The sequence below is a fragment of the Halichoerus grypus genome, chromosome 5, assembly GCF_964656455.1.
Source record: "Halichoerus grypus chromosome 5, mHalGry1.hap1.1, whole genome shotgun sequence".
Lineage (NCBI taxonomy): Eukaryota > Metazoa > Chordata > Mammalia > Carnivora > Phocidae > Halichoerus > Halichoerus grypus.
Genome location: NC_135716.1, coordinates 132488089 through 132560177, shown reverse-complemented (window position 1 = coordinate 132560177; position 72089 = coordinate 132488089). Strand labels below are relative to the sequence as shown.

General features: G+C 37.0%; 2 protein-coding genes across 7 annotated transcripts in view; both read right to left on the bottom strand.

Annotated features, from left to right (window-relative positions):
* Positions 1–2620, bottom strand: part of RPE65 (retinoid isomerohydrolase RPE65) — a 22669-nt gene extending 20049 nt beyond the window's left edge. For 4 of the 5 annotated variants that reach the window (XR_013448126.1, XR_013448127.1, XM_036123033.2 and 1 more), the window contains exons 1-2: positions 2525–2604; positions 1101–1183 (exon numbers count right to left, since the gene is read on the bottom strand). Coding sequence is in view for 2 of the 5 variants with exons in the window: in XM_036123033.2 (XP_035978926.1) it covers positions 1101–1183; positions 2525–2535 (94 nt within the window). In the remaining 3 variants the exon portion in view is untranslated. Of the gene's footprint in view, positions 1–1100; positions 1184–2524 lie in introns of all 5 variants that reach the window. The other variant, XM_078072936.1, reaches the window with a different exon arrangement.
* Positions 2621–32922: 30302 nt separating this feature from the next.
* DEPDC1 (DEP domain containing 1) lies at positions 32923–53329 on the bottom strand. 2 transcript variants are annotated; one of them, XM_036123037.2, is made up of 12 exons: positions 53183–53329; positions 51056–51321; positions 47728–47884; positions 47157–47275; positions 46619–46749; positions 45211–45258; positions 41651–41791; positions 39510–40361; positions 38892–39064; positions 36989–37165; positions 35488–35673; positions 32923–34796 (listed from the first exon to the last, which is right to left on the bottom strand). In XM_036123037.2, the coding sequence occupies exons 1-12, from the start codon at positions 53228–53230 to the stop codon at positions 34656–34658; spliced, it is 2439 nt and encodes an 812-aa protein (XP_035978930.1). In that variant the 5' UTR covers positions 53231–53329; the 3' UTR covers positions 32923–34655. The 2 variants fall into 2 exon arrangements, with proteins under 2 accessions (XP_035978930.1, XP_077929061.1); XM_078072935.1 differs by lacking the exon at positions 36989–37165.
* Positions 53330–72089: the final 18760 nt, after the last annotated feature.

The window sequence follows — 72089 nt, the reverse complement described above, 5'->3', positions numbered from 1 at the left end:
TTGCACAGGGCTCGCTGTCAGAGACCTGGATTCTGGTTCAGGATTTGCCACGTGCCATCTCTGGGGTCAGTGTCCTCATCTGCAGAATGAGGGGTACACAACAAAGGCCATAAAACCTTTCAGTTTAAGCAGTTAGGTCTGTGCCCTTGTATCCTTTGGAAGGTGCAGTGTTTGCTTAATCCTTACAAATTTTTTTTAAACAAATGGATTATTTCCTGCAGTTCCATTTCAGCAGCCTGCTTCATAAGAATGTATAATTCTGATAAAACCTTTAAGAAGGCATGACTTAACTAATGACACAACATAAATTTGATTGCTAGAACCTAAATTGTTAGCATCAGAATCTAGCTGAGAAAGAACATTTAGCTCCTCCCTTTTATTTTACAGAAGAGGAAATGGGAGGAAAGAGACTTGCCATGTCCAAGCAAGGATGCTGTATGGGTCATGTGATGTCTTTGGATAATGCTAACAATAGTAATAATAAACAACCACTTGTTGGCTGCTTTATTTTGGACACTAGGTGAATCTTTCAGTTACCTTACTCAATCTTCATAATATCCCCATGAGGGAAAGTTTGGTTTTGATAGGTGAGGGAACTGAAACTCAGAAAGTTTAAGTAACTTGTAAGATTCCCAGCTAGTAAAATAATGGAGCTGCAATTAGCTGCAATTAGCACCACATCTGTCTGACTCCAGAAGCAATACAACAGGCATGAAACCTACCACCCTTTATTGTAATATTTCCAGATGCTTGTCACCTGGTCCTCACTTATCCAGACACTGGAATGGATAATGGAACAGACATTTCTAGGAAACTGACTGTGTGCCAGGCACTGAGTTAGGCACTGAGAGTTTAAAGATGACAAAAGATGTAGCCCCAGTCCTTCAGGAATTCTAGTTAGACAGCATGTTTCTCCATTAGGGAAATAAAAGGTAAATGAGAGGACATGGGTTTCTGGCAGAAAAGGCCCACACCTCCAGATTCCCCTCTCTGGAGCCCACAGGGGGAACCACCACTGAGAGATGCCAATGAATAAAAAGCCAGAGAAGAGGGATCTTGACAAAAATAGAGAAGATGGTTTCAAGACTGGTGAGACCAACCTGTAACATGAGCTGTGAGCGGTGAGGACAGTTCCTCCACAGTTTCAAACAGTTTCTTGTAACCACCAGCAGGATGTTCAACTCTGAAAAGGTGGAATAATCGGGAAGAAGCCCACGTTGATACTCAGAGAAGTCCCCTGAGACAGAGGCAGAGCTCCAGGAGAAAAAGCATTCTCTGGTTCAATGTCAGAGCACCACTGCCAGTGGGGCCTTTGCTTGGGGGTCACAGAAATGTCCTCAGGTTTCCTAGTGGGGGGGTGGGTGCTGGGTCAGTGCTCTACTTTTGATGTCAGGGGAAATGACCTCCCTTTTATTTATTTTCTTCTCTCTCTTTTTTTTAAATTTTATTTTATTATGTTATGTTAGTCACCATACAATACATCATTAGTTTTTGATGTAGTGTTCCATGATTAACTGTTTTTGTATAATACCCAGTGCTCCATGCAAAATGTGCCCTCCTTAATACCCATCACTGGGCTCATCCATCCCCCCAACCCCTCCCCTCTAAAACCCTCAGTTTGTTTCCCGGAGTCCATAGTCTCTCATAGTTTGTCTCCCCTTCCAATTTCCCCCTTTTAATGTCACAGTGGACTTTAATTCTGCCCTCTGCAGTCTTCCCACATTTCTGACGACAAATCAACTAATCCTGCTGCTATCACTTGTCTTCCCCCAGAATTACCCCGTCCTGTCGCTACTCAAAGTGCACTGAATCATTGATTCTCTTGCCTTATCCCTCTCCCTCCAAGAGTTGGGAGATGACAGCTTTTTGGGTCAGTAACTCACTCTTTGTTATTCACCCATATTATACCATCATCTCTTCCCATCATCCTATTTCTTCATCAGTCTCCAAGAGCTACGGTTCTCTTTAAAAATAGTCTGACTAGGAGATTCAGGTTTCATATTTTTATTTGTTTCTTACACCTCCTCACTTTGGCTTCATTTTGTAACTTCTTAGAGTGGGGACTCTGACCAGACTCCCTAATTATGATAGCTATCTTTTATTAAGCACTTACTATGTGCCGCACACCATAAGGAGAATTTTGTATGCTCTTAGCTCATTTAAATGTCACAATACCACAATGGGGAAAATATGGCTCTTATGCTCATTCGATATCTAGAAAATCGTAGACTATGAAAGGTTAAGTCCAAATCACACTGCTAGGAAATGGCTGCAACCTAGGCCTGCCTCATCACAATCGTCATGCTCACAACTGTTTCCAAGGCCCATTCACAAAAATCCCACAGTAATTTAGACTGCAATTCTAGATATTTGCTTCAATATATAAATAGGAAGAAATTCTCCCCTTCAAGATCCGAGGCGGCCTCCCATAAGCAGGCCATCAATCCTCTTCAGGACCTCTTGAAATAGCCCATTTACCATCGACCCACTAGGGCATTTAAAAACACCTCCCGGAGATACTTACTGGATGGACATTTTCTCTCAGTGGAGGATTGAGAGTTCTGGCACCAAGTGCAGAGTGAGGAAGCAAGTCCTCAACCAGGGGCTTTATATGCCTTCTAAGTCTCTCTGAAAGGAATTAGGGCTTTCCCACCCCCTCAGCTGAGAGAAGGGGAACAGAAGTGGCTTTCAGCACTCAGATCCTCCTGATGCTTGAGCATTATTTGGGTTTGCTGTTCCCATAACAGCTTTTTGGCTGTTTTCCAGAGACCTCAATCCTTCTCAGAGAGAATGACAAGTGGATTGGAAAGAAAGGAGCTGTGTGGGAGTGGCTAGCATCAGGACTGAGCTGATCCGGGTCACCCCACTGGAACCTGGCATCGTTCTCTGGCCCTCACCTCCCCCTCATCTTCACTCTCATGAATTCCTTCACTTACTTATTTTTTAAAACATCTATTACATATCGTCTCTGGGCCAGACAGATGGGCGCCGTCCCTGTCGTCACAGATGTTATCACTCTGCAAGGACAACAGGATACTAACAAACTATTCAATAACATTTTATAAGTGTTATGATTGGAACAAGTATGGAGTGTTACGGAAACACGTTGTAGCACCTCCAACCCTCTCTGTTCGCCTTATTGGCCCCATTCATCACCCTAGTTACAATGAGGCTGAAGATTTTTTTTTTTAAGATTTTATTTATTTATTTGACAGAGAGAGATAGCGAGAGCAGGAACACAAGCAGGGGCAGTGGGAGAGGGAGAAGCAGGCTTCCCGCCGAGCAGGGAGCCCGATGTGGCGCTCGATCCCAGGACCCTGGGACCTGAGCCGAAGGCAGATGCTTAACGACTGAGCCACCCAGGTGCCACCAGGCTGAGGATTTTATGTCCTTTAGATTTGCTGGGATTGAAACTCTTTTCATCTCCTCATTTTTCACTAGTGCCTGTTTGTTCTGCACCTCACCATCCTGTTCACTGGTATGTGTGCTGCCCTCAGAGAGTAGATAGCACTATTTCCTTCACATTTCCATCAGCCTTAGTTGTTTGTCAGCACAGACATGGTGCTGCCCAAAGGAGTCCCTGGAAACAAAGTATCTACCATACCAGCTGACAACTTTAACATTTTTTGAGAAACCCTTTATCCATTTTGAATTTAAGAAGTAGTTATGACTGTTAACCCTAGACCTCCTCAGTAAAACAACCTGAGCATTCCCAAGATAGAAGATAGGAGCTTCATTTCCCAGCCTGCCTTGCAGTGAGGGCAAAAGCATGTGACTGGGGCTTCACCAATCAGAGGAAGGGGCAGAGGTACTAGTAGTAGCACCTGGTGCCCAGCACCAGCTAGGTCTCTGCCCATCCAAGGCTGTCACAGTGTCTCCAGGGGAGCCATTCTACTGTGGAGCCTGGAGTATTATCACTGGCCTGGTATTCTCCAAACCCCGTCCTTTAGCCATATCAGAGATTCTGTTAGCTACCTAATATTAAAATTATTTGTGTAGCTGCTTGATTAACTGAAATTGGTTTCATTGTTTACAACTAAGAGCTCTGTCTCTATAAAATGATGGTAATATAGGATACTGTAGTATCACATAGGATCAACATCTATATTGGTATATGGAGGTCCCAGAGGGATTTTTGAGGAAGTCTCTAAGCTGAGATAAGGAGAGTATGTAAAAGCTAGCTAGTCAAAGGGCAGGGAGAAGAGTGTTCAGACATAGCTTGTAGCATTCACCAAAGTCTAGAAGTGAATGTGATTTGGGGAAATGGCAAAAGATGGAGCCAGATTTGAGATGACCATAGGCCAGATTTTGTAAAGCTTTGTAAACTGTGTAAAGAAATTGAGACCCATATCATGAGAACAGAGGGAATCACTGGAATGTGGTATTCAGAAGAGTAATACCATCTGATTTGCATTTTATTAAGACTACTTTGATTACATTGTATATAATATATTGGAATGGGAGATTTGGGCAAGATAAATCAGAGACCAAACAAGTGAAGGTAACTGATGTGATGCATTGGGGTTGGATATGAATGGTAAGATTCAAGAGATATTTCAGAAAAGGACTGATCACATTTTGTGCTTGGTAAGTACACTGAGGAAATAAAAGGTAGAGAAAGGATGACCGCTTGGTTTCTGGATTGAAATATGGTACAAGTACTTGAGAAAGTATACACTGTGTGTGTGTGTGTGTGTGTGTGTGTGTGTGTGTGTGTGTATGAGAGACGGAGAGATGTTTTAGAGATGCAGAGAGAATGAATTCTGATTTTGATAAATTTGTTAAAAAGATGACTGGGGGCTGTAATAGTTTGAAGGCTTCATAGGGAAGTAGAGCGAGTTGGCATCTGAAGGACTGGCAGGGTGTGGACCCAGAGAAGATGGAGAGGATATCTGGTGATGGGAGCAGAGTGAGAGAAGGCAGAGTAGGCAGTTTGGGAGGCGATGTTCAAAGGAATTTCTATCTCTTGCACTATTTCTGTTGGATTTTGTTTTCTCAGAAGTGTCTCTTGAATAGAATTATGGGCCATGTTGTGATACCTATACACTGTCAATCCCCTGAAGAGAAATTCCAGGAATGTCAGAACCCAGCTGCTTTTCTTCATTTTCACCTCCCATTGAAAGGGGCCAAAGCAGAGGCTTTGTGGCAGCCAGGTGCTAGAAAACCTACACCAGCTGAGTGATGAAGCATTGACAACCTGCATTTTCTATTGAAGAGCATTTTCTGGGTGATGAAAACCAACCTGACTGGTGACCATGACTGCACCAAATGCCTTTCGTACATGTTCCTGTGCTGCCCTGGGTGTTCTGCGGCCATAGCCACGTTGCTTAATTGTAGGAATGGATTTTGGTGATTTTTGTATTTAGTTTTGCATCTGTGGTAGCCTTTATTCTCCAGCCTATTTCAATCCTAGAAGTCAGCGGCTTGAGGGCCATTTTAAAAATACAAATCATAGCGATTCATTCCTGGAAGACGTATAGGCTCATGGATCATGTGAATCATCAAGTTGACATGCTTGATTAAAGTCAGAATGAAAGCTAATTACTGTGCACTGATCCTCATGGAACCCTGAGTTCTTCAGGTATAAAACAAGGAAAATATGCAAAAACATTTTTTAGCACAAAGTACCCTCTATACAAATATTAAGTGGTATTTACCAATGCTCATTCATAGGGAGTTTGATTTCATATCTAATCTTCCAGCTAACACCTCTTACTTCAGGGCAGCCCATTTCTATGTATTCTCTCTTGGTGTGAAGTCAGAGAACAGCTGGGCTATATCCTTTCCAAAGTATTGTTTTGACCTCTTAACTTCTAACACCCAAAATGTGGACCTCTTTCTCAAGTCTATATGTATTTTTCTGTCATTTCATTGTTATACACTGGATCACCAATCTATTGTTACTTTTTCTTTCATCCTCTCCTCTTATTCTCCACTTTAATTTTTTGTTGTTTGGAAAAGTCAGATCTTCACGTTCAATTTATATATCTGCCAAAGAAACTTTCATTTTTTTAAATTTAAATTTTAGTTAGTTAACCTACAGTGCAATATTGGTTTCTGGAGTAGAATTCAGTGACTTACCGTTTACATACAATACCCAGTGCTCATCGTAAGTGCCCTCTTTAATACCCATCACCCATCTAGCCAATCCCCCACCCCCCACCTCTCTCCATCAACCTTCAGTTTATTCTCCATTGTTAAGAGTCTCTTATGGTTTGTTTCCCCTTTGCTCCCCCCCCCCATATGTTCATCTGTTTTCTTTCCTAAATTCCATATGTGAGTGAGATCATATGGTATTTGTCTTTTTCTTACTGAATTATTTCACTTAGCATAATACACTCTAGCTCCATCCACATTGTTGCAAATGGCAAGATTTCACTTTTTTAAAAAAGACTATTTATTTATTTGCCAGAGAGATAAAGCACAAGAGAGAGCACAAGCAGGGGGAGCAGCATGCAGAGTGAGGGGAAGAAGCAGGCTCCCAGCTGAGCAGGGAGCCAGATATAGGACTCAATCCCAGGACCCTGGGATCATGCCCTGAGCCGAAGGCAGACGCTTAACCTACTGAACCACCCAGGCATCCCATGAGATTTCACTTTTTTAATGGCTGAGTAATATCCCATTGAAACTGTTTAATTTTGATATATTTTGGTACATTTACCAAAATAGTATTCCATGAATTGGAACAGTAAGACACCCTTCTTCAGGCAGAGATTTCTTAATAGGAACTGATTCCACATTTCTTGGAAGAAACCATTTTGGAGAGTATAATACAAGCTACTTTTTCATCCTGGCACATGGCAGACCATGAAGAGCTTAGAGATCATGGTGAAGAGCTTGGATTAGATTGTATTCTGAGAGCAATATGAAGAAATTAAAGGGTTTTGAACAGGGGAATGACTGAGGTGATCTGACTTACATCACTCTCCCTGATATTTGAAAAACAGATTGTAAGTGTCTGGAGTGGAACTAGAGAAAGCCGTAATAGTTCAGGTGAGGTGGTGATGGTTCTCAGTCTAGAGTGGAGCAATGCAGATGGAAAAAAAGTGGATAGATTTGAGGGCTGTTTTGTAGGTAGAAGTATAGGATTTTGTGTTATGTTAATTGATATGCCTGGGATGTAAGAAAATGGGGTCATGGGGCCTATCACTTATCTACTGTAACATAAAAATTAAACATCAAACCTCAGTGTCCTCCAACAGTCAGGGCCTGGGTTGGTTGGCTAGGTAGATTTGCTGATATTGGCTGGATCTGCCCTCATAATTGGATTTGCCTGGCTGTTGGCTAATCTCCAGGTCTCAGATGGGATGAGTGGGATAAATTGGCTTTACCACATGTGTTTGTCCAGTAGGGTAACCTGGGCATATTCTCCTGCCCATGACGGAAATGAAAGTGAGCAAATAGAAATACAAAAAGCTGCTTAAGGGCTAGGCTCAGAACTGATAACACTATCACTTCCACCACCTTCTGTTAGCCAAAACAAGTCATGAGACCAGCCCATATCTCAAGGGGTATGAAAATAGCCTCTGCCTTTAGTGAGAACTATAGTGTCACATACCAAGGTCATGGATACAGGGAGAGATGAAGAATTAGGGCCGTTTTTGTATTTGGATACACAGGAGAACTAAATAGGATTTTTAGTAACTGAACTTAAACTGTTCTTTAAGACTTTAGGGGAGGAATGGTTGAGTGGAAATTGGTATATCAAGAGTTCCTGATTAAATTTCAGATGCTGTAAGATATTCATCTTCTCCCTATGACTTACTTGTCCATTCTTCTCCCCTCCTGTCGCACCTCTGATCCTCCTTACCCTGAAGGAACTTGCTTGCTCAGTGGAGGTGGGATTCAAACCAGAGCAGTCTGATTTCAGACTGATTCCAGTCTGCATTCTTATAAACATTACTTCCAACTACATGTGTAAGTTCTGGTAAATATTATTTTCTCGATTTTATTACATGCTCAATAATATTTTAGTGCTCCTTGTAGATAGATGCTCCTGGAAGCTTCCCAGCTCACTTGTCCCTAATCTGTGTCTTCAGCTATTCCTCAGCAACACTGCTGGAGTCATTCTTCTTAAAGGAAAATTAGACCATGCCCCTTCTTAGAGCCTTTCAAGAGGTTTGCATTACTTACCAGATAAAGTCCAAGCACTTTAGCACAGCTATAAAGTCCCCTACACCCTGATCCCTGCCTATGTCTTTGTGTCCTCATCTGCCACTCTCTCCTTTCTTTTGTGCTCCAGCAGTACCAAACTCTTCATTGCTTCTCATCAATTGTGTACCATTTCATGTTTCCCTTTCTTCATACAGTTTAGCTCCTTTGCTTGGAATTCCCTTGCTTCCCTTGCCATCTGGTAAATGCCTAGTTTCTGTCACAACCCTGATAGAGCATCACCTTCAGGTGATGCCTCAGATAGAATGCTCTCTTTTGTACTTTTTGGGAAACTTTTATGTAAGTCCACTTTTGTATATATCACATTATGTTGTTTCATTTGTTAGTATGTCTGTCTTCCACTTTAGTTTGTAAGCTTCTTGGATTATTGCTGAACAAATTAAATTCACCCAGCACATTGACATTTGGCTAAACCATCCAACACCTGTCAGGATGGAAACTGGCAGCCACCCCATCTGCTCCCCCAGGATGAAAACCAATAGACTAGCAAAAGCTCTGCATTCACTTCTGCTGCACCTCCGTAAATCACAACGAGGCAACCTATCCTGCCCTCTTGTCTCCCCATCACTGCCAAAACTAAGACTGCCCTGGCATCATTAAAAAATGTCATGGGGAAGGAGAGATACATAAAGTCCCCTGGCCATGCACACTCTCTCTTCTCTCCTCTCTAGTAGATATCAGACTGCCCTCTTACTGGTGGGTCCTGCTCATCACTCAGGGAATCCCCCTTGTTTGCACATACCTGTGTGAGTAATAGTTTAAGTTGTTTGTAGTCCCTGGCTTGGGTGTGATGTTTTGACATCTGATATCTTAAAAAGGTAGATCCTGTATGCTTAGGGCATCAGTATAAGAACTCAATAAAACTTGTTTTTCAGCCAAGTTAGTATAGGTTACTAAAAGAACTGCCTTAGGGAATTGAGCACAAGAACAGTCTTAAAATTGTGCTAGTAAATGAATGAGTAAGGATTTGGGTTTGTTTTCTCTAAAGAATTTAAAATATTTTCCTTAAAATCTTGATTATGGTCTTAAATTAATTAGCTCTTGATTCACACACACACAAAAAGCACAAAAGAGGATCTGGGCCAGCCCTAATGGACTAATGGTGCCTCAGCTATTTAAGGCCTTAGTCTGCTTTAAATTCTCTGGTTCTGCCGGTTGGTACAAATGCAAAGAATGGGCAGCTGAAATCTCTTAGAACCAGACTTTTTCCCCCCTTTTCTGGGCCAGAGAACTAGTTTATTAGACAAAAGAACCTTAAACGTGGATTAGGAATGACTTATCCTCTTAACTTCAGGCACATGAACATCAGAAAAAGAGCTATTCTAATAGCATTAGGAATCCTGGTTGTGCTAATCCAGTTTATGAAATTTTAGATTGCTCATGGCTCATTCTCAGACAAAGGGAAAATAGGTTTACTAATAGGAGAAAGTTGTTAACAATTGACTGAATGTCCACACATATCTTCATTCCTTTACTTATCACAGTGTATTACCTGTTTTTGTGTTTGTTTCTCTACTTAGAGAGTTTCTTGAGACAGTGCCCCTGTTTGTCATTGTATGGTAAAGTCCAGGACTTAGTAAGTAGTTACTAAATATTTTATGCTATTGTAAATGGTAGTTTTTTAAATTTGAATTTCTGCTTGTTAGGCACCAGCATATGGAAATAAATTTAATTTTTGTAAATTGATCTTGTATCCTGCAGTCTTTCTAAACTCATTTATTTTAGCCACTTTTTAAGTAGATTCCATCGTATTTTCTAATAGAAAATCATGTTGCTATAAATAAAGACAGTTTTACTTCTTCCTTTCCAATCTAGATGCTTTTTATTTCTTTTATTTTCTTGTCTTATTGCACTGGCTAGAACCTCCAGGAAAGTGTTGGATAGAAGTGGTGAGATAGGACATTCTTGTCTAGTTCCTGATCTTACATTGAGTCTTTCACCATAAAGTATGATATTACCTATAGCTTTTTTCATAGATGTCCTTTATCAGGTTGAGTAAATTTTCTACTTACTGAGGTTTTTTTAATCAGGAATGGATGTTAGATTATGTCAAATGCTTTTTCTGTATTCATTAAGATTATCATGTGAATATTATTTATTAGTTTGAATATGGTGAATTATATTTTTTCAGAATATTAAAGCAACTTTGGATTTCTAGGATAACCCAGAAACATTTATTATCATTTTTATCAACTTTTAGATTCTATTTGAGTTTTTACATCTACATTCATGTAAGATATTGGTCTATACTGTATTTTTTCTTGTAATGTTTTTGTCTAGTTTATGATGGCTTTGAAAAATGAGTTGGAAATTATCAGTTCTTAACTTTTCTGTAAGACTTTGTACAGAATTACTATTATTTCTCCCTTCAGCGTTCAGTAGACTTAATCAGTGAAGCCATTTAAGCCTGGAGCTTTTGTTTTTTACAGGGTGTTAATGACAAATTCTATTTCTTTAATAGAGATAGGAGTCTAGGTTATATATTTCATTTGAGATATCTATTTCATAAGATTTGTTAATTTGTGTCTTTCAAAGAATTTATCCACTTCATCTAAGTTAGTGAATATACTGGCATAATATTGTACATAATAATTCAATATTGTTTTTTTTAATATCTATAGAATCTGTAGTTATGTTGCATCTCTCATTCCTGATATTGGTAATTGTACCTTTTTCCTTTTTTTTACTGGTAAGTCTGGCTAGAGTTTTATCAATTTTATTGATCTTCTCAAAGAACCATCTTTTAAAACCTATTTATGTGTTTATGTTTAAAACTGAATTTCTTGTTGGCTGAATATAGTTTGGTCTTGTTTTTTATCCAGTCTGACAATATGTGCCTTTTAGTTGGGATATATAGACTGTTCATATTTAATGTGACTATTGATGTGGTTAAATTTGAGCCTATCATCTTATTATTTGTTTTCTGTTCATTTCTTCTGTTCTTTGTCTCCCTTCCCCTTTTTTTACTGCCTTCTTTTGGATTAATCATTTTTGTTGTTGTTGTTATTAATACCATCTAGTGTATTTTCATATCAGACAGTGTAGTTTTCATCTCTAGAATTTCTATTTGGGTCTTTGTTGTATCTCCCATATCTCTACTTAAATTTTTGAATGTTTTAATATACCTCTCTGGTAATTAGAACATATGTGTCAGTGTCAATTGGCTGATTTTTATCTTAATTATGGGTTATATTTTTCTGCTTTTTTGCATGCCTAGTAATTTTTTATTGGATACCAGGCATTTTAAATTTTACCTCATTGGTTGCTAGATTTATTTGTATTCCTTTAAATGGGCTTGTGCTTTGTTCTGGGACCCAGTGTTTTTGAAAACAGGTCCTTTTGAGTTTCGTTTTAAGATTTCTTAGGTGGGATTGAAGCAGTGCTCAGTGTAAGGCCAGTTTTCCAATATGGTCCAAGTACTTTTCTGTGTGGAAAAACTTTTCTGTGTCATCTACCAAATTCTCCATCACTCGTGAGATTTTCTAGTCTGCATGGTGGGAATAGATAGGTCCTATTCTCAGCTCTATGTGGATGACTAGCACTGTTACCTCTAATCCAGTCAGGCAATTCTCTTGGCTTTGGTTAATTTGCTTACATAAAAGCACGGATAAATATTTCAGCAGAATACTTAAGGGGGACATGATGCAGAGCTTCAGAATTCTCTCTCTGTAGATTTCCCCCTCTATAGGACTCCTTCCTGTGAACTTTAAGTCACCTTTTTCTCCCCAGATTCTCAGCTTCATCTCCTCAATTTAGAGAATCTTCTAGGCTCTATCTAGGTTCACTTTCTGGCATCACAGCACAGAAGCTTGCTTGCTTGCTTGCTTTCTTTCTTTCTTTCTTTCTTTCTTTCAAGATTTTATTTATTCATTTGTCAGAGAGAGAGAGAGAGCACAAGCAGGGGGAGCGGCAGGCAGAGGGAGAAGCAGGCTTCCCACCGAGCAGGGAGCCCGATGTGGGACTCGATCCCAGGACCCTGGGATCACGACCCGAGCCGAAGGCAGACGCTTAACTGACTGAGCCACTCAGGCGCCCCACAGAAACCTTTCATAGCACTAAACTGGCTTACCTTGTTTAGTGATCATTGTTTTTTATTGGATGATATCCAATATCTTGGACACTGTTATTTTAATTTTTTTATTATTTCAGGCAAGAGGATAAATCTAGTCTTTAGTGCTTAATTTTGGTTGGGAGCTGAAGTTCACCAATTGATAAATATTTGATTTGAAATAAATTTCGGGAACTGCTTGAACTTCATATAGAACAGCTTGGGAGGGCCTGTGTTGCATATCTTTGAAAATGGGGAAGTGAGATTATGGAATTTTATGACTGATGGCATTAGGTGTAATATGATGGTAATGGAGGTTGGATAATGCAGGAGGCGAGAAACTTAAAAAAGGCCACTGTTAAGACTTTTAAGATACAAATAGTGCCATACACTCTCTATATGATGGTGAATCAAAAGACAGAGTCCCTTTCTTCATCAAACATCATTACAGTTTGCATGAGGACAAGTATTTGATTGCCTAATTTATTATTTTTTGCATTCATTGAGATGTTTTATTTCATTAGGATAGACAATATAAGCCCAAGAATATACAATATATGATATATATTACCTCACAGCTTTGTATTTCCCTGTTAAGCACCTATATTATATTATAATTGGCAATTTATTTATCTGTTTCTCTAACAGTCTGTCAGCTTCTCTATATCAAGATTAGGGTATTTTATTTAGCCTTTTATCCCCATTGTCTAACACAATGCAGAGCATATAGCTGGTGTTAGTGAGTGAATAAATGAATGGAGAAATATATGAATGAATGGTGTAAATTTTCTGTATTAGAGTTGACTGTCAAAGAAGTCATTTTGGATAAATGGATCTTTTAGTTACTTTTTGGTCACTGCCCTGACACCTACCCATAAAAGTAGCCAACACATTTATTATTAAGTCCAACTGAGGTTGGTGTGTAATAATAATAGGGTTATGTGCTCAGTATATGTTTTTTAAAGTTTTAATACTAATCTCTATGACAACTTCAAGGTTTTTGGTTTTTTTTTGCCTTTAAATTTAAACAAATGAACAGTAGTACTTCCTAAATTCAAATAAGTGAGAAGCTAATTATATGTACACTTGAGCAATATCCAGTATTTACTTCATAATATGGCAAAGGTAGCTCTATGATCTTCCAATGTGAAGCAGTAAATAAATAAATAAATAAATAAATAAATAAGTAAATAAATAAATAAAATTTTAAGAAGGCAGCAGTTAATTGTGGACCATGTCCTGGGCAGCTGTAACCTTGTATGGGTCTCAAGGACCAAGAGCAATACCTAGGAATGAATGACTAAAAAGATGAATGAACAACACCTCATCCTTCTCAAGGCTAATTCACTATGTAAAAATGACTCTGGGAGCATAACTGAACAAAAGGAAAAGGTAAGCCCATTTAGCAAGGTAGTATCTATATCTGATGAGGATGCTATTATGATTTATGAAGAGAATAGCCATTTTTAAAAAAACTGCCTGTTCAATAAAGTAGATATTTTATACCCAGATGGCCTTGGGCCACGGTAGAAAATGGGCAAGCCGATTGTTTTTTTAGGGTATTTGTGCAATAGAATGCTTTAGCTTGGCCCAAACTATTCAAGCCATTATTCAATACACTGAATTCCAATCAAGTTTGTAAAATAAGATGTCAGATTGAAAACCTCTGCCAGAATTAAGGTACTTCTCAGAAGGCCCTTCCATGTAATCAGCAGAATAGTACAAGGGCATACAGGGGAAGAGAAGGAGAAAAGCCATGCATAAAAGAAAACATGGTAAAGGTGTGCATAAGTTATGGAGCTTTAATGGTATTTTATAATTAAACATTTGGCCAAATATTTGATAAGACATCACATATAATTATGAAAAAGTGAAATATCAGAAAAGGATTCATTAAAGATACTCAAATCAGACTTGTTGAATTACTTATTTCCAAACTCTGCTAATCTTACATATTAAAAAAAAAGGTTGAGGGGTAAAAATAACCAAATCAGTAGATACTAATAGCTTACCAGGCAAGCTTTGACAATTAGCTTACAATGCTGCTGATAATGGCACAAAAATGTACATTAGAGCTGTGAAATATTCCATGAAGTTGCTACAATGTCTTTTTCTGGCTTCAATCATAAATGCAGAAATTCACATTCAACCAGATTTGCTAGCTTTTTTTTTCCACTGTAAATCTCTCATAATCTTTTTTTTTTCTTTAAGATTTTATTTATTTATTTGATAGAGTGAGAGAGCACAAGCAGGGAGAGCAGCAGAGGGAGAGGGAGAAGCAGGCTTCCCGCCGAGCGGGGTGCCCGATGCGGGACTTGATCCCAGGACCCTGGGATCATGACCTGAGCCGAAGGCAGATGCTTAACCATCTGAGCCACCCAGGAGCCCCTCTCATAATCTTTCTTCAGCTAAGTTAATCATAACTGCCCAGTTGTATGCAGTTGAGGCAATTAGTCAAAGAATCTCGTGATTCAAAATCACTTTGATTTTTAGTGTTCATACTTCTGAATAAATACTTTAAATTTTTTATTTGAATCATCTCCTGTTTAGTTAAATTACTTTCTAATTTTTTTAATTTTTAGTTTTTTAAAAGATTTTATTTATTTATTTGAGAGAGAGTGAGCAGGAGAGAAAGCGAGCAGGGGTTTGGAGCAGAGGGAGAGGAAGCCTGACATGGGGCTCAATCCCAGGACCCTGGGATCATGACCTGAGCTGAAGGCAGAAGCTTAACTGACTGAGCCACCCAGGTGCCCCATTAAATTACTTTTTAAATATATTTTTGCATGAGGACACACTTCTGAGTGCCTACTGTGTTACTATTTATATTCATTAATTAGAGATGTTTATTTAATTAGGAATTTCTTTTAATACCAATTTAGAAAGGCTCCAATTGCACTGAAATTACATTTTAACTGTTATATTCAAAAGATCTATTTTAGATTATTATGGTTGTGAAACTCATAACTAGCAGATCATAGATTTGAAAGAATCAGTACAAAGTTCACATCTGAAATAAGGTAGAAGAAACAGGGGTGTGATCTCTTCTCTGAAGGGCATTAAATGAATTTCTCTACTTTGCAAGGGATGAAACTATTTAACCAGTCATTGGATCACCGGACCCTTTCAGAGGTTCTGGAAAGATAAGAGGTGAAGAGAAAAGGAAGTGAGTGACAAGGAGTTCCTTCTTCCTCCCGGACCCATATCCAAACTTGAATTAAGTTGGAAACATTAGCTGGCTTTACAGAAATAAATAGACTTGTTGGTCTTTATTGAATTAACCAGTCAGATTAGTATAGTAAAACTACAATCAATTCAATAAACATTTCAGTCATACCAATGACTTATCATATTTTATTTGACTAGACTAGATTAGTATAGATTTAGACTATTATTAGACTAGACTTAGAATCCAAGATTAGTATAAAGGAGCTTAGAGACAATCTAGTACAAAACTCCCACTTTACATGTTAGGATATTAAATTTCAAAAAGATTATTTATCCAACCTATTAGTGAAAGCACGAGGTCTCACTGCTTTTACTCTTAATTTAGTCAGAATTGAAATGGCCTTGGTATGGAATTTAGCAACTACATTTGGGGTATGTTAAAGCATATTTGTTTTCATATTTATTAATCTTAATCTTTTCTTCCCATCACAGAATGTTTACTTCCGACAGCCCATGTGTGGCCCATATGAATGCCATAATAGCACTTTTCTATGTCACTTTTGATTATCAAGTGGTGGGGCTCCGGGCCTTGTCTCCCATTTGAGCTATACCCAATATGAATGTCCAGACTGAGTTCACAGGCAAAATTTACTTCTTACCATGGAAACCAATTTTCATGAACCCAGCTTTTAGGACTCAGTCAAGCCAATCAGAATTAGGCTATAATCATGCTAGATTCAAATAGTCATGTTAGTTAAAATCATGCTACATGAGAGATAAGGTAGTGTTTGCCAAATCTCTTTAGAGAGAGATTCAGACTCATGAGGTCTGGGTTGATAGGCAAGGTTGAGAAACAATGCCTGGTATTAGGGGAAGAAAAGCTTAAAAGGCAAGATCAGAGGTAGATCAGAGACAGCAGACCTTGGTCTTGTTGGTTAGAGCATGCTTCAGAGCAGAGGTCATTCAGGGACATTATTGACTCTGAGGAAAGGCTCAATGCTCTAGAATTACCTAGTTGGTGCTTCCTCTAGTATTGTCTAATTAATTCAAGTTTACTTCACTATGTCAGATTATAAGTCCCTGTACTTCCTGATGTTCCCTGAATCTGACATCATTGTCACCTGATTCATATTGCTGGAATTAAAACAAAAATGGACTCCATAGGGATGGTGAAGAAAACTTATACAGAAGAATTCTTTCCATTAAAGACGATTTAAAAATTTGCCTTTTAAAAATCATTGGCTGAGACTGTAGATGTACAAATATCTCTTTAACAATGGTGGGACAACTTCATTTTCTTGAGTGCTTTTACCCTCTGAATCTTCTGGAAAAGAAATGCCTTTTGTTGTGACAGGAACCTATGGAAAAGTGCTCATGCTTTCAGATGATCTGGAGAACTGTTCAATTCTGGCTTAATTCTCATCAACATCATATGACTCATCCTCAGATCTTTTTCCTTTTTTTTTTTTCCTGGTGGAAAGGATCTCTTAAATTATTTTACCTCCTTGTGACTTTGTTTCCTCTTTTATTGTGCCAATGGTAATTATACCTACCTCAAAGAGTTCTTATGAGAATAAAATAGTTAACACAAAGTGCTCAGAATACTGCCTGGCAACAGGTGCTCAATAAATGTTAGCTTTTTTTTACTGTCACTTCAGAAGGAGAGTAGTTGTGATGCTGGGCTAAGACAGAAAAGAATCATTGGATCACGTGGTAGACTGATGACAAATGGTGGCCCTTATCCATGCCCCATGCAATCTGTCTTTACAAGTCCTCCTATCAAGAGATGGAGTCTGTTTTCTCACTCCTTGAATGTGGGCTGGACTGTGGCTTCCTTAGAGTGACAGAATGCAGTAGGGGACTTTTGACTGCCATGAAGAAAGCCCAGTCTAGCCTGTTTAGAATGCGAGAGACCACATGAAATGAAGATGATTCAGCTCAGCTGAGGGTATTCCAGATCAGGTAAGACCAGAAAAACTGTCCTTCTGAGCCCAGCTGAGATTGCTGAACTGCAGAATTGTGAGCTAAATAAATAGTCATTGTGTTAAACTTTTACATTTTGGAGGTGGTTGATGAAGGGGTAGAGGGTTTTTGGGAAGAAAGGCAAGTTGTGGGAAGGTGACCAGAAAAAGTATGGTAAACAGGAGTTTAATAAGGTTTGACCGGGTTCGTGAACCAGATTTGTCAGGGCCTTCTCTATTGGTGTGTTGCTGAGTTCTCCTCTTCCTGGCATAGGAAAGGGAGACATCTTTACAAATGGAAATTTCCTTCATAAATGTGAATTTCTTTTACAAAAGGGAGACGTGTGCCCTGATTTTAGAACTTTTTCTGGGTGTTCTGGTTCTCAGTAGCCTTTGGCTCAAAATAACCCATATGCCAAAGAGGCATATTTTGGGGTGGTGTATTCTGACACTATTTAAGATATAGAAGAAGAAAACCCCAAAACTCCTGGTCTTAAGGAGTTATATTAATTTTTTTTTAAGATTTTATTTATTTATTTGAGAGAGAGAACGAGAGAGAGCACAAGAGGTGGGACCGGGAGAGGGAGAAACAGACCCCCCGCTGAGCAGGGAGCCCGATGCGGGACTCGATCCTGGGACTCCAGGATCACGACCTGAGCCGAAGGCAGTCGCTTAACCAACTGAGCCACCCAGGCGCCCTTATATTAATCTCTTATTATTACCACACACTTAGTGACTAAAGCAACACAAATTTATTATCTTATGGTTCTAGAGGTCAGAAGTCTAAATTGGTTATACAGGGTCACTTTCCTTCTGGAGCCTCTAGGAGAGAATCTGTTTCCTTAACTTTTCCAGCTTCTAGAGGCTGCCTATATTCTTCGACTTGTGGCGCCTTCCTGTCTTGAAGCCAGCTGCACAGCATCTTCTCTTCTCTGCTTTTTGCTTCCATCTTTACATCTCTTTGTCTCTGATACTCCTCCTGTCTTTCTTTTCTAAGGACCCTTGTGATTATATTGGTCTACCCAGATAATCCAGGATAATCGCTATGTCTCAAGATCTTAATTTTAGTCGCATATGCAAAGTTTTCTTTTTTTTTTTAAATTATATGAGATATATAATCACAGGTTTTTGGCATTAGGACATGAACTTATTTGGGGGCCTGTTATTCAACTGGACACAAGGAGGTTGCATTTTAGTAAATTTCATCTTTATAGGATAAAGTCCATGTTTTTGAATATGAGTCAGATAAATTTTTATGATGTTCTTTTTTCCCAGCTCTATCTCCAGTAACTCTCTGCCTCATATACATAGCTCAGCAATCTTGCTTCTATTACTTCTCCCTAACAGAACAAATCTGTTATTTCTCATCCCTGTGATTTGCCCCTTTCTACAAGGCCCTACTTCCCACATACCCCTTCTCAACATCCCAGCACCCTTTGCCTGGAAAAATACTCAACGAGGGACATCACCTTATCTGAGAAATGGTGTCCCTCCAATTGACTCTCAAATGACCCTTTGTCTGCTTCCACCACTGACTTTGTTACACTGTATTAGAGCTATCTGTTTGTGTGTTGGTTGCCTTGCTCCATTACTCAAAAGCTCCTCGAGAGTGGGGAGTGTGCCATTCATTTTTCTGGCCTCAATACTTAGCATAGTAGCTGGCACACTATAAGAGCTTAAGAATTGTCAAATGAGTAAGTGAGTATCACTGAAATTATTTATCTATTACTAATTATATGAGGAAGAAAGGAGGGAAAAGTTGAAGGAGTTTTTTTTATCTTGAATTGTTAAGAAAGTTTGGTAAAGAGCATATTTCTTGCAGAGCCTGGAGAAGGAACAGCAAACAGGGGAAAGATGGGATGAGAGACACATGACTCACAGGCAGTGATGATAACAAGAGCCAGGGGCACTGAAGCTTCAGGGCTGCTCCTCTTGGTTGGGGTGTTTCTGATGTGTGCCTGCTTTGATCCCTGCTGTGTAGCTATGGCCCAGGATGTTCTGGAATGGAAAAAAACAAACAAACAAACCAAAACACTACTTACTGTTTCCTGTTCCCAAGATCCAGGGTGTGTTACAGAAGAAACACATGGTGAGGGGGTTGGTGACAAAAGAAAATCATTTCCCAAAGGTAAATGGTCTCTCCAACATGGCTGAGAGCTGAAGCAGAAGAAAAGAGGATGCACAGAGAGGATATTACAGTGTGCAGGAGAAAAGCAGAATGCGCCATAAAAGCAGAGACAAGATAAAAGCGTGAGGTCAGCCAAGCTGTACTAGTAATGGCAGCAAAGGCGTAACGAACCATACGTGGAGGGATTTTGTCAGCCTCTTGGACAACACATGGTGCACAGATAGTGACATCTCAAGTGCCCTTATGCTAAGGAACAGGACAACACAGTTGACAGATCAGGACTGGGGGAAGAAAGACACACAGAAACACACTGCTACCCCTCCCTGTGCGGGAGGCCATGTGGAACTCCCATTGTGAGTTTATTTTTAGAAGCATAAATTTTGTCATGGATTATGTCCAAGTTAAATCATTCTTATTAAACTTATCTGAGATGTGGATTCAGTTATTCTCAAAAACTCCTTTCTGAAATAGAGCTTCCTTTTTAGAAGTTTGCTAAATTTATACAATAGTTAGATCCTATTGACCATCTCAGACTAGCCTATTATAAATGTACTGCTACTTTAATCTTCCCAGCTTGGTAGAGAGAGAGAGGAGAATATGAATTTTTAAAAGGAGGGAGTATGTGAAACAAGCTTTGGGGAGTTGTTGGAAAATCAAGCACTATCGTGCTACACATATTAAACAGTTTAAGAGGCAAACAGCTGGGGCTGTACCTAAGCAGATATCTGATGGGACTTGATTAAAAAAAGAAGCTCTTTCTAGAATATAATGTTTTTTAGAGTTAATTGTCCCAGCCCCCGTATCCTGGTATTTGATGGGATACATAAGCTGAGGTCAAAGTCACTGTAGTTCGACAAAGGGCTAAATCACGTGATTTATCACACTAGGAAGCAGAGATCTTGTCTGTTTTATTCACCACTGGAAAAGTTCCTGCACATTGTGGACACTCAAAAAATGGTTGATAGAATGAACACAAGTGGAGAGAAGATGAAGCACTGAATCTATAAAACTTGTGTTTGTGAATGGGGTTAACAACTGGGATGAAACATGATTGCCCAAAGACCTGTGAGCTTCTAAGGCTTGGGCCTCTGCAATTTGGTCCTAGGAGAAAGCTAACAATATTCATGGCTATATTTTAATTGCAGGTGCATTGTGTACCACATTATGAGCTAGGCATTTTAGATGTATTGTTTCCAATCATCAAAATAACTCCCCAAGGTACGTGGTATCATCCCTGTTTTACACATGGGGTATGAAGGCAATAGTCCTTAGATTGTTTGTTTGTTTGTTTTACTTTTAAGGGAAAGGGAACTACAGTTCATTGGGGCACATTGTATGCACATTCTATATGAGACGCTTTATACATATTATCTCATTTGAGCTCTCAAAGATGTCAAGAAGGAAGTATTATTCTCATTTTATAAATAAGGAAACTTCATGTCAGAGAGATTAAAATTTTGGTAAGTAATGGAGCTGGTAAGTAATGGAACCACAATTAGAACCCAGTCCTCTATGATCCCAATATTTATGCTCATTCAATATACATTCTAGGTCTATATATTATGTTTAGTATTTTAAATATGAATATGACAATTGATATTAGCTCAGTGGTTTAAAAAATCCCTAACAGGGATCTGTACCTGTAAAATTGTGCTTCTTAAAATTGTGCTTATTATCACTTTGTATTTGACATTATAAAGCCATAAATATTCATAGAGTCAAATCCCTTTTGAGAACACAAGACTAGTAAGAGCTGCATCAGAGGAGACCTGCAGATGGCACTGCTGCCCATGTCACCAAAAGCAAACTTCCTAATAGTTTAAATAAACAAAATAAAAGATAGTCATTTTAGGAATCATCCAACGGTGAATCCAAAAGTTCAATTCAATCAACATTTGGGTGATTTGTAAATTGTGTAATTCCTTCCAATTTATGGTTTGACATTGAAATTTAATGAACAATGAGTATAATGCTCAATAATGTTCTAGCCTAGCAATAGGTGGAATACAAGTCTTTGTGGAGGGGACACAAGAATATCAATTAAGCTAGGCAAGAGAAAGAAATTTGGATTCTGCTTGAGCATAAGGTGCTGCCTGACAAATCAGGTCACTGAAGAATCATGAGATTGAGACTGCTAAAATCTAAAGATGGATGCAATCTTTAGAATTTCCAAGTAAACTGGAAGCTGATGAAAACCACAAATACAAAAGTCTGAGACATTGTACAAAATGAACAAGAATGGCAGGTCTTTACCATTGTATTTTTAGCTTCACCATGAATTTTTAGGAAAAATTATTGTCAGTCTTTAATCCTAACCGATCATATAAGTTTTAGAAGACAAAGAGAGCTACTTTCTCTTGAGTCATTAAGAGACGTAAAGTTCTGGAGAAGGAACTCCAAGATTTTCATAGGGTTGATTCTGGTTGATAAGATTATGGGTGATTTAAAAATTTCATTTCCAAATCATCTACAATATGCAGGCATTACTTTTTAATAAGAGAAATTAAAATTAGCAAATACTAAAGTAAAAAATAACTGAAAACTGATTTTCACCACCTCTCCTTTGTCCCTCTTTCTCTCTTATTAACACAAATCCTCCGCACTGCCTCCTAGGGGTGCTAGGGATCCTCTGTGGTGAATATGAGGTGTTCCGCACAGACCTCCATTCAGTGCTATGTCATGAATTCTCCCAGCTGCCAGGAATATTGGCTGCAGTCCTCTTTAGGAATTGTGTGCTTGGCAGAAGGGAGTTGTCTTACCTAAGGTTACACCTCCTCGTCAGAAACAACCCATATTCAGTGACTGGTTTACATAAAGGTACAAAGGCCCATGGCTTTCTCTCAGTTTGAGATAATTCTGAAGAGCCATCCCACCTTCAGAACCCCTCATGGGATCAGCTGCACTGCAGTTCAACTTTTTCTTTTGCCCCATCCCAACTCCATCACTTTCTTACAAGTGTTCTTGAGTGTACTTCCCAGTAACCTCCTATGCAAATATTTGTCTCAAAATATGGGGATCATGACCTAAAACAGAACTAAGAGTAGTCCAGGAAGGTGACTAAAATAGAATTTTGGAGCTGGATCAGCCAATGACTGTCTCATAATGAGGGGACTATCACTGGTGGCTGGTAAAGTACTGATAGTCTCTGCCCAAAGTTTTATTGGTGCTGAACTGCCACCAACTCCCGGTCAAGATAGCAGATCTAAGACAGTATCATTCAGTTGTTCTCTGGGAATGAAGATTTTTATAAGAAGTCTACTGTCACTTTTATTTTTCTGTATAAAATATGTTTTTCTTTGGATGCTTTTAAGATTTCTCTATCAATAGTTTTTAGCAATCTGATTATATGTGTCTTGGTGTAGTTTTGTTTCTTTTGCTGGGGGTTATGTGAGCTTCTGTCGGTTTATGGTCTTCATCACATTTAGAAAAAAATGCAGCCATTATTTTTGGCCAGTAATTTTTATGTCCTTCCTTTTTCTTCTCTCATTCCTGGGTTCCTTTTTTTTTTTTTTTTTAAGGTTTATTTGAGAGAGAGCGTGCATGTGAGTGCATGGAAGTGGGGGAAGGGGCAGAAGAAGAGAATCCTCAAACAGACTCCCTGCTGTGTGGGAACCCATCATGGGGCTGGATCCCTCAACTGATCCATGGATCATGACCTGAGCCAAAACCAAGGGTTGGATGCTTAACCGACTGAGCCACCCAGGTACCCACCTAGGCTCCTTTTATACACATTACTTAATTTCATACTTTCACACAGCTCACTGAGGCTCTGTACTTTTTTCAGTTTTGTTTCCTCTTTATTTTGGGTAGTGTCTCTGGCTTTCTCAAGTTTACAGATCTTTTCTTCTGCTCTGTCTAATTTGCTCTTAATTTCATTACATAGATTTTTTCATTTTGGGTAGTGTATTTTTAATCTTTACAACTTCTTTTTGGATCTGTTTTTATATCATCCATTCTATCACTATATTCCCTATTTCCTTCATATCCTACAATATACTTATAATAATTATGTTAAAGTGTTTGTTAATTCCATTATCTCTGTCATTCCTGCATATGTTTCTATTGACTGACTTTTCCCCCTGGTTATGGGTAATATATTTTCTGTTTCTTTGCATGTCTGGTAATTTTTTTTTTTCTTCTTCTTATTACTTTTCTATTGAAGTATATTGGCAAACAACATACTAGTTTCAGGTGTACAACATGATTCAATATAGTATCTATTATGAAATGATCACACAATATGTCATGTCTAGTAATTTATTATCAGATGCTGGAGATTGTAGCTTTTAAATTGTTGAATGGTTTCACTGTATTTTTAAAAGTATGGAACTTTGTGAACAGTGCAGGTCCATGGCACAGGAGTCTGTAAACTTTGGAGATTTGAAACTCAGTCGCATACCTGAGATAAAAATACTTGGTCACAGGCTGGGTGAAAACAGAGTTCAGACAGACACCAGGGAGACAAAAGTGATTAATTACTTTTCTGTGAGGGCTCACTGAAGAGTGTGGGGGTGTAAACTTTCAGCTCCGGAGCTAGAGAGTGGGGTGCTGCCATTTTCATCCTCCCCCTTTGGGGCTGAAAGCCTTCAGGGAGCAAAACAACACCACATAGTAGAATCCAGAGCTGCTTACATTGAGCCTGGCCCCCTGGCAAGGGAGGCACATTTCCATAACTGCAAGGGTACCTGAGAATCAGCGCAACAGGCCCTCCCCCAGAAGACCAGCAGGAACAACTGGCTAGAACCAAGTTTACCGATCATAGAGAACTGCAAAACTTTAGCTTTTTGGGAAAACAGTGTATAGCATTCATTTGTGGTTTTTTTTGTCTTTCAGGTTTTTTTTTAGCCATTTTCTTATTTTTTCAATTCCTTTTTTATACCTTTAAATTTTTATTTATATATATATATAAAAGTATAGGTACATATGTATATACACTTTACTTTTGGATTCCTTTCGTTGTATTTTATTTTTCTATATACATAAGTTTTTCTTTCTTTCCTATTTTGGGATCTAGTTTCTTTTAACAAACAGACCAAGACACACCCAGGGTCTAGTTTGTTATTTTGTTCTGTTTTGTTTCCTGCTTGATTTTTTCTTATTTTGTTTTGTTTTCTTCTGGTTTGCTTTTTTTTTTTTTTCTATTGTTATTGCTGTCTTTTCTCTCTCTTCCTTCTGTTCTTTTCTGGACATAATGATGAGATGGAGAAATTCACCCCAAAAGAAAGAACAGAAGGCAGTACTCACTGCCAGGGATTTAATCAATAGGGATATAAGTAAAATGTCTGAAATAGAATTTAAAACAATGATTATAAAGATACTAGCTAGGCTTGAAAACAGCATAGAAGACACTAGAGAATCCCTTACTGTAGAAATAAAAGAACTAAAATCTATTCAGGCTGAAATTAAAAATGCTGTTACAGTATTTCCTTCTTCATCAGTGCCCACAATTCTTAGTCATGCTGCTTCTAAGAATGAAGAGATAGACCAGACAGAGTGGTGGGCAGCAAAGCAAGACTTACTGAGTGATGGTAAAGTTTATTGAATGATAGAGTACACAGCTCCCAAAGAGGAGAGGACCCGAGAGGGTTGTCACTGAAGTTTCTAAGTCTAGGGGTTTTCAGGGTCTTGTTGGTGGACTGTTTTAATCTAATTAACCTCCACGAGCCTGTCATCCAATCAGGTTTTTGTCATCTATCTATCATGTGGAAAAGGGTGGAGGGCTAATTCCAGGGTGGTATAAAATCTTTTTAAGGTTGGTTTGCCCTTAGGGTGGGGGCCTGTTGTCCCTCTTTGCTTTTCTTCCAACTATGCTTCATCAATGCTATTACCAAGATGTAGTCACAAATGGAGGCTCTAACAGCTAGGACAAATGAGGCAGAAGGAAGAATTAGTGATATAGAAGACAAAATGATGGAAAATAAGGAAGCTGAGAAGAAGAGAGAAAGACAACCAGTAGATCACAAAGGGTGAGTTTGAGAACTCAGTGATTCCATAAAGTGATATAATATACGGATAATAGGGGTCCCAGAAAATGAAGAGAGAGGGACAGAAGGTTTATTTGAACAAATTATTGCTGAGAACTTTCTTAATCTGGGGAAGGAAACAGACATTCAAGTCCATGAGGCACAGGGAACCCCCCCCCCCTTAAAATCAATAAAAATAGGTCAACACCTTGGCATATAATAGTGAAGCTTGCAAATTTCAGAGATAAACAGAAAATCCTGAAAGCAGCTTGGGACAAGAGGTCCTTAACCTACAAAGGTAGACACATAAGGCTGGCAGCAAACCTGTCCAGAGACCTGGCAGGCCTGAAAGGACTGGCGTATACATTCAGCATGAAAAATGGAAAAAATATGCAGCCAAGAACACTTTATCCAGCAAGGCTGTCATTCAGAATAGAAGGAGAGATAAAGATTTCCAGGACAAACAAAAACTAAAGGAATTTGTGATCACTAAACCAGCCATGGAAGAAATATTACAGGGGATCCTTTGAGCAGAGACAAAGCCCAAAAGTAACAAAGACCAGAAAGGAACAGACACAATCTACAGGAACAGCAACTTTACAGGTAATACAGTGGCACTAAATTCATATCTTTCAATAATTCCTCCAAATGTAACTGGGCTAAATGCTACAATCAAAAGACACAGGGCATCTGATTGGATAAAAAACAAGACCCATTGATATGCTGTCTACAAGAGACTCATTTCAGGCCCAAACACAGCTCCAGATAGAAAGTGAAGGGGTAGAGAATAATTCATCATGCTAATGGACATCAAAAGAAAGCTGGGATAGCCATCCTTATATCAGACAAACTAGATTTTAAGCCAAACACTAATAAGAGATGAAGAAGGACACTATATCAGAATAAAAGAATCTATCCAACAAGAAGATCTAATAATTGTAAATATTTATGCCCCTAACTTGGGAGCAGTCAAATATATAAAGCAATTGATAACAAAATTAAAGAAACTCATTACAATAATAGTAGGAGACTTTAACACCTCACTCATAGCAGTGGACAAATCATACAAGCAGAAGATCAGCAAGGAAACAAGAGCTTTGAATGACACACTGGACGAGATGGACATCACAAATATATTCAGAACATTTCATCCTAAAGCAGCAGAATACACATTCTTCTCAAGTGCACATGGAACATTCTCTAGAATAGATCATATACTGGGTCGCAAATCAAGTCTCAACGAGTATAAAAAGACTGAGAATATACCATGCATATTTTCAGACCACAATGCTTTAAAACTTGAAGTCAACCACAAGAAAAAATTCGGAAGGACCACAAATACAAGGAGGTTAAAGAGCATCCTACTAAAAAAATGAATAGGTCAACTGGGAAATTAAAGAAAAATGGAAAAAAATACATGGAAGCAAATAAAAATGAAAACACAACAGTTCAGAACCTTTAGGATGCAGCAAAGGCAGCCCCAAGAGGGAATTATATACCAATACAGGCCTTCCTCAAGAAACAAGAAAAGTCTCAAATACACAACCTAGCCTTATACTGGAAAGGAGCTGGAAAAAGAAAGCAAATAAAACCTAAATCCAGCAGCAGAAGAGAAATAATAAAGATTAGAGCAGAAATCGATGATATAGAAATAATAATAATAAAAAACCCAGTAGAACAGATCAACGAAACTAGGAGGTGTTTCTTTGAAAGAATTAATAAGATCAATGAACCCATAGCCAAACTATCAAAAAGCAAAGAGAAAGGACCTGAATAAATAAAATCATAAATGAAAGAGGAGAGATCACAAACAACACTGAAGAAATACAAACAATTACAAGAGAATATTATGAGCAATTATATGACAACAAATTAGGCAATCTGGAAGAAATGGATGCATTCCTAGAAACATATAAACTACCAAAACTGAAAAAAGAAGAAATAGAAAACACAAACAGACCCATAACCAGCAAAGAAATTGAAGCAGTAATCAAAAATCTCCCAACAAACAAGAGTCCAGGGCCTGATGGCCTCCCAGAGGAATTCTACCAAATATTTAAAGAAGAATTAATACCTATTCTCTAAAACTGTTTCAAAAAATAGAAATGGAAGGAAAACTTCCAAACTCTATGAGGCCAGCATTATCTCGATCCCCAAAACAAAGACCCCACTAAAGGAAATTACAGACCAATATCCCTGATGAACATGGATGCACAAATTCTCACCAAGATAATAGTTAATAGGATCCACAGTACAGTAAAAGGATTATTCACCACAACCAAGTGGGATTTATTCATGGGCAGCAAGGGTGGTTAAACATCTGCAAATCAATCAATGTGATACAATACATTAATAAAAGAAAGGACAAGAACCATATGATCCTCTCAACTGATACAGAAAAAGCATTTGACAAAATACGGCATTCTTTCTTGATAAAAACTCTTCACAGTGTAGGGTTGGAGGGGACATACCTCAATATCATAAAAGCTATATATGAAAAACCCTCTGAGCTTTTCTCCTCAGGTCAGGAACATGACAGGGATGCCCTCTCACCACTGTTGTTCAACATAGTACTGGAAGTCCTATCCTCAGCAATTAGACAACAAAAAGTAATAAAAGGCATCCAAATTGGCAAAGAAGTCAAACTCTCACTCTTCACAGATGGCATGATACTCTGTAGAAAACCCAAAAGACCCCACCAAAAAATTGCTAGAACTGATACAGGAATTCAGCAAGTATAAAATCAATGCACAGAAGTCAGCTGAATTTCTCTATACTAACAATGAGGCAGAAGAAAGAAAATTCAAGGAATCGATCCCATTTACAATTGCACCCAAAAATAAGATACCTTGGAATAAACCTAACCAAAGAGGTAAGGGATCGGTACTCAAAAAACTAAGAACACATATGAAAGAAATTGAGGAAGACATAAAGAAATGGAAAAACATTCCATGACCATGGATTGGAAGAACAAATATTGTTAAAATGTCTATGCGACCCAAAGCAATCTACACATTCATTGCAATCCCTACCAAAATACCATCAGCATTTTTCACAGAACTGGAACAAACAGTCCTAAAATTTGCATGGAACCAGAAAAGACCCCAAATAGCCAGAAGAATATTGAAAAAGAAAACCAAAGCTGGAGGCATCACAATTCTGGACTTCAAGCTGTATTACAAAGCTGTAATCATCAAGACAGTAGGTATTGGCACAAAAACAGACACATAGATCAATGGAACTGAATAGAGAACAGAAATGGACCCTCAACTCTGTGGTCAACTGATCTTCGACAAAGCAGGAAAGACTATCCAATGGTATTGGAAAAATTGGACAGCCACATGTAGAAGAATGAAACTTGACCACTTTCTTATACCATACACAAAAATAAACTCAAAATGGATGAAGACCTAAATGTGAGACAGGAATCCGTCAAAATTCTAGAGGAGAACACAGGCAGCAACCTCTTCAACCTCAGCCGCAACAACTTCTTGCTAGGCACGTCTCCAAAGGCAAGAGAAACAAAAGCAAAAATGAACTATCGAGACCTCCTCATGATAAAACAAAGTTTTTGCACAGCAAAGGAAACAGTCAACAAAACTAAAAGGCAACCTATGGAATGGGAGAAGATATTTGCAAATGTCTTATCAGATAAAGGGCTAGTATCCAAAATCTATAAAGAACTTATCAAACTCAACCCCCAAAGAACAAATAATCCAGTCAAGAAATGGGCAGAAGACATGAACAGACATTTCTCCAAAGAAGACATATAAATGGCCAACAGACACATGAAAAAATGCTCAACATCACTTGGCATCGGGGAAATCCAAATCAAAACCTCAGTGAGATACCACCTGACAACAGTCAGAATGGCTAAAATGAACAACTCAGGAACAACAGATGTTGGAGAAGATTTGGAGAAATCTTGCCTTCTTACACTGTTGGTGGGAATGCATACTTGGTGCAGCCACTCTGGAAGACAGTATGGAAGTTCCTCAAAAAGGTAAAAATAGAACTACACTATGACCCAGCAATTGTACCCTTAGGTATTTATCCAAAGGATATGAACATAGTGATTCGAAGGGGCACATGCACCCTGATGTTTATTCATTTTTAATTTATTTTTATTTATTTGTCAGAGCAGGAGAAAGAGAGCGAGAGAACACAAGAAGGTGAAGCAGCAGGCAGAGGGAGAAGCAGGCTCCCCACTGAGCAAGAAGGCCGATGTGGGACCCGATCCCAGGACCCTGGGATCACCTGAGCTGAAGGCAGATGCCTAACCAACTGAGCCACCCAGGGGTCCCTCAGCCCAATGTTTAAAGCAACAATGTCTATAATAGCCGAACTATGGAAAGAACCCAGATGTCCATCAACAGATGAATGGATAAAGAAGATGTGGTAGGTGTATATATACAATGGAATACTACTCAGCCATCAAAAAGAATCAAATCTTGACATTTGCAATGACAGGGATAGAACTAGAGAGTACTATGCTAGGCAAAATAAGTCACTTATTTCAAAATAAGCGAAAGACAAATGCCATGATTTCACTCATATGTGTAATTTAGGAAACAAAACAGATGAACATAGAGAAAGGGAAGGAAAAAAATAAGATGTAAGTTGAGAAGGAGGCAAACCATAAGACACTGAACTCTAGGAAACAAACTGAGGGTTGCTGGAGGGGAGGTGGGTGGGGGAGAAGGATCATTAGGTGATGGGCATTATGGAGGGCACTTGATGGAATGAGCACTGGTTGATATATGCAACTGATGAATCACTAAATTCTACCTTTGAAGCTAATAAAAAAATTAAAAAAAACATAAAAAAAAAGAAATATGGAACTTTGTTCTGGCACACAGGAAGTTAACTTGATCAATTTGAACATTTTTAGGTGTTTTTAAGATTTATTAAGGTGAATCCAGAGCAGTTTTAATTTAGGGCTAATTTGGCCCCACTAGTAAGCACAACTCTTCTGAAGATGCTACCCATGCCCCATGTATTAGAAGCTCTATTCTTGGTGGTGGTAACATAAACTGTTTCCCAGCTCAGTGAGGTCCAGGGATTGTTTGGTTTACTGCTTTCCAGTTATTCTTTTATTTATTTTTTAAAATATTTATTTACTTACTTGTGAGAGAGAGAAAGAGCATGAGTTGGAAAGGCAGAGAGACTCTCAAGCAGACTCCTTGCCGAGTGTGGAGCCTGACACGGAGTCAATCTCAAAACACTGAGATCAAGACCTGAGACGAAACCAGGAGTCAGAAGCTCAACTGACTGTGCACCCAGCTGCCCCTCCAGTTATTCTTTTGTTGGCCTTTTTGAATAGTACTCAACTGACTTCCTTCACCCTTCCAATTATTACTCAACAAATCCTTTAGACTCCTCTACAGATCTTTCAAGCTTTTTGTTGTTCTGCCGCTTCCTCAGTCATCCTGAACTCTCTTCTAGTTACTAAATGTAGTGAGACCCTGGGCTTTATTTTTGTTTTCCCTCCCTTCACTGCAGCCTGGCAACTGCCTCCAGGTGGTAAGATTCACCACCTTTGTTTTCCTTTTCTCAGGTATCATAGTCCCATATTACCTACAGTGCAATGTCTAAAAATAGCTATTTCGTATACTTTGATTTTTTAGTTGCTTATGGAAGAAAGGACAATTCAGAGATCAACTAATATATGTGAATCTACACTTTGATACAGAAATTTTTTTTCAAAAATTGTTTTTATAATGAGAAAAGATCATCATTACTTTCACTTGTCTTATAAATTCTGCATTTCCTCAATGTACATTCTGATGTTTTCAGGCGATAATAGGTAATCTGTACATTTCCCCCCCTAGTTCTTAGAAGATAAGATTCTGAGTTAATAAAAAAGCAAAGGAATAAAAGATTCTTATTTGCTATACTTGATTGTATTCAGAACTATTAAGTTTATTCTAGTGAAATTGACTTTATTTCTTTTGATTTAATATCAAAACTAGCTATCCTTAATTTTCTGTCCTTAAAAGGCTTCAATGCCCTCCCTACCCCCCCCCACTCTCTCTCTCTCTCTCTCTCTCTCTGTATCTTTAGAATCAAAGGGTAGTATATCTGCTGGAGAGGTACACAGATTGCTAGGATATAAAATTCTAAACTATCTTTAATTCCACTAAATATGAGGTCAAAATTATTACCACTGATAGAATAGAAACATATTGTGAAATGTGAAGGCAGAGATTTGGTAGGAAAGGAGTTTCAATTAGCAGAGATCTTGTTAAGTTCAATAAAAGGAAAGAGGAAAGGACTGAGAAATTGAGCATGGGCTTGGCTCAGTTCAAGATTTAAATATATTGCCTCTTTTGATTACCAAAACAACTTGGTTAGGTGCATGTTATTATTCATATTTTATAGATGAAGAAACTCAGAGTTTAAGTTTCCCAAGGACAGAATGTAGTCAGTAGGAAATGCCACATACTTTTCACTTCTGAATGTTACATAACTGGACAATATGTGGGGAGAGTGTCTCATTATAACACAACCTTTAGCAGAAGCTATTGGGGATGGTTGGTGACAAGAACTACAGTTCATAAAACAACCAGATATCATTTGATTTGGTATAACTTGTGTATCATCCTCCCCATCCTGCTTTACTCTTAGCAGTTGACTTTATTTCCTAAGAAACTAAAAGCAATTAGAAGAGAATTTCTATAAGCCATCAACATCAAATCAACCAATTAACCTATCTATATTTGAACTTACTCTGCCTTTTTTCCAATAGCATGGAAAGTATGGAATCTGTCCATGCTCTAGCTGAAGGCTAAGCTCTCTACTGTGTACCGCAGCCCATGTTTTCATACACTCAAGAATATTGCTTCTGAAGATATTCACGCTTTCCTTCCTCATCACATTTGCCCTTCATACTAGTTTAAAATTTTTCAACCAGTGTGTACAATCAGAACTTTTATCTCATAACTAAACAGCAGTTTAATAAGACTCAATAATTGTTCACAATTTTGTTTGGTTCATATCTGCTTAAAGAAACTGAGAGGATACAGGACTATGTTTTTGCTAAAATCTCTTCTAGTGCTATAATTCGAGGTAATTATAATAATCGTTAATACTTATAGAGTTCTGTTTCTAGACTAGACACTGTGCTAAACACTTACATGCATTATCCTATTTAATTCTCACAACAATCCTAAAAGAGAGGTACTATTATAATCTTTATCGTATAGATAAGGAAAGTAGAACTTAGAACAGTTAAGTAATTTGTCTGAGGTTACATAGTAAATAGCACAGTGAAATTCAAACCTGACTTCACAATTCATGTTATTAAATTGTTACACCAATTTTGTAACCTCAATTGCATGCACACTACTGCAGATGAAAAGTTACTATGTCTTTATAATATTTATATATTTAGTATCAATAAATAGATACAAAAACAAAATTAAATTGTTATAAAACCCACAATAATTTTTATCTCAATATGCAACAGAATTCACATTACACATCTTTTCTTTAAAAAGATTTATTTATTTGAGAGAGAGAGGATAGTGCAAGTGAGGGGAGGGGCAGAGGGAGAGGGAGGAAAGAGAATATCAAGCAGGCCTCACACCCAGTGCAGAGCCTGAAGTGGGGCTAGATCTTGATCTCACAACCCTGAGATCATGACCTGAGATCATGACCTGAGCCAAATCAAGAGTTGGATATTTAACTGACTGAGACATCCAGGGGCCCCTATTACACATCTTTAAAGAGGAAAAGTTTTAGCATACAGACACCTTGGAAAAAGATCTAATTTAGTCCTATGATTTTACAGCTAGGGCAAAAAATATAGTTATCATTTTCTGTCCAGGTTTTTAATAAAAAATAGTAATGTCAAATGAAATGAAACATTGTCATTTTATAGTACATTACATTGAGAAATCAAGTTATTGAATAAGAAGTTTCTATTACATCTCAGATATCACATATATATCTTTACACATAGAGAATGGATATTAATCAATCTTGGAGTAAAATATGGAAGAAAAACTGCTTCAAGTTTGTACTTAGTAAAGCAGAAATATGAATAACCTTGTATTAAGAAGCATTTATAATTTGCATTTTCTTCCAATGAAATAATAAAGCCAGTGTGCCACCAGCTTGGCATTTACTTAAATGCTTATAAAAAGTGTTTAGGGACTGATTTTTAAAGTTGGCTGAATATTGGAATTGCCTCAAGAGTTTGAAAAATACTGATGCCTACTGATATAAGGTAGGGCCTGAGCATGTATTGTTTTAAAACTTTTGGTGATTCTAATATGCAACAGTTTGAAAAACACTAGCTTAGAGAACTGTTAACATAACTAAGGAGGTCAGTCTTCAGCTGAAGGCCATTCCATGACTTGATTTCAGGGGATATATTGTTATTTTAAGTATCTGATAGGTGTATCTCCCTTGACTACAAAATAAATAAAGGAAGAGATTTTCTATTTTATTCATCATTGTCTCTTCATATCTGGAATAATAAAAGGCACATAGTAGTTGCTAAATAAATATTTTGAATGAACACATGATTGCCATATACTTCTTTTACACCACTATCTTCTAGTAGATACATGAACGTAAGAATGCAAAAGATATTTATTGAAAAATTGAATGATTGAAGCAGTTGAGATAAATGTTTAAAGCAAACTGAAGACTTACATGTGCATATTTAAAAAACACATACATATATAAATAGATTAAAAGTAGAAAAAGAATATACAAAAGAGTGCAACATTTAGCATAGAGAATTCACTGAGTTTTTCAATATTCTTCACATTCTTATACTTAGAAACAAGGGTACCCCTAAACAACTAGTACTTTAGCTAATATTCATAAGCACATGTACAGATGAAGTTAATTTCTTTTAAAAACCGAATTACAGCTTAATCTTGATAAACATGTCAGTTTTCAAAATTCAAGTAAGTAAAATTTTAGTACACACCATAATAGCTTTTACAGGTGTTGTATTAAAAAAAAAAAAAGATTGTTACTGGTTAAAGTATCTGGTACCACTTTTGTTATTTGCTCTCAGTTGAAACCTATTAGTTTCTTAGCAGTCTTACACTGATAAAAAATTACTTTGGTACCTCTTTACATACGTGTTTTATTTAGAAAAACCTTATTAATAAATAGACTTCTTTTTTAGAAGCTAGATTCTTAGATATGGCTTCATTTACCAAAGTTCCACAAGTATTACATTGTAATTTTTAATTCAGTTAGTATCTTAGACTACGAAACTTTGGTTTTTTTAAAATTAGCATTGGTTGTTTGATTGTAGGTTTGTCACCAAAAAGTACTGCTTCGCTCTCCGTGGTTGGGAATCTTTTCTGATATATCAAAGGATATTCCTTCTGAAACTTAAAAACGAGGTGAGAAATTAGAGGGTATTTTACATTTATTATCCTAGCTGAAGCCAGTGTTCAACATTTTATAAGAATTCAGGGCCTTTCTCAAACATGTATTTCAGAAGTGAGTATACTTTCAATTTATCCTTGCCTTTTCCTTTGCTTTCTCATATATGAAAGGTATAATGTAAGATTTCTTAGATCCAAGTTAGCATTAATATTCTAGGATTCTCTTCTGATATATTCTCCTCCTAAATTCCAGATCTTCTTCCTTTCCATTTGTAACAGCTATGAAGGTCATAATGATCAAATATTTCATATTTGAGTATCTCAGACCTGGAATTAAACTTGCCAGAATCATGTTGCTACTGGATTTTGATGGAGATAAAAATTCTAAATGGTAATAATGAGTCACTAAAAGTTATGTATTATAATCAAAATATTTTAATTGTTTTCCCAGGCTAATCTAAACTATAATTATAAGAAGTAAAGGAAGAGTATCTTTTATTATTATTATTATTATTTAAATTTCAGGATAAAGAGTAAAGCCAAGCATGTAGGCTATATAAATAGCCTATATATATATAGTATCTAAAATCCAAAATATTAAAATGAGAAATTAGATTCTAAATGTTATTAAATAACAATCAGCAACAGCATATTGAAAAATATTACATGATTGAGAACTTGTTCATTCTCTTACCTGTTTTAGTTTTTTCCTTTTCTCCTTTAGAGGCAAACTCTTGTTTTTAATAATATTCTCTAAAAGTTCTGCAATTGCAGCTTGTGAGGTAGACACTTTTTGTTCATCAAACTCCCGAGCACTAATCTGCTTGCAGTATGAATACGTTGGCAAAGGAATAATCAGTCCATCTCCAGGATTTTTAATCTGTTGTGAACAAAATGATATAGTACAAGTCATTACTTCTGTTCATGTTCCTATTTGATAAGGGTTCTTTTGATGGGATTTAGTATTAATTTCCCATCAAACATTCAATACTTTCAGAAAACTGTATTATGCAGTACACTAGTGATAAATCCCAGAATCTAAATCCCAGACCCACAATCTACTAGCTTTGTAGCCTTCAGCAAGTTATTGTACTACTCTTGGTCTGTTTCTTCATCTGTAAAATGGGGATTACATGAGATAATGTATATAAAGTGCTTAGCACAGAATAAGTATTAAAGTCATCCATCATCATATTGCCATTAACCATGTATTTTATTCTTTTAACTACAAAACAATAAAAAATCAAAGTGATGTTTTAATTCATTTTAAAACATTAATGTTCTGACATAGTATTCATCTACTGTTTTTGAGGTGTAGAAGCATGAGCAGATACTATATCATCTGCTGACAACAGAAGGAAATTGTAAGGATAATTATGATAAGCCAGGGCAATATTAGAATGATATATATGGGAAGAAACATATATGTGAAATATATGTGCTGGGCAGCCAAAGATTGAAAATAAGACATCTTGTTTTTGGTTACTCAGTATTCCTGCTCTCCTTCTTGTAATAGTCGCTTCCCATTCCAGCTCCACTATCCTCACCCCAACCCCCTTAAAGATTTTATTTATGTATTTGTTTGAGAAAGAGAGAGCGAGAAGCAGAGGGAACGGGACAAGCAGATTCTGCACTAAGTGTGGAGCCTGATGTGGGGCTCGATCTCACGACCCTGAGATCATGACCTGAGCTGAAATCAAGAGGCGGATACTTAACTGACTGAGCCACCCAGGTGCCCCTGTCCTCACTTTTTTTGAAGAGCAGATTCTCCTCTAATCTATGTAGAGCCAGAGTATGGCCCTGTCTCTAATGCACTCACCCTCAACCACCTAAAGGATGTGTATTTAGCCTAGACTGAGCCAGAGTCCATGTGAAGAACTTTTAAATTGGTAGGTAAAGGGGTAGTTCTTTTTTCCTTTGGATTAAAAATGCAAGTCTGTGCCTTAAGAACTTTAATCAGCCATGTGCCCCCTATCATGTGAAGGAGCCATTTGTTAAATATAGGACCAAAATGGAAATAAGAGATGGAAACAGTTTTATTGCTATTTGAGTCCCCAGATTCTGTCTATATTCCCGACTTTTAGAGGTTATTCATGTGTGCTAATAAAGTCTTCCTTTTTAATTAGGCTAGTTTGAGATGAATTTGCCACTTGGAACTGACTAATGCAGAGAATTTTAAGATTTACAATACATACATAGCCCTTTTTTAAGTAGTCAAGATGTTTATCCACTGCAGTCTGTAAGTAAGAGGGTACTTGAAGAATTTCCTGGTGATGATCCATTAAGAAAGAAACTAATCTTGCAGCAAGAAGCTCATCAAGATCCACTTCTTCAGCACAGCATAGCACACACCGAGAAAAAGTGTTTATCATCTAGAAGCATATTAAAAGATGTGAATTTAAAACCCTAAGGTTTTATATAAATAAGAGTATCAGTAATTTCTGGGTATCATGCTGAAGTACTGAGATAAAGTGATAAGCAGACTTCAGCTTAAAAATGAGGACAATTAATTACATTAGAAAGGTAAGAATATGTTATTCTTTTTAAAGTACTTGTTAAGTATTTCCTTAATGTAATTCCAAAGGATTATAAAAGGCTTAGCTTTTTCTTTAATTTTGTCACAATTTTATTGGTAAGTACCATGGGTTCCATTAGTATCATATAGATATGTCACTTAAAGAATGTCAAAGAACAATGACTTATTATATTAAATTAACCCCATAAAACACAAACTAGGAGAATACATAACATGTAAACATTAGTGGTTATGAGGTTGGTACCATTTAGCTTTTGGAATTCTGGAAAATAGCTTTTAACCCTTATTCTGTCAGTCTTTAAAGACAATTCATACATACATTTTTCAATTCCATCATAAGGAGTTGTCAAATCCTGGGTTAAATTTTGTGTTTCAAAACTCATTTACTTGCATTCATATCCATATTACCCACTAAGTGTAAGACACACAAACACACGCCTCATTCTAAAATAATTAGTTATCAGAATTCTAAGTATTTAGTACATGATAGATGAGGAACATATTTATTGAATTGAAATATTTTTGGTTTTATTCCTACATGTCAGACATGTTTTCCTCTCTCCTTCCAAGACAGTCCTCAGCTTTTTATTCTTCTCTCCTAGCTTTGTAGCTCATTTATTTTCAAAGCTCCAACTACTACCTCTCTCCAAATAATCTGCCTTCTGCCCTAATCTTTACCAGGCTCATGTTTCTAATAGTCTGCTGGATAAATTTCACTTGGATGTCCTATAAACTCAAACTCAAAAAGTATAAAACTGAAATTATTTCCTTTCGATTCATGTCTTTCAAAGTATATTCCTCTACAAACTTCTCTATGCCTTTTAATGGTGTCACAATTATTCAAGAATAATTCTTCCTCTTTAGATTGGGTCTATCATTGTTAAAGAACTGTCTTTAATGAGTGGAAGAATAGAGCTCAGTTCCAGATTCCTTGCTATAAGAAAATCATCTGAAGCTGCACTGAGGAAATGGCAGCTCTTGAAAAGAGAGCGAGAGAGAGAGAGAGATCAGATACTATTTTAAGAGTTCATTTCCAATCAATATCTGTATAAAATGCTTCCACCCTCATCCACTACTGCTTCACAGTAGTTTGTCCCAATTTCTTGCCCACAATGATATGCTATCCTAATTCACGTATTTCATCAAATACAACTTTCCCACTACCACAATATTTCTATTAATTCTCTCCTTTACAAAGTTATAGTGCCCTTATGCTTTTAACTGTGCCTTTATCTCCTCTTTCTTCCCCACCAAACAGAATTGGCTCAAGGTAATGGAATATGGTCTGATAATCCAGGTCAATCACTATGATCTGTTAGGAGTGAAGAAGCAAAGTGCTCAGACAAGATAAAGATCAGGATATGAAAATTTAGCATACTAGGCCCAAAGGATTAATGTAGCAACATTCTGCTACTAGGAAAGATACTTTTAAGAGCTTTTCTATCCCAAGAATCTAGGTTTTGAGATGACAATATCACTCAAGTAAGTACTTTTGGATGATTTGCTTTTCTTTTTTTAATTTATGAACCAAGGCTTATTCTTTCCTTCAGAAATCAACTTACCAGTGATCTTGTAGCCATTGCATCATGAAGTTGGGGCATATCAACATTTTGACTCATTCGGGAAATCATGCGCATTAAAAGTTGAAGCTTTCTACGATTTGGTGGGGGCAGTAACAAGCAACATAACTGTAGTGCATCGATGGCAACCCTCTCTAAATGAGGTTGTAGCAAACCTAGAAGGCAAAATTATACCCCACCCCCGAAAAAAATCATCAATGACACTAGTTGCTTTCAAACTATGAGCATACACAATTACATAAAGAATACTGTTATATAAATACTAAAATACATTTTAACTGTCCCTAGAAATTTCCACATTCCTCAAAAGCATGGTAGATTCTCATTACTTTCTTCATAATCTATATGAGTATTAATATCCTTTATGTACTACAGATAAATAAAGTGACTCAGAATAAGTTAAAATGAGGTAAAAGAAATAAGGGTTTTAGTTAAGTAGAATAAATCTTGGTTATGCCATGACAAAGTCTTTTACAATAAAAACCTTTCCTTTTGGAGGAAAAATATAAAGCAGTTTCAGAGAAGAAAAGACAGGTAAACAAAACACAGTTAGTAAACACTAAAAGTTAATATTACATGCATCAAAAGCATCAGCCTTACTTTGTGTGCCAGTCAACACAGAAGAAGCTGGAGGTAAAGAATTTTCTGAAAGTTCTATTGTACTTTTGCAGAGTCTCTTATTGATTGTGGTACTAGACTCTCCGAGTTCACTTTCCATAGCTGTTTGCACGCTTGTGCTGCCTTGTCCAAGATTTGGTTTCATGATAATTTCAGCCACTGGCATATTGATATAACTACTCCTTCTTGTACTACTTCTTAAAAGTAAACTCTGAGATCTACAAAGCTGTTTTGACTTGCATTTCCCATTACATAACTCCTCTTGGTCTTGAACAGTCAAAGTAGAGGTTCTCTTAAAACCAACACAGAGTGGCTTTTGATTACTTTCCTCTGAATGAAGATTCATTAGGGATTCCTGTTTGGTCTTAGACTCTAAAAACTGCTTATTATTTTGTTCTTCTATATTCAGAACAGATTGATGGAAGACATTGAAGACCTCCTTACTTGAACTCCCTGGTAAGTCTATAATTCCTTCTAAAGAATGGCACCTTGGTTTGATGTTAGAGGATAGAACATGCATACTACTTAAGCCTATTAAATTATGACAACTTCCTCCCATTATGTCATTAGCACTGGCTCTTCTATTTTTAAAATTAACTAGCTCCATTTTCTTAGCACATTTTTCTTGAAATCCTTGATCACTTATCTGCGGTCTCTTAGTAGTATCTGATTCTTCTTTGTTTTTGTCTTTATGAAGCAGACTGAGAAGAAGACACTCAGTTGATTTGAAGGAATTCAAATTGTTTAAGCGAAGGATTTTTGAAGACTGTGGATCATCTTGGATTTTATGTATCCCACTGGGTCTATCTGAAACTGTGACGTAGCCACAAACAACTACCAGGAAATGAAACAAAAATTAAGATGCAACTGTGTGACAGTGGGCAAAAATAAAACAAAAACAATAGTAAAGTTAAAAAAAAAAAGCATCACTATAGTATATATTGTTAGTACAGTACAAATAGCAGTTGCTTAATTCAGAAGCCACTTAAATAGGACACATGCAACATTCAGTTACAAAGTGCAAGACTAGAGGCTTTCCAACTTGTGATATAAATAACTTTAAAATTTACTTCAACAGTCTGATTAAATTATAATTGAGTCAAATACATTAAAAAAATAACTGGTTTCAGTCTACGAGTATTAGAAAGCTCTTAATTATAAGACAACTATAGTATAATAAAACTTATATATTTGGTCTTTGTCTCTAGTACCTGATATAGTGTTCCTAAGATGCTTGGAATTTCCAGAGTGACAGGAGTCTTTTGTTTTTCATAATGCACCTGTTTGAGTACATCTGAGTTTATGCTAATGAGGAGACTTAGGGCTGGACTTGCTTAGAAGTTTGGAATTTTCAGCCTACCTCAGAACTCCCTGGAGGAGAGGAGGATGTGGGTTGAAGATTGAGTGCAATCACCAATAACCAATGATTTAATCAATCATGCTTATATAATTAAATCTCAATTAAAACTCTGAAGTAACAAGGCTAAGGGAGCTTATGGGTCGGTGAACATATGGACATGGTTGGGAAGATGGCATCCCTGGAGAGGGTATGAAAGCTCTCCACAGCCCTTACTTTCATATCTTGCCCTGTATACTTATACTTCCATATGGCTGTTCCTGACTTGTATCCTTTATAAAAACTGGTACTGTGAGTTCTGTGAGTTATATCAATTATTAAGCCCAAGGAAGGTTGTGGGAACCCCCAAACTGGTAGTTGGGCAGAAGTGTGAGTAAGCCTGAGGACCTCATTAACAGGTGGTACCTGAATGGAGGGCAGTCTTGTGGAGCTGAGCTCTTAATCTGTGGAGTTTGCATTAACTCTGGATGGTTAGTATCAGGACTGAAGGATTTTGTCCCTAACTTGTGGGGTCTAATCTAACTTTGGGTAGTCAGTGTCAGAAATGAATTGTAGGACACTCAATTGATGTGGAGAACTGGTGTTGGAATGACATATTTGAATTATTGGAAAACAACATAACAGGAACCAGAGTATTCCCAAATTTTAAAATAATTCATAGCTTGCCACCTTCATATTTACCTACACTTTTAGATCTTTTAAATTATGGGAGACTTGAAAAGGTTAATAAGATAAATTTAAATAGTAAGTAAAAGTCCATACATACCCAAAATGCTTACAAATAATTCATAATATTCAAAGGTAAGCAGAGGTTCAGGGAGATCTAGAAAATAATCTGCTATTGTTCTGAATACATCTCGTTCAAATCCAACATAAGTTGGATTACTCATATCATTATTTCTTGGCCCTACGAAACAGGAGGCAAAAAAAAAAATTGGCAAAATGTATTTTATTTTAAATAAAAATTTTAAATATGCCTGTAAAAAGTATAAAACTTGTATTTCATGAAGGAGCTAAGTTTAACAAATTCTGTCACAATTCAAAAATTTAAAGAGTTGTGCACATCTCATTCTTTCTCATTATGTTTTCATTAGAAATATGCAAGCAACTACTAGCATTTTGTTTTAATATTTATATACCTGAAAATTGTATATAAGGCAAAATTTGAAATATATTTTAAAGTATTGTTATTTAATGAGATTTTATTACAATTCATTTTATAAAACAAAGAATATTTAGAAAATGCAAATAATCCTTCTAAATTATCTTTTGTAAATTTACATTTTCATGAACAAATTTTACCTAACACAAAGCATGCCCTTAATGAATTTAAATAATGTCTTTATATTTCCATTTCATTAGCTTAAAGTTCTTGAAAGAATCATTCCTGCTTATTATTGTTTTACTCAGAAATAAAAAAGTGAAGCTCAGAGTAACTTGCCTAAGATGAAGGAGACATTGGTGGTAAAGCTAGAATTAGAACTTAGAGCAGTGTAAGTGAGAGCTAGACCCAGGACCTTGAGGTCTAACAATATTTAAAGTATGCTCCATGGACTACATAATCAGAATCATCCAATGTGCCTATTAAAAATATAAGTTCCTCTGTACAGACCAGAATTTATGGAGGCGAAGCTAAGAATTACTGACTTAGAAATGTTTGCTTCTGGCTCACTAATTTAGTAGTTTCCAAACGCTGATCTGGGAATCTTCACTATAAGAATCTTCTCTGTGGAATCAACTGAATGAAACCACCTAATGAATCAACCGAATCAGAATCTTTGGCTAGTTTCCTTAGTTACTGTAATATGCACTCAGGTTTGAGAGTCACTATTCTATCTTTCTTTCTTTCTTTCTTCTTTTTTTTTTTTTTTTTAAAGATTTTATTTATTTATTTGACAGAGAGAGAGAGACAGTAAGAGAGGGAACACAAGCCCGGGCAGAAGGAGAAGCAAACTCTCCGCCGAGCATGGAGCCCAATGCGGGGCTCGATCCCAGGACCCTGGGACCATGATCTGAGCCGAAGGCAGACGCTTAACAACTGAGCCACCCAGGCGCCCCACTATTCTTTTTTTCTTTTCTTTTCTTTTTTCTTCCTTCCTTCCTTTCTTTCTTCTTTCTTTCCTTTCCCTCCCTTTTCCTTCCCTTCCCTTTCTTTCTTTCTTCTTTCCTTCCTTTCCTTTTCTTCCTTCCTCCCTTTCTCTCTCTCTCTCTCCTTCCTTTCTTTCTTTCTATTTCTTTTTCTCTTTCTTTCTCTCTCTCTCTCTCTTCCTTACTCTTTTTTTGTTTCTCTCTTTTTCTCTTTCTCTTTCTTTCTCTCTTTCTTTATCTTTCTCTCTCTCTTTGTTTCTCTCTTTCTTTTTTTTTTCTAAGATTTTATTATTTGACAGAGAGAGAAAGAGCACAAGCAGGAGGAGCAGCAGGCAGAGGGAGAAGCGCTCCCTGCTGGGCAGGGAGCCTGATGCAGGGCTCGATCCGGGAATCCTGGGATTACGACCTGAGCCCAAGGCAGAAGGCAGATGCTTAGCCACCCACATGCCCCACTGTTCTTTCAAGTTAAAATCTTTCTCTTCCCAAACCCAAATAATCTCTCTTACTTCTCTGTCTCCAAGCTTTTGTATTATCATAACAAATGTGAGCTCATGCACTAAAAAAGGATTAAAGAAAACAAATCACACACATTTAATAGCTTAAAGGCTAATATGGATTTACATAGAGCAAAATAAACATCTTCTTAAGGAGGATAAGAAATATTCTCAATATGTAGAATAAAAAATTTTGATAATCATTACAAAATTTTCTAAGACAGAAAATACACCTACTAGAATTAAAATACAGAATTTATAGTTAGAGAATCTAGGTTTGAATGCACAGCTCTTTGTATTATCAGTAGACTTTCAAAAGCCTTATTTTCTCTTCTAGAAAAAAACTGGGGATAATATATTAATCACTGATTCCTGTATGTCACAGGATTACTATAGGGGATTAAATAATAACTACAAGTCTAAATACTACCTCTGGCTAGATATATTGTTAAACTGGAATCTAGTAAATTACATATTTGGTACCATTTAGGTATAACATAGACTGGTAAGAAAGGGAAGAGAAAAAAATCCTTCAACATGGGATGTCAGAGAAATCCTGAAAGTCTAAGTATCGGAGTTGCTAACCATGAACCAAGGTATGAGAGAGAAGGGCAGTTAGGTGAGGGAAGGTAGAAAGAGAAACTGAAAAATCGAGCTTATGATTAAGACCTTTACCTCAATTTGATAAATAAAATCTATCACTTACATTATTTACTTTATTGCTATTTATTCTGTTATTTTGTCATATTGACACCCAGTGGACAACAGGGAATATATACCTATCTTGAACATTATTAATAAAATACTCATTTCATAAAACTAGAAAAATCCTTTTATAACAAAACTGTCAAAATATAATTTAACTTTTGATGATTTATTTATTATTTATTTTTAAGATTTTATTTATTTGACAGAGAGAGAGAGCACAAGCAGAGGGAGAAACAGGCTCCCCACTGAGCAGGGAGCCCGATGTGGGGCTCGATCCCAGGACCCTGGGATCATGACCAGAGCTGAAGGCAGACACTTAGCAGACTGAGCCACCCAGGCACCCCACTTTTGATGATTTAGAAGCATATATTTCTGCATATTTTTAAAATTGACTTTTAAAGCAATTAGGGCTTTATACTTGAACTAGGGTCTCAAATTATAAAAATCAATTATTACTGATCATTATGGAAAAAGCTTGATGAACAAGATGCTAAAAAAATGGTTTGCTGATTAGTGACAGATTTTTTTCCCCATAAATATAAAAGTCCCATTAATATATCTGATGGAGTACAAGCATGTCATGAAGCACCTCAGTGTTGAAGCCTTGTATAATGGCAAGGGGACTAAAGTAGATTTTATGCGACTTTATTTCTGATTGAATCTTTCCAGCTTGTAAGAGCTATGTTACTTACAGGTTGCTATTTGAATTCTAGAGGCCTCACTAAGACAACTGATGTAGGTTATACCTAAAAATTCTGTAAGATCCACTAGCCTATGATTTTATGATTTATGAAAACTGAACCATAAATGATGAGATTGAATTATAAAATCATCATCTGCATAGAAAAAGTTAAGGATTCTATTCCGCATGCAAGGAAATGTAATCAGTTCTACTAGATTGTCATTTAAACATCAAGAGAAACTGGCATACTTTATCAGGACCTCTAAGAATTATTTTAAAAATCTCCTTAGTTCTTGTTAAATGCTATGAATATGAAACATATATATACATACATATTTTGCTTGTTTAACTTACAATTTGCTAGACACTTCATGGCAGATAATACCCAATGAGGAAGGTCATCTATACAAAAAAATATTTACAGTTTAGAAAATCACACAACTTTTATGATAGTATATTAAAATTTTACACTTACTATATATATAATTATATGCACACACATATATGCATGTGTATATATATATGCATGTATGTATATACATGTATATTACCAGGATTAAAAATTATTATATGTTTAACAAGACATAAAGCCAAAATAATATTTTAAAAGACAAGGTTAAAACTTAACAGAGATCTTGAGTTTGATTCTTTCCATGATACATAAACAATTAGTTATCCCAAAATTGAGGATAAATTATTTTGGTGGGGGTTAAAAATAAATTAATGTTCATCCTTGTCCACTACTACCATGTTTTCTTTATCCTCATTTCCGTTCTAATTATAGCTATGCTATTAGAATATTACTGATTTGAGTGAGATCTATGATTGAAATGAGCTATATTTGAATATTAGGGTCCTTTCACAGTGAGGCTTCCTTAAAATCTTTCATTTGCCACTAACTGAAATATGCTGCATAAAATCTAGTAGTTTTTTGACACCCACCAAAAACCATACATACACTTGATTTGAAAAGTTTATGGTTATAAAGAACAGAAAGCTTGAATAAGATAATATACTATTAAGTATGTGATTTTAGGTAATGAAAGGTGGCACTGGACCAAAGCCATATGCATATGCAACATGACTCTTAAGTTTTTGCTTTTTGTTCCTACAGTTTAAACCTTAAAGTTCTTGCCAACAGAAAGAAACTCAAGTAATGCATGCCAGTTAATTCTCCAGGCAGCAATTGATTATAAAAAATGAGTCAACACTTTGAGATTTATTGATACATTTCTTGAAATGTTAAGTTTTGTAATGCATCTGGCTTGAATTATATCCCTAATTTTTCCATCTGAGATCTAAAATCAATACATTATATCAATATATATAATACAAAGCCAGTAATCTTCAAAATATCGGCTTTGAGAGTTTGGGCTTATTTTATTGTGTGTTACCTCAGTTTTGCGTATATGTCTAAACCTGTGTAAATTTATATGTAACTACTCACATAAGCTCCAGGAAGTCATGGGCCATTTCCCTCTTGTTCATTACTAAATCTTTAGCATAATGCCTGGTACATTGTAGGCCCTCAGTAAAATGTAGTTATATGCATAAATACCACTTAGGGGCTAAAATAATAGTATGAATAATATTCACTTAAAATGATTACTAAAGCACCTATGATAAAATAATAATTTCCCCTTGATGCTCTCTCAATTAAAATATTCTACTTTCTATATTTTTAGTCTCTCTGCACCCCCACTATAGCTGTAACCTATGTTAGCAAGTTTAAAAGATTCCAACTTCTTTTACTGATACCAACCTGATTTGTCTTGTAGTATAACTATTCCATGTTTACTTGTATTGGTCATGTTGTACATTACGTATTGAGGAACTACTTGCTTTGGATTTATGAGTTCTTCTAGGGATGGCACACCTAAAATGGTTTGCAGGCTAAACAGAAGAAAGAATACAAACTTCTTTTTCTCTATAAAATAAGTGGAATAGGATATAAATATGAAAGAGTATTAATGGCAAACAACGCCATCAGAATATTTCTTTTCTTAAACCAAACTTATAAGATTTATACTTAGTATCCACTTTCAAATGTATTTATCTTAGTAACCTTGAAAGGATTCCAATATAAGACTCCAAACTATAGGTATAACTTTGATTCAAAGAAAAATAAATCATACTGAAAACATTCTATTTCTACTGTACTAGAACTATAACAAGAGAATTTATTAAGAAACATATAAGTTAAATTCTAAGATTTTTTGCATTTGTATTATCTTGATAAAAATGTCAAATTAACATTCTAAACACCTCTGGAACTTGGTTAGAGCTTAGTTTTAGCTTACTAGATCAGAATAACATATCTCCAAACTTCTTCAACATCTTCCTGGCTTATTTCTCTATTATCAACTGAGTTTTCTTGATCTTCATTGATCATTTCATGGTTCATTTTCTCTGTATTTTCCTGGAAAAAAATTACTTTGGTTTAATATATTATGCTCAAATTAAGGAAATACTGAACTGGCACAATTCCTAATATTTTGCAATTTTATTGGTAAACAGTCTACAGTGATGCTATAAGGTAAGTATCACTTAAAGAAATAATGTTAACATACGGTAAAAGAGCTTTTTGCTTTTGTAGCTGCCCCTACCACCCTCAAATCAATTTAAAACAAAACAGGCTTAAATTATACAAATACTATTTCAAGTATGTCTCACTACCATTTTAATTATTGTTCCCATGGGTTCTATGTTCTACTGTAAGACAATTTACACACATATTTTTGGAACACAATGTAGGTTAAGAGACTTCAGTATTGGCTTCAAATATTAAAGACTTACATACTTTTAATGATTTTATAATTAAGTACATGGTAATTACATTTAAACTAGTAATTAGTAAAAGGGATGTTTTACCTGAGAGAAATGTAATCCAAGTTTTTTAGGAGTTCTACGAGATAAATTTCGTAATTTAAAAATGCTATCTTTATCTTTGGAAAAGTTTTCTATGCTGTTTTTTCTCAGTTCTGGATGCCTTCGTGGAAGACTTTTAAGCGGAGAATTTGCAGGAAATCTGGTTTAAGAATAATATGCAATTAAGTAATGTAAGATCAGAAACAAATTTTTAATGCCTGTTTATCTAAAATAAAAATCACAAAAGAACTGAATTTATTTATATTACCAAGGAATGCAGATTCTACATAAATAGATTTTCCCATTAAACCTTTAAAAAATATTTTAATAGTTTCCTACTTTCCTTAGTATACTGTACGTATTTTAACTTTATTATCTGGATAATTCAGTTATTATTGGGATCAATTCTGTTGAAGAAGAAAATGGTTCCATTTTCTAAATTTCTTTGACAAGCGATCTAATTTATATATATTTTCTGACTTTGTCCATTGTGCTTGTTCTAATTTCCAGACCTTGGTCTCTGTTACTCCTTTTGATTATAAGGCTTTTTCCCCCCTCCAGTGAAATAAAAAATATTTCAAAGATACAAAAAAGTACAGAAATATAGACAACATCCATGTATGTAATCATCAACTAATGCAATTGTTAACATTTTACTAAAGACTTCATTATTATTTTTTTGTTAAATCAAAGAAATTCTTTGCTTATTCTATTTCTTTCTCTCTTTCTGAGGGGAGCCATTAACTTGCAGTTAGTATATTTCCTTCTTGTTCATGATTTTATACTTTTAATAAATATTCATAAACAATATATATGGTTTGGTGTTTTTACATTCTACGGTATCTTACACATTAAATATATGCATAAGTTTTTTGTGACCTCAGAAGTTCTATTATATTCCACAGTCCTAAAAATATATTTTATATTCCTTCATAAGTGTTTTATTTTCATATTTAGGTATTTAATCCATGTATAACTTATACCAAGTTCCCATATACAGTTGACCCTGAGGATGGGTTTGAACACTTACACACAATTTTTTTATAAATGCAATACAGTATTATAAAAGTGTTCTCTTCCTTCTGATTTTCTTAACTTTTTTCCTCTAGCTTACTTTATTTAAGAATACAGTTTATAATACATGTAACATACAAAACATGTATTAATTGATTATGTATGTTGTTGATAAAGCTTCTGGTCAACAGTAGGCTATTAGTAAAGGTTTTGGGGTCAAAAGTTGTATGTGGATTTTCGACCATGCAAGGAGTCAGTGCCTCTAACCCCTGCATTATTCAAGAATCAACTGTATGTATGAGTTTGCTTTTTCAGTACTTAATTGTTTTAATTTACTTTAAGCCCAGATATCATATAGGGCAATTCTCCCTTCCTTGTTCACTTCAAAATTGTCTTGAACTTTTATATTACTAAATGAACTTTAGAATCTGCTTGTCACATTTTATAAAAAAATTATATGGGATTTTGAATGAAAATGACCTGAATTTATATATCAATTTTGTGAAAAGTGACTTTTTTATGATATTAAGTCTTTTGATTCATCAACAGGATATCCTTCTCCACTTATTACCTTCAATACAATTTTATAATTTTCTCCAGTAAGGTTTTACACATTTCTGGTAAAGTTTATTTTTAAGTACTTTATAATTTTGTTACCATTATAAAAGACTAGAGGCAGAGAGACTAGTTGAAGAATTACACAGAATTCCGGGTAAGAGAGAAAAATGGTCTAACAAAAAGAACTATCATGGTGGAGAGAGAAGTGAACAGATAGAGAACTACTGAAGCAGTATAACAGACATGGTTTGTTAATTAAATCATATTTAAAGGGGAGAAGAAAGGAAAAGAATTAAAGCAACTAAAGGAGAAAACAGTGCCATTCATCTAGGTATAGATATAAGAAGACAAAATTTAGGTTAAGACATGATACTGATTTTTCTTTATGTTATATCTGAAATGCCTAATGGGCAAAAAATGGGTCTAAAGCTCAGGAGGTATATTTGGGTTGGAAGTTTGAAAGTTAAAAGGAAAGTAGATGAAGACATGGTAATAGATTGCCCAGGGAGAGAGGTGAAGTAAAGATAAGTCTAGGACCTTAAGAATCAGTAACAGCTAAAGGATGAATAACAGCAAAGGAGCTCACAAAGGTGACTAAGCTGTAGTTAGGAGAGGAAGGATTGGTAGGTGTTCTACAAAATGAACTATTCATATGCTTGTTATTGCAATTGACTTGTACAACATAAATCATCTTTGATACAGAGGCAAGAATTAACTTATAAGACATTTCATTTGAAAAGTACTAATTTTGTAGAGAAAAAAAGCATGGGTATTAGAATCCAAAGACCTAGTTTAATGATATATGAAACAGAACCCTGTGTGCATGAGAGAAAAAGCAATTGTGCTGGCCTGAGGGAGTCAGAAAGGCTCCAGAGAAAGCTGAAATGCAACTGACAGGAGAACAAATGTATTTACTAATCTGACAAACGTCCACAGCGTTTCAAGGTAGGAGAACATATTTCAGACATATGTAACAAGATTAAATGAAGCATGGTCTCAGCTTCCTCATCTGTAAAAAGGAGCTAATACCTATCCTGCTTAACTAATCCAGGGATTAAATAAGAAAACATATAAATCATAAAGCAGGGCTTCTGATACATGGTAAATCCTTAATAAATATTCTTTTTAACTTATGGTATATTTCTTCTGTTATTTATTATATAAAGTTTGCTATTATTTATTTTATCACATTTATTCTTAGATTATATAAGATTATATGTTAGTTGAGGGCAAGGACCTGTGAGGATTTGTCTTATAATTCCTCAATCTATGAAACTAAAGGTTAATAATGATCTGTTCTTGAAATGTTACAGCTTTCAGAATATGAAAAAGTGATAATATCTCACTCTATGTTATTATATATACTACTTAACATTTTAAAAGTTTTTTTTAATTAATTAATTTTTGATGTAGTGTTCCATGATTCATTGTTTGTGTATAACACCCAGTGCTCCATTCAGTACGTGTCCTCTTTAATACCCATCACCAGGCTAACCCATCTCCCCAACCCGCCTCCCCTCTAGAACCCTCAGTTTCTCAGAGTGGATAGTCTCTCATGGTTCATCTCCATTTTAAAAGTTTTAATTGTACAGCAATTAACTTTAACTTCTAAGTGCTTTTAATTGTACTAAGAGCAGTAAGTTTTATAAAGAAAACATTTCTTCTGAAGAAGCTGCAATTTTAGTAAAAGTATTATAGAAGTGGAGTTAAACTTTATTGTTAAGTAATTCAGTTTTGCAGTTATCTATCTGTTCAGTACCTGAATAGCTGACTGTTGTCATCAAGGTTTTCTGATCCCCATCTGCCTTTGATATCTTCAATTACATGATTCTTAAGAAATTTTCTCAGCAGTTGGAGAGTCTGTTGCCTTGTAACTTCAGGACCAAAATTGTTATTATTTCTTAATAGGTCATAAAGCCAATCCACTGCTTCTTCTGCTGTAAAACAACTGCCATATTTTTTAAAGTGTTGCCTGTGTTTTCTTAGAGGCATTCCTGCTCGAAAAGATGTGGTAATTTCATTCCACTGCAGAAAGAAAATATTTTTTAAAATATTAAACAACAAAAATTAAATATCTTACTGATTTGAAACAAATTAGACAAAGAAAATTATTTTATTCACATCTGATTACATTATAAACTTTCATGACAAAATCATTCATCTTATTTACTACAGAAAATTTTATATCTTATACTGATTTCTCTTTATTCTAGTATTGTAATAATATTTCTTTATAATAGTTTTTGACTAAAAGCACTTCATGGTCTGGTTGACTTATTTAGGAAACCTACAAATAATGAAGAACTGCAATGAATCTGGCTTAGTCTTCAATAGAGAAAACATTCCTTTTTTTTTTTTTAACCTCAACTAGTATTAGTAAAATGTTAGTAGCATTTGTGTCAGACACTGCTTTACATTCATTACTTCACTTTCATTCTCACAATTCTATGACTAGGTACTATTACTATTCCATTTTCATATAAGAAATATGAAGCACAGAGAGATTTAATAATTGGACCAAGGTCACACAGCTAAGTGATGAATCCAGGCATTCAGACCCAGGTTTGATTGACTCTAGAACCTGCATTCATAACTACTATGCTGGCCAAACAAAATTCACGGCAGGCAGTAGTTTTACTGGTAAAATATCTTTAATGTTGAAATACCTTACGCATTTACTATAGTATTTCTTATGTGAAGATACCAATAGCAAACATAGAACAGAAGGGTAAATTAACTAAGCTTTAAGTCCATTGCATATTGAATAACACTGATGTACCTACGTTTTAATAAATACACATATTTTCCAAATTGTCCTCAAATAACCCAAACTTTCAGGTTTGTGGCAGCTATAACACTGGAGCACCAAGGTGGTGGTGGTGGTGGTGTGAAATACACACATCACTCTTTAATTGAAAAATTCTATATTAGAGGCCAAGAAATCTGATTTGTAACCCCAACGATGCCACTGCTAGCTATGTTATCACTTATATAATCAATGCAGCCCCGACACCCACAACCAAAATTTAAGAGTTGAAAACACAATAACTATTCTTTTCTTCCCACCACACCTCCCCATTTCATACATTTATTTATTCAAGAAACATATTGAGCTGTAACTTATCCATAGGATAGCAGACTTTCACATACAGTATCCTCTTGGGATATCCTTTAAGGTGGGTGTATGCATTATTAGCCCGACTTTACCAAGGTGGGAACTGGGGCTCAGGGAAGTTAAGTCACTCTCCTAATTCCACGTACCCAGCGGCACTGTACTCTACTGGATTGAGAATCTAAATGCACAAATCCAGTGACTACCAACAGTGGTTCCCGTTGGGTATCTTAACTATTCTGGGTTTAGTTTTGAAACGGGCAGCTGTTACCTAGCGCTATTTCAATCGGTAGATCCTGCAGTAAATTCTCCAGGCCCAGCAAAACAAAGCTGTCACATTCGGGCTGCCCCCACTCTGACACTACAGAGTAACGGAACTCTTTCTAAATTCTTCTTGAATCCTGATGGGGGTAGAAAATCAGACGTGGGGAGCGGCTAAAATCGGAATATTCTATGACTTTCCAGGGCACGCCGACAACTGCAGGCACAGGAGTCGCTTAAAAAGGCTGGAGTATGATGCGCAGTCCCGGGGACGCGACCCTTTGGACTTATGGCTCACAGACTCAGCCCAGACCCACAAAGAAGGGGGAGAGGCGTGTCGCGCAAGGGTTTCCCAATGCCTGGTAATTGCCCCCACTCTCCTCTTCAGCGAACCAAGGCAAGGGGCTCTGGGACCCATCTGTCCGCCCAAGACGAAACTACGAACGTTCTCACGTAAAGGTGGTGGCGGCCATCGCGGCGGCCTGCCCGTCTAGTCGTTCCGCGCTGTCTTACCAGTTTGGTGGCCCGATAAGGCCCGGGAGGCACACTCCGACTCTCCATTCCGCCCGGCGGGCCCGGAGGTCTGTCAGCGGCTCTCGCAGTGCATGGCGGCGTTAGGCGACCCCGGGGCTCGGTGGCCCCGACGGCGGCGAGGCTAGGCACAACCGTCGGCCGCGCCGCCAATTTGAATAGCGCAGAGGGCTGCGCTGATTGGCCGCGCCTCCGAGTCACGTGGCGCGCCGCCAGGACCCGGCCGCAGTTGGTTTGCGCCGCGTTGCCTCTTAGGGCTGGGGCGCGAGCCGCGGATGGCTGGCACCGTCTAGTCAGCGCGGGGGCCGGGCCCGTGGGACGGGCTCTGAGCCTCACCCGGCTGTCCTGGAGCTGCTTCTCCTCCCTCTTGCGGTCACAGGCGAGGCGGAGTCGTGTTTCCACACTCAGAACCGGTGAGGCAGTTTAGCCACAGACTGGATGGTTTGGAGTCCAGGTTTTGGCTTAAGGGAATTTGAAATTTGAAAAGAAAAAGAAAAACAAACCCCAAGCCTTTTTTGCCTGGCCCTACAGGATCTCCAGCAGTGGTTGGCATGTAAAACAAAGCATCTCAGGGGCGTAGCTTTCACCTGACAAACACCTTGGTTTCGCTTTTATAAAGCTTCCTGGGTGTATGTCGCAGTGCTGTCATCCTGGTACATCTTAGCAGGGGCCGTGATCCCGTTTTCCCCAGTGGAAAAATGTAGGGTATCCCCTTTCCCCTTTAATTCCGTGGTAAAATGGAGCATAAGTAGATTTCCAGTAAGTACGCACAATGAAGGGCTTGGGAAAGGTTATGTAAAACTTGCCAAATTTGCTCCCCTAAAGAAAATCTACCGTCTTTATAAGAATCCTGGTTATGTTTAAATCATGATTATACACTTAAAAAATGTCATTTTGCAAATGACATAAACTAAGTTCTGAACGTTGAAGAGACTTGCCCACAGTCGCACATCTCCTTGGCAGAGGTTAGACTTTATACTCTTAATAAAATCTCTATCACCAGTCTGAAACTGATACTAGGAAAGCCTTACTACAGCATACTGAGAGGTTGCTTGAGTGATTTGAAGCTGTAGAATAATTAATTCGGAAATTAAACACTAATTTAAAAGGATAGGACTTAGCAAACAGTCGAGGTAAGGGAAAGTGTTCTAAGGAAGAGTAGTATAATGGTCTGCAGGTTATTTTAGCTACTGAATTTAAGATAATTTAGATGGAGATACATCTGTTTTCTGAACAGGACCAGTGGATGGGAATTTTCAAAAACCACTTGGTCAACGGGAACAATCATCTAAATTTTGCATTTGTGTTAAGGAAAAGTAGAATGATAGATGTTATAAAATAATGTTAACTATTGTTTATCTGGCTTTATGACATATTGTCCTTTCTTTTGCCTCTTTTTCCCTTCAGAATGACATGGGGATGAGAATGTGAAGCCAAATTCATTTTGCATTTTTGCCTAGCTCCTTAGTTGAAAATTATCTCATTACAGCCTTTGATACAGCTTAATATTACCTAAGTTTCTAAGACATAACCTGACAGAGGATACTATTAATGGCACAAAATTAATTTAAAATTACAAAGTATCATCTGACATTTTTTAGAGGGTAGCAGGAAAAGTAAATCCAAACTTTCCATAAGAGAGTGGTTGGAGAAGTCCTAAAAAGGCATGCAACAAGATGTAGGTGTCACATCTTAAGAAAGCCTCTGGGACTCTTTTTTTAGGTGCTTTCATTGTGTCTGTGGACTTGCTTTGCATCATTCACCTTCATGTTGACTGTTTCTGTAGATAAGAAAATATCTAAAAGTTAGGGTTTTGTCAGATGTTGGTGGTTTATGTTTCTTTAGTTAACTTTGTATATTTCTGCTCTTAGTAACTATTTATTGATTTTGTAGTTTGATTCTTGGAAGTAATTTTATTTCTTTCATTACCTGGTTTTTGGGACTCACTTCACTATTTTTTTTCTTCATTCCTCTACCTCAGGATTTCTCAGGTGGGTAAAAAAATCCACCTCCTTAGGATCACTGTTAAAAATCCTCTACCTCAGGATTTCTCAGGTGGGTAAAAAAATCCACCTCCTTAGGATCACTTAGGATACCTGTTAAAATGCTGATTCCTTGGATTCCCTAAACGATTTTGGGGGAGTGTGTGTGTGTGGGGGGGGCGAGTGTGTGTGGGGGTAGGTACAGGGTACATTCTTAGGGATAGAGGAGCCTGGATTTTTAAAGATTTCATGGAGTTGAGCTGTTAGAATGCCCAAAGGCCACTACTTGTGGACTCTTTATGAGAGAATATGAACCACTGTTAATTCAATCTTAGAGCTGAACCTAATCCTAATTAATAGAACAAATATTAGAACATAAAATAAAATGTAGTATCACCTCTTAAATATGATGAAACAAAATATGATGAAACACAAAATTTTCTTACCTAGACAGAGATTATCTATCTCAGTAAGCTTTTCCCACGTTGTTTGCAGTTTCATTTAGTCCCACTAGAACAGAAGTTCCATAGCAGAGACTTTATCTAATTTGTTCACTATTGTATCTCCAGCTGCTAAACAGCACATAGTAATTTAATAAATATTTGGTGAAAGGATGAGTTTTTCTTATCACTAAAAGCAAGGCTTGCATATGGGTGATATATATCCAATTATCCTTTTCTTCCTGGAAAACTTTTTATAAAATATGTCTGTATGTTTGTAAGATTTATTTATTTTTGAAGTTTAGCCATTCCATCATTCCATATATGTAGTTATGAATGTGATTTCATAAATCTTGACTAATATGTGGTCTGGTCTGAGAAAGTTTCCTCTTTTTCTTTTGAATTGCTCCAGTCTGTTTTCTTCCCTGCTTTTGAACTGTTATTGGCTATTTGATGTCCTGGGCCTATCTTATTTTTCTAATGTCCTTCTTTCTTTTTTTTTTTCTTTTTTTTTTAAAGATTTTATTTATTTATTTGACAGAGACAGACACAGTGAGAGAGGGAACACAAGCAGTGGGAGTGAGAGAGGGAGAAGCAGGCCTCCCGTGGAGCATAGAGCCCGATGTGGGGCTCGATCCCAGGACCCTGGGATCATGACCTGAGCTGAAGGCAGATGCTTAACGACTGAGCCACCCAGGCGCCCCCTAATGTCCTTCTTTCTATGATTTTTATTTTACTGTTTTTTTTTCCCTTTAAGTTTTTAGAGAATTCTTCCAACTGAGTTTTGAATTCAGTGGTCTAATTTCCTTTTACACCTTTATGTTTTATAGTAATTCACCATATAATGCTCAGAAATGACCTTCTTCTTTGAACCGCTGATTTTTTAAAAAATATTTTATTTATTTATTTGAGAGAGAGAGAGAGCATGAGCATGGGGAGGGGCAGAGGGAGGAGACTCCCGCTGAGCAGGGAGCCCAACATGGCTCCTCCCCAGGACCCTGAGATCATGACCTGAGCCAAAGGCAGATGCTTAAATGACTGAGCCACCCAGGTGCCCCAATTGCTGATTTTTTTATTGTATGCATTGATTTGCTTTAATTTATATTTTTTATGAGATTTTTGTTTGTTTGTTTGCCATCAGTAACTGAGATGAATCCCAGTAAAGACTTGTTAAGTCCATGAAAATATTAAAATAACTTATTTTTTTATTTTGCTACCATCCATTTCCCAAGATCCTGCATTCTCAAGTATGTAGACAGCTATTATATTTTAGGGTTAGAAGTATAGTTGACACTCATTGTTTTGTCTGGCATTTGGCTCTCATTTCTCTTGGGAATAGCATGCCTCCTCATTCAGAGAACTAGTTCTACTACTACTATAACATGTATTCTGAATGGACTCTTCCATGTTCCTTGCTCTCAGGAATGAACACAATATAACTGAGTTATAGCATTCTGCTCCCCTGATTCAGTGAGGTGGTCATGTGACCAAGCTGAGTCAAGGAGAGTCCTTTGAGATTTTTTTTTCAAGCCTTCCTGCTTGGGTCAAGCAGGAAGAGCCTTCTCTTTCTGGTAACTGAATTGAGAAAATATGAGCCAGGAGTCAATGCTGGCTATAGTTATAGCTGAATGAGACTTCTACTCTGTAAAATACACTGATGCCTAAAGAGAAACAGAAATGAAAGCTAGACGGCACTAGTTTTAGTCTTTCTGAGGCTAACTTACATCTCTAGAATTTGATTACATGGTACAACTTTTGTTTGCTTGGAATTTTGTCACTTACCATCCAAAGATCTCCAGTAAAAGAATTTTTTCAAGAGTGCTAATTATGATGATATTTCTTAGGAAGAATGCCATTCAACTCCTTGGTAAGGTTTTATATCATTTTAGTATGTTACAGAGCTCTATATAGATAACAGAGAAACCATATAACTACATTGGGGAGATTATCAGGATTGTTCACAATCAGGTTTCGGCCTTCCTGAGGAGCTTCTCACATGTTTTGACTAAGCTAATTTTGGGACTTATGACTTTTTTGTCTTTATTTGGGGAGTTTTAGCTCCTGAGACTTCTAGTCTCCTACCTAGTACACAGTATATGAAAGTCCCTAACTTACTTCTCCAAAGCTTCTAGTAAATCCCATAGTCTCAAACACACTATGTAAATCTACTGAAGCTTGGGAAGAGGAGGATGACAGGGACCTGTGGTCAGGCTGCCATATTCCATATTTTTCTGTGTTGTGTTTTTATGTAGTGGAACAATTTATAGTAAAGAAACATCTGGGGTTAAAAAGACCATGAAGAATTCAATTATGTGATTTCCTTTTCTCCATGTGAGATTATATTAGCCAGCCTCCAAGACAGCCCCCAGTGATTCATGCTTCTTGGTGTTCATGTCCTCGTGTTGTCCCATCACAAACCAAGTAGGGCCAACTTGGGTAACCAATAGGATTTTGCAGAAGTGAGTGTGAATCTTGACACTAGGTCATAAAAAGAATTCCTGTTCCTGCCTTGCTATCTCTTGGATCATTTGCTCTGGGGGAAGTCAGCTGCCATATCATAAAGCTATTTGGACAGTCTTTTGGAGAGGTCCCTGTGGAAAGGAATTGAAGGCTTATGTTAACAGTCAGCACTGATTGAGTAAGCCACCTTAGAGTGGATTCTTCTATCTCTACTCAAAGTTTTGGATGACCAACCTTGGACAATAGCTTGACTGCAGTCTTATGAGAGACCCTGGGCTAGAACCACTAAGCTATATCTGGTATCCTGACCTGCAAAGACTAATATAATAAATGTTTATTGTCTTAAGCTGTTGTTTGAGAGAATTGTTACAGAGCAATACATAACTAATATAAAGATCCTCATTGTTCTTAAGAAATCAATTTGATAAATGGTAGAGTTTATTCTGATGGAGAAAATTGGGGGAAGAACAAATTGAAATCAAGATTTCTGCTTTGGACTTGTTAACTATGAGATGCCCACTAGAAATTCAAGTGCGGATGTCAAGTTCACAGTTCAACATAAGATTATTGCATTTTAGAGAGAGATCAGAATCATAGAATGAAATGTGAGAGGCATCTGTATATAGATTATATTTAATACTGTAGGAGGGGATGTAGAGAAGAGAGATGGAGCTCATCCTTGGGTCATTCCTGGGGTTGAGGGGAGGAAGAAGAGTCAGCAAAGAAGTTTAAGAAATAGTCATTGCAATAGGAGGAAAAGAAGCTAGCTTGTGTGGTTAAGGATGCTAAGAGAATAAAATGTCTTTGGAAGAAGGGAGTGATCCACCTTGTCAAATGACCTGAGAGGTTGAGCAGGATTAACAGAGAAGTGTCTGTGGGAGCTGGCAACATGGTGGGGAGCAGCACCTTCCTGAGAGCAGTCTTAGTGTAGTGGTGATAAAAATATGAAGCCCAAGTGGAGTGACCTGACAAGAGAATGGGAATGAGGAAGTTAAGACAGATACCACTAACACATTCAAGAAGTTTTGCAGTGAAGGGGAGGTGAGAAATAGCTCCTGGAAAAAAACAGTAACTGGAAGAGGATATGAGGGCAAGAGAGGATTTATTTTTATTTTCTTTATTTATATTTAAAAATTTTAAGATACAGGATACCAGACTATATTTTAAGCTGATGGGAATAATTAAGCTGAAGAGAATAATTGATGATGCAGGAGAGAGGGGATAATTGTGGGAACAAACCCTGTGAGAAACTGAGAAGGAATAAAATAGAATTGGAGAGGTTGGTCTTTGAAGGAAGCAGGAAATACTTCTTTCTTTATAATAAAAAGGCAATTATAGGCCTTTTCTTTAGTAACACAGGGAGTGTGGGAATGAAAAACATGTCAGAAAAACTGTCTTGCTATCTCAACTCTTACTCTACATAATGAAGGAATGAATCTCTGATACAGTTTTGATTGATCATTCCTTCATTTGGGAAGTATATATTGAACTCTAACAAAGTGAAAGGTAATTTGGCAAAATAATAGAATGTCTTTCTCTAGGAGATTAAAACTTGCATTGGAAATGGTCATGCAAATAAGGAATTAAAATACAAGAATTTAATAGTGATAATGGAGGTATGTTTAAAATGCTATGAGAGCATAGGAGAAAGAAGGGCCCATCCCTGTTCAGGAAAGACAGGGAAGGCTTTGTAGCTGAGGCTTAATGGATTAGAAGGAAAAGTAAGAATTTGCAGTTCAGCTGATTAACAAAAGCAGTGATCATTCTGAGACCCCTCATTCATTATGGGAGAACACAATAAGAGGTGATGGTGAATCCTTTCCCACATTTCTCCCTGTGGTTTATGTGTATGCTTTCACATAATTGCACATTAGATCTTGAGTGGACTGTCTTTGGAGTTCTCTATTTAGTAGCACATCAGTATACTGATTTACATTTGATTACTCCTAAACTATATAGATTTAGAAGTGTTCAGAGATAAGGAATTGAACATTTCCTTAAAAATTAATAGCAATATCTAATAGCTTTTCAAATGGAAATACTGCATTTTAGAATGTAGACTAATCTCTGTGAAAACAGACTAAGTGTATCCTGTGTGTGTGCATGTATGTAGGTGTGCATAAACTTGAAATTCAGATTAAAAAAATACTTGGGTGTATATGGGGTATTCAAGCTAATCTGAATTATTTTGTTTAACTAGAATACTACTGGTTTCAACATTATTGTTGAAAATCTTTCTAAAATAGGTCATTTTCTTTGATGTCTTGTTAATGCTTAAAAACTCATTAGAAATTATGTGGAAAAAATTTTAATTAAGTAATTTTCAATTTAATTTGGTTAAGATTTTACTATACTTGAATATTATTATGTTTAGGTCCCTACCCTTTGATTTCTTCTATTTGAATAATTCTAATTTGTGTGTGTGTGTGTGTGTGTGTTTAGTGCATGATGATAAAAGAAATACAATTTTATAATTTATACTCTTCCATTAATGTAGAACTTTATTTTTTTCCCCTAAAGTCATTCATATGAAGTAGTTTCCACTAACATTTTCCTTCATTCTGTTTGATTTTTTTTTTCTTACTCTTTTGTCTCTTCTGGTGGAGAGATAGCAGTAAGGGAGGAAGCTGTAGGGAATTCTAGTCTTCATTTGGTATGTCATTTTATAGACTTCTACATTTCTTTGAATTTTAATGCCAATTCTTTATTATTATTTTTTTTAACTCGGCTTAGTCAGGGCTTATACTATCCTGGAAGGAGTAAAATTTATTAATGAATTTCAGTAAGTATACATAGAAAATGCTAATGTAATATATAACCATCAGATGTCTGAGTTTGCCTTTGTTTAATATGATTTCTATGTTTTTCTATTAAAGGTAATCCATTAAAATGAATTGATCTGTAGCTATACAATTATACATGTCTAAGACCTAGCTTTGTATGTATGTATAATATATATGTATTCTGAAATCAGAAAAAAATCCTTTGGTGGACTTCTCTGTAACTACAGTATGTACATGAGAAATCTGGTGAACTCAGGGTATGACAGTAACATTGGTAGAAGGGGATTTATAGAAGTGGAGGCAGTTTGTGAATTTTATGGTGAGAAAAGACTACATGAAGTTTGTAAATGACTCTTTGCCTTGCAGGAAATTCATAGGTCAAGGGACATTCTCTTCTAGCATGGTGGACGTTTATTAGTTGATTACACAGCATTGCTTTCCTTTATTCATCTTTTTTATAAACCCAGATTTTTCTTACACCTTCCATCCCCTTGATACATGGCCCATAAATCAGCTCTGGGTGTAGCCCTGGATTACCTTAATCTAATAAGGATATTAAATTGTCTTTGATGCAATTAATTTTGATTGGATTTAAGCCAATGACTATGTTGAATCTGCCATGTTTTATAAAGTCCTTCTAGCTCCTACAGGAAGGTTTTGGAGTCAAGTAGACACACAGCTGAGGATGGCTAGCAACTGCAGAACATTTGGCAGATACCATAAGTGGGGGGAAAATCCCAAAACATAATTCTTACGAAATTGGAATATGAAAGTCAGGAAGCGGTGCTCGAATCACAGTAATATGTGATTAGAAACTCGTCCTACATTTTCTTTTCTTTCTTTTTTTTTAAGATTTTATTTATTTATTTGAGAGAGAGAGACACACAGTGAGAGAGGGAACACAAGCAGGGGGAGTGGGAGAGGGAGAAGCAGGCTTCCCGCGGAGCAGGGAGCCCGATGTGGGGCTCGATCCCAGGACCCTGGGACCATGACCTGAACAGAAGGCAGATGCTTAACGACTGAGCCACTCAGGCGCCCCCATGTTGCATTTTCAACTATAACAGTAATCATTAGTAGCATGTTCAAGGAACTTAACCTGTGAGGTTCAAGGAGCTACATATAAAAATAGCCCTTCCTTAACTTTAATTCTTCCCTATTGTGCATTGTGAATTACAGGACTATTGTTCCTTAGGGTACCTGTAATTGGGGACTAATTTAGGAATTCAACCCAATTTAGAAAATTATTTCTAGGGAAAAATGAATTCCCAATTCTAACTGCAAGTGATTCATAGATGAGTTTTTGAAATACAGCCCACCTATAAGTTTAGAATTTATTGTATCTATGAGAGGCTTGGTAGTGTGTTAGAAAGAACACTGCCCTAGGAAGGAGTCAAAGAATATTCATTCTCACCTAGCTCTGCTGTTAATTAGCTGTGAGACCTTTACAAGTCACCTTCCTGGTTCTTTATTTTCTCATATGAAAAATGAAGGGTTAAAGTAGATTTTGAAGATTCTTCTAGTTCCAGTAATTTATAATAAATTTGTCAAATGCCAGACACTCATTTATTTGACAGTGACTTTAATACTAGGTTTTAGAAATGTGTTTTGATTTTTCTTCATTTGATTCTGTTCTTCTGGAACATGAAATATTATTCATAAAAGTAATTTTATATGGGCATTTAATTTAATACATTAGTTAGGATCATTCTAATAATGGTGCCAAGACACATCTTGATAAGATAATGTATTAGACATAAGTTTTTTTTGTTTCGTTTTGAGAGAGAGAGAGACCGTGGTGGGGAGGGGCAAAGGGAGAGGGGGAGAGAGAATCTTAAGCAGACTCCAAGTCCAGTGCAGAGCCCAATGTAGGGCTCCATCTCACAACCCTGTGATCATGACCTGAGATGAAATCAAGTCAGATGCTTAACTGAATGAGCCTCCCAGAAGCCCCTAGACATGATTTTATTTTATTTTATTTTATTTTTTTAAATTTTATTATGTTATGTTAGTCACCATACAATACATCATTGGTTTTTGATGTGGTGATCCACGATCCATTGTTTTCGTATAACACCCAGTGCTCCATGCAATACGTGCCCTCCTTAATACCCATCACCGGGCTAACCAATCCCCCCTCCCCCCTCCCCTCTAAAACCCTGTTTGTTTCTCAGAGTCCATAGTCTCTCATGGTTCATCTCTCCGTCCAATTCCCCCCCCCCCATTTTTCCCTTCCTTCTCCTAATGTCCTCCATGCTATTCCTTATGCTCCACAAATAAGTGAAACCAAATGATAATTGACTTTCTCTGTTTGATTTATTTCACTTAGCATAATCTCCTCCAGTCCCATCCATGTTGATGTAAAAGTTGGATATTCATCCTTTCTGATGGCTGAGTAATATTCCATTGTATATATGGACCACATCTTTATCCATTCATCTGTTGAAGGGCATCTCGGCTCTTTCCACAGTTTGGCTATTGTGGACATTGCTGCTATGAATATTGGGATGCATGTGGCCCTTCTTTTCACTACATCTGTGTCTTTGGGGTAAATACCCAGTAGTGCAATTGCTGGGTCATAGGGTAGCTCTATTTTTAAATTTTTGAGGACTCTCCACACTGTTTTCCAAAGTGGCTGTACCAACTTGCATTCCCACCAACAGTGTAAGAGGGTTCCCCTTTCTCCACAACCTCTCCAACATTTGTTGTTTCTTTCCCTGTCCATTTTTGCCATTCTAACTGGTGTAAGATGGTATCTCAATGTGGTTTTGATTTGGATTTCCCTGATGGCTAGTGATGATGAACATTTTTTCATGTGTCTGTCAGCCTTCTGTATGTCTTCTTCAGAGAAGTGTCTTTTCATATTTTCTGCCCACTTTTTGACTTGATTATTTGTTTTTTGGGTGTTGAGTTTGAGAAGTTCTTTATAGATCTTGGATACCAGCCCTTTATCTGTAGTGTCATTTGCAAATATCTTCTCCCATTCTGTGGGTTGCCTCTTTGTTTTGTTGACTGTTTCCTTTGCTGTGCAGAAGCTTTTTATCTTGGTGAAGTCCCAAAAGTTCATTTTTGCTTTTGCTTCACTAGCTTTTGGAGATGTGTCTTGAAAGAAGTTGCTGTGGGTGATGTCAAAGAGGTTACTGCCTATGTTCTCTTCTAGGATTTTGATGGATTCCTGTCTCACATTGAGGTCTTTCATCCACTTTGAGTTTATCTTTGTGAATGGTGTTAGAGAATGGTCGAGTTTCATTCTTCTGCATGTGGCTGTCCAATTTTCCCAGCACCATTTATTGAAGAGACTGTCTTTTTTCCATTGCATGTTTTTTCCTGCTTTGGCAAAGATTATTTGACCATAGAGTCGAGGGTCCATATCTGGGTTCTCTATTCTGTTCCATTGGTCTATATGTCTGTTTTTGTGCCAGTACCATGCTGTCTTGGTGATCACAGCTTTGTAATATAGCTTGAAATAGGGCAATGTGATGCCCCCAGCTTTGTTTTTCTTTTTCAACATTTCCTTGGTGATTCGGGGTCTTTTCAGATTCCATACAAATTTTGGGATTGTTTGTTCCAGCACTTTGAAAAATGTCATTGGAATTTTGATAGGGATGGCATTGAAGGTATAGATTGCTCTGGGTAGCATAGACATTTTAACAATGTTTATTCTTCTGATCCATAAGCGTGGAATATTTTTCCATCTTTTTGTGTCTTCTTCAATTTCTTTCATGAGTGTTTTGTAGTTCCTAGAGTATAAATCCTTTACCTCTTTGGTTAGGTTTATTCCGAGGTATCTTATGGTTTTTGGTGCTATTGTAAATGGAATCGTTTCTCTAATTTCTCTTTCTACAGTTGTGTTGTTAGTGTATAAGAAAGCAACTGATTTCTGTGCATTGATTTTGTATCCTGCCACATTACTGAATTGCTGTATGAGTTCTAGTAATTTGGGGGTGGAGTCTTTTGGGTTTTCCACATAAAGTATCATGTCGTCTGCGAAAAGAGAGAGTTTGACTTCTTCTTTGCCAATTTGAACACCTTTTATTTCTTTTTGTTGTTTGATTGCTGTTGCTAGGACTTCTAGTACTATGTTGAACAATAGTGGGGAGAGTGGGCATCCTTGACGTGTTCCTGATCTTAAGGGAAAGGCTCTCAGCTTTTCCCCATTGAGGATGATATTGGCTGTGGGTTTTTCATAGATGGATTTTATGAACTTGAGGAATGTTCCCTCTATCCCTATACTCTGAAGAGTTTTAATCAGGAAAGGATGTTGTATTTTGTCAAATGCTTTTTCTGCATCAATTAGCAGACCATATGGTTCTTCTCCCTCCTCTTATTAATGTGTTCTATCACATTGATTGATTTGCGAATGTGAACCACCCTTGCATCCCGGGGATAAATCCCACTTGGTCGTGGTGGATGATCCTTTTAATGTATTGTTGGATCCTATTAGCTAGGATTTTGTTGAGGATTTTGGAATCCATATTCATCAGGGATATCGGTCTGAAATTCTCCTTTTTGATGGGGTCTTTGCCTGGTTTGGGGATTAAGGTAATGCTGGCCTCATAGAATGAGTTTGGAAGTTTTCCTTCTCTTTCTATTTTTTGAAACAGCTTCAGTAGAATAGGTATTATTTCTTCTTTGAATGTTTGGTAGAATTCCCCAGGGAATCCATCAGGCCCTGGACTTGTTTTTTGGGAGGTTTTTGATCACTGCTTCCATCTCGTTACTAGTTATTGGCCTATTCAGGTTGTCAATTTCTTCCTGTTTCAGTCTTGGCAGCTTATAGGTTTCCAGGAAGGCCTCCATTTCATCCAGATTGCTCAGTTTATTGGCATATAGTTGTTGATAATAATTTCTAATAATTGTTTCTATTTCCTTGGTGTTAGTCGTGATCTCTCCCCTTTCATTCATAATTTTATTAATTTGGGTCCTTTCTCTTTTCTTTTGGATAAGTCTGGCCAGTGGCTTATCGATCTCATTAATTCTTTCAAAGAACCGACTTCTAGTTTCGTTGATCTGATCTACTGTGTTTCTGGTTTCTAATTCATTGATGTCTGCTCTAATTTTAATTATTTTTCTTCTAATGCATGGCTTAGGCGTCTTTTGTTGCTTTTTCTCTAGTTCTTTAAGGCGTAGAGTTAGTTGGTGAATTCGGGATTTTTCTATTTTTTTGAGTGAGGCTTGGATGGCTATGTATTTCCCCCTTAGGACCGCCTTTGCAGTATCCCATGGGTTTTGGACCATTGTGTTTTTGTTCTCATTGGTTTCCATGAATTGTTTAAGTTCTTCTTTGATTTCCTGGTTGACCCGAACATTCTTGAGCAGAGTGGTCTTTAGCTTCCAAGTGTTTGAATTTCTGCCAAATTTTTTCTTGTGATTGAGTTCCAGTTTTAAAATATTGTGGTCTGAGAATATGCAGGGAATAATCTCAATCTTTTGGTAACAGTTGAGACCTGATTTGTGACCCAGTATGTGGTCTATTCTGGAGAAAGTTCCATGTGTGCTCAAGAAGAATGAGTATTCTGTTGTTTTAAGGTGGAATGTTCTGTAAATATCTATGAGGTCCATCTGGTCCAATGTATCATTCAAAGCTCTTGTTTCCTTGTTGATTTTCTGCTTAGATGATCTGTCCATTGCTGAGAGTGGAGTATTGAGGTCTCCTACAATTAACGTATTGTTATTAATATGACTCTTTATTTTGGTTAACAGTTGGCTTATGTAGATGGCTGCTCCCATGTTGGGGGCATAGATATTTACAATTGTTAGATCTTCTTGTTGGATAGACCCTTTAAGAATGATATAGTGTCCTTCTGTGTCTCTAATTACAGAATTTAGTTTAAAATCTAATTTGTCTGATATAAGAATTGCTACCCCAGCTTTGTTTTGCGGTCCGCTGGCATGGAAGATGGATCTCCATCCCTTCACTTTCAGTCTGGATGTATCTTTAGGTTCAAAATGAGTCTCTTGTAGGCAGCATATGGATGGGTCCTGTCTTTTTATCCAATCTGCAACCCTGTGCCGTTTTATGGGAGCGTTTAGGCCATTCACGTTGAGAGTGATTATTGAAAGATATGAATTAATTGTCATCATGTTGCCTGTGAAGACGTTGTTTTTATAGATTATCCCTGTAAATTGCTGTTGTAGATCACTCTTGGGGTCTTTCTCCTTTTATAGAACCCCCCTTAATATTTCTTGCAGGGCCAGCTTAGTGGTCACATGTTCTTTCAGTTTCTGCTGGTCATGGAAGCTCTGCATCTCTCCATCCATTCTAAATGACAGCCTTGCCAGATAAAGTATTCTTGGCTGCATGTTCTTCTCTTTAGTACCCTGAATATGTCTTGCCAGGCCTTTCTGGCTTGCCAGGTCTCTGTGGATAGGTCTGACATTATTCTGATGTTCCTCCCTCTGTACATAAGGAATCTCTTCCCCCTAACTGCCCTTAAGATGGTTTCCTTGGTTCTAAGGTTTGCAAGTTTTACTATTACATGCTGGGGTGTTGGCCTGTTTTCCTAGCTCTTGGGAGGGGTCCTCTCTGCCTCTAGGATGTGAATGTTTGTTTCATTCCCCAGATTAGGGAAGTTCTCAGCTACGATTTGCTCAAATACATCTTCTAGTCCTCTCTCTCTCTCCACTCCCTCCAGGATTCCAATTCCAATTATTCTGACATTGGAACGCTTCGTGGTGTCACTTATTTCTCTGATTCTATATTCATGGATTCTGAGTTGTTTTTCCCTGGCCTTCTCTTTTCCTTTTTTATCTATTATATTGTCTTCCAGGTCACTTATTTGCTCTTTTGCCTCAGTTACCCTAGCTGTTAGATTATCTATATTGGATTGGATCTCATCGATAGCATTTTTAAGTTCTGCCAATTCACCTTTCATTTCTGCCCTTAGAGACTCTGTGTTGCCATTAATTGATTTCTCCATTCTCTCCATTGTCTTCGCAATTGCTAGCCTGAATTCCATCTCCGACATCTTGGTTATATCTGCATCCATTTGTAAATCTGCAGCATAAGTCATAATCTCTGAGTCTTCGTTATTTTGGGGGCTCCTCCCCCTAGTCATTCTGTTGATGGGTGTTTGAGGGAATGTATAGAGTCCAAATTATTGACCAGAACCCAAGCAAGATGCACCTGTTTTCTTGGACCTTAGGGTTGCTGGCCTCTTGTTTTCCCAGCCTGTCTTCTACGGGAGGGGTCTGCCACACTGTTACTCAGGCAACCCTGTTTGGGCGGAGTTGCCCTGCCCCCCTGTGGCGGGGATGGGCTCAGCGGGAATCAGTTTTTGGGGCTTTTGTTCTCTGGCGGCTTTCCCTGGCAGTTTTCCATGTCTCTTCCGTGAGTCAGAGCAGAAAAGACCGTTTCCAACTCTCTGCCTCAGAGCAGAGAGATCGCAGTCTGTTCTTCAATGAGCTCTCCAGGCCACACTGTCTCCGTTTCTGTCCGTGCTGCTATAAACTGCAGCATCCTGGGTTGTGCGCCCCTCCGCAGCACCCCCAGTCCTGCCTCCAGGTTGGGGCACGTCTCTGCCCTTTGCGCTTCTAAAACTGCCAGCCGCTCCCAGTTCATGTGCGCGTGACCCTGCCACTCCGGGTTTCTGCCCCAGGGGCTGCCCTAAAGTCCTTTCCCCGCTGCTACCGGTCTGCGAGTCTGTGCCTGTCCCCAGCGAGCGAGGCTGTCGCTCACTGGCGCTGTAGGATCCCCATGGCCTGGCACCCTCCCGCTGCCATTTATCCTCTGATATCTGCCCGCGGAATCATGGCTCCCCACTTCATACCTCAAAACCAACCGCCTGAATATTCTGTTTGTAGAGATCCAGATCTTCTTACATCTCAAGCTGGTTTCGTGGGTGCTCAGAGTGGTCTGGTAGATATCCAGCTCAATTCCAAGGACCAGTTGAAATAGGGTCCCCTACTCTTCTGCCATCTTTCCCCCCTCCCTAGACATGATTTTAAATGCAATTTTTTTTATTGATTCTAAATGACTTTAAATCTGTTCATTTATTTTCCAATTATTTTTGTGATACATTGATTTGAGAGGACTTTTATTTCCCAAAATAATTATTACTGATTTATAATTTTATTATGTTACTGATTTAATAGTATTCATTAGAAATTTTAAAACAAATAATTAGTGTTATACCTGTACAATATTATCACATATATGTGTGTGACATTAGACATATATATAATAATGTGATTAACATTACATATATTTCATGCATGTGTATATGTGTATATACACACACACACATATATATAAATATATAATATAATATATGAAATACTATTTATATTGTCATTCTTTAAGCCTATTTTATGCCAGGTGCTCTGATAGGCTCCGGAGGTAAAAAGCATATGGTTATTGGTTGCAGGGAGCTTATGGTCTATTGAGTAAAATAATCAGGTAAAATGTTGCATGGCCAGTCAACATATGAAAATATATACATTCACTAGTAATCATGGGAATGGGTAAATAATATATTCCAGTTTTTGAAGATTAGATGGGTGATAGTACCACATATAAGGCAGAATGTGGAAAAGGGATGCTGTTTTGGAATGATTATAAATCTTACTCCTCTTTATCTCGTTATCCTGCTTTATTTTCCTTCTTAGACCTTATCAACATCAACATGGTATATGTTTATTTGTATATCATCTGCTTTTATCCACTAGAACATGAATTCCATGAAAGAATGGATTTACAATGTTTTTGTCCACTGCTAGGTTCTTAGTGCTTATAGTAGTGCCTGGCACACAGTAGGTATTCAATAAATACCTGTTGAATACATGAGTGGCACAGGATAGCAAAGTACAAGCAAAACTGAAATTGCCTGTCTTAAGACTTAGTAATTCTACTTTTTAAGGATGTAGCTTATAAGAGTAAGTGATTTTTATGCACAAAAATGTTAATTTGAACATTCTTTAAATAGTGAAAAAATTGAAAATAAACTAAATTTTTATCAAAAGGGGAATAGGTTACATAAAATGTGCCACATCCATGCTTTGGAGTAGATATATGTATGCTGACATGGATAGAACTTCAGGGAACAATTTTAAGTGAAAAAGAAGTGGCAAAACAATACAAATATCTTATCCAATATGTATGTGTGAAATTATGTAAATTAGTAGAAAAAAAGAACCCTGGAAGAACACACATCAATCTAGGAAAAGTGAAAGAGTATCTAATGTTTTTTCATGTAAAATTTTTATTCTTTTTATCTGTGAGGTTTTTTATTATTGTTTGACATTTTTATATTGGGCACTTGTCAGTGTACTATTTTTGAAAAAAAAAAAGAAAGTTCTGTATCAAAGTGTAGATTCACATATATTAGTTGATCTCTGAATGTCCTTTCTTTCATAAGCAACTAAAAAATCAAAGTATATGAAACAGCCATTTTTAGACATTGCACTGTAGGTAATATGGGACTATGATACCTGAGAAAAGGAAAACAAAGGTGGTGAATCTTACCACCTGGAGGCAGTTGCCAGGCTGCAGTGAAGGGAGGGAAAACAAAAATAAAGCCCAGGGTCTCACTACATTTAGTAACTAGAAGAGAGTTCAGGATGACTGAGGAAGCAGCAGAACAACAACAAAAAGCTTGAAAGATCTGTAGAGGAGTCTAAAGGATTTGTTGAGTAATAATTGGAAGGGTGAAGGAAGTCAGTTGAGTACTATTCAAAAAGGCCAACAAAAGAATAACTGGAGGGGCAGCTGGGTGCACAGTCAGTTGAGCTTCTGACTCCTGGTTTCGTCTCAGGTCTTGATCTCAGTGTTTTGAGATTGACCCCGTGTCAGGCTCCACACTCGGCAAGGAGTCTGCTTGAGAGTCTCTCTGCCTTTCCAACTCATGCTCTTTCTCTCTCTCACAAGTAAGTAAATAAATATTTAAAAAAATAAATAAAAGAATAACTGGAAAGCAGTAAACCAAACAATCCCTGGACCTCACTGAGCTGGGAAACAGTTTATGTTACCACCACCAAGAATAGAGCTTCTAATACATGGGGCATGGGTAGCATCTTCAGAAGAGTTGTGCTTACTAGTGGGGCCAAATTAGCCCTAAATTAAAACTGCTCTGGATTCACCTTAATAAATCTTAAAAACACCTAAAAATGTTCAAATTGATCAAGTAACTTCCTGTGTGCCAGAACAAAGTTCCATATTTCTTTTTTTTTATGTTTTTTTTTTTATTTTTTTATTAGCTTCAAAGGTAGAATTTAGTGATTCATCAGTTGCATATATCAACCAGTGCTCATTCCATCAAGTGCCCTCCATAATGCCCATCACCTAATGATCCCTCTCCCCCACCCACCTCCCCTCCAGCAACCCTCAGTTTGTTTCCTAGAGTTCAGTGTCTTATGGTTTGCCTCCTTCTCAACTTACATCTTATTTTTTCCTTCCCTTTCTCTATGTTCATCTGTTTTGTTTCCTAAATTACACATATGAGTGAAATCATGGCATTTGTCTTTCGCTTATTTTGAAATAAGTGACTTATTTTGCCTAGCATAGTACTCTCTAGTTCTATCCCTGTCATTGCAAATGTCAAGATTTGATTCTTTTTGATGGCTGAGTAGTATTCCATTGTATATATACACCTACCACATCTTCTTTATCCATTCATCTGTTGATGGACATCTGGGTTCTTTCCATAGTTCGGCTATTATAGACATTGTTGCTTTAAACATTGGGCTGAGGGACCCCTGGGTGGCTCAGTTGGTTAGGCATCTGCCTTCAGCTCAGGTGATCCCAGGGTCCTGGGATCGGGTCCCACATCGGCCTTCTTGCTCAGTGGGGAGCCTGCTTCTCCCTCTGCCTGCTGCTTCACCTTCTTGTGTTCTCTCGCTCTCTTTCTCCTGCTCTGACAAATAAATAAAAATAAATTAAAAATGAGTAAACATCAGGGTGCATGTGCCCCTTCGAATCACTATGTTCATATCCTTTGGATAAATACCTAAGGGTACAATTGCTGGGTCATAGTGTAGTTCTATTTTTACCTTTTTGAGGAACTTCCATACTGTCTTCCAGAGTGGCTGCACCAAGTATGCATTCCCACCAACAGTGTAAGAGGGCAAGATTTCTCCAAATCTTCTCCAACATCTGTTGTTCCTGAGTTGTTCATTTTAGCCATTCTGACTGGTGTCAGGTGGTATCTCACTGAGGTTTTGATTTGGATTTCCCTGATGCCAAGTGATGTTGAGAATTTTTTCATGTGTCTCTTGGCCATTTATATGTCTT

Bases quoted from the DNA above. Each gene is read 5' to 3' on its own strand.
- DEPDC1 (XM_036123037.2), bottom strand. From the start codon at position 53,230: ATGGAGAGTCGGAGTGTGCCTCCCGGGCCTTATCGGGCCACCAAACTG. The intron at 47,276-47,727 runs GTAAAACATCCC...ATTTTTTTCCAG, and splicing joins TTGGATTACATTTCTCTCAG to GAAAATACAGAGAAAATGAA. The intron at 46,750-47,156 runs GTAAGCTAAAAC...TCTTCTGTTTAG, and splicing joins AGATATGTTATTCTGATCTA to CCTGCAAACCATTTTAGGTG.